The 72089-nt window shown below is 35.2% G+C and overlaps 1 protein-coding gene across 1 annotated transcript; it reads right to left on the bottom strand.

The window, feature by feature from the left end:
- Nucleotides 1–22178: 22178 nt before the first annotated feature.
- On the bottom strand, nucleotides 22179–59135 carry LOC149798892 (von Willebrand factor D and EGF domain-containing protein-like). The gene is made up of 9 exons (XM_089956990.1): nucleotides 59035–59135; nucleotides 56786–56920; nucleotides 40388–40630; nucleotides 36013–36075; nucleotides 33226–33482; nucleotides 29957–30049; nucleotides 29234–29372; nucleotides 27514–27719; nucleotides 22179–22276 (listed from the first exon to the last, which is right to left on the bottom strand). The coding sequence occupies exons 1-8, from the start codon at nucleotides 59078–59080 to the stop codon at nucleotides 27670–27672; spliced, it is 1026 nt and encodes a 341-aa protein (XP_089813116.1). The 5' UTR covers nucleotides 59081–59135; the 3' UTR covers nucleotides 22179–22276; nucleotides 27514–27669.
- Nucleotides 59136–72089: the final 12954 nt, after the last annotated feature.

Here is a 72089-nt window from a genome sequence, read left to right as displayed (position 1 = left end):
GAATACAATTTGCATATTGAATTTATCATATCATTATATATGTTAATAAAGATGAATTGGGAATTGTGTGAGTGTCTGTTTGTTGATACCTCTGTGCAAGGTTTTACTTTCGTTTCCGTTATCAAACAACAAAAAAAGGATGATTAGAGACAATTCAAATATCCGTTAAATATTTATGTCACTGTTGCTATTTGAGCAACAACTTTCAAATGTAGTTTCCACTAATCCTCTGAGACTTAAACTTGCATTATTTAATATCAACGCAATGTAGAAATAAAACTTGAACTCACGGGTACCGCAGTTGGAGAGGAACCCGGACTGCACACACTGGTTATGAGCCCCAAAGGGACACTGATCTTCTCCATTTTCACAGCATGCACAGTCCATTCGCGAAGTATTAAAGTAGCACACGCATCCCGTTGGAGTCCTGAAGAATATGAGCACATGTTAAAATATTATGATATAAATTACTAAGAACAAAAATTCCTTCTTACTGGTCAGTTATCGGTTTGCATGAAACTGTAATTTTATTCATAGCGACTTGCATATCAAAGTGAAGTCATTGTCACAGCAATGAGAGAGAGAGAGACAGACAGAGACAGAAAGAGAGATGTGGATGGATTCCTGGTGTTGATAAGTATCATCAAGACCTAGTGTGAGTAATTTAATTGTGTTCCCACAAATGGGTAAAACAGCTGCCTCGCTAGGCGCTCAGAATTAAGAGGTTAGTGTTAGGAGTGGTCGGCCTGTTGTCAGGATAATGTGACTGGGTGGGACATCATGCTACAAGTCTGCGGCATGATTCTGCAGTGCTAGACATCATTTTAAACTGCCACACTGCAGACATCCTAGCGATATGACTGAACAATTGTTATAGCTACGTTAAAAATCCAAATCACACACGCATACACACACACGCACGCACACACACACACACACACACACACACAAATGGGCAAAGTCTTACCTGGTCCAGATATCTGCACGTGTCAACACTACAAAAAATGGACAAATGTTACACATATTTATCAGCATCGTTTCAATAATATTCTTAGTAATAACCAAAGATTTTGCTTGGCTTTCTTTTTGTTGCTTGAAATATATATCACATAGACTTAATCAAAGATGATCACAGCTGGACAGAACTATTTTGTCAGTTGTTGTCAGTATTTGAAATATTGGATGTTTGAAAGCTCATCCTATTTTGCACCTGATATGATTACCGGTGCAAAGTTTAAGATATGTTGCTTGAAACGTCATCCTTAGTTATATTTAAGGCGTTCGCTTATTCAAACGATTGTTTTGTTAGCATTAAATGGAGGCATGGGAGCAATTTGGTCATATAAATAGCGTACCTACATAAGGAAAATAAGTATGAGTCTATAGTACAATCGCAATTGAAAACAACTGTTAAACTAATTGTATCCAGATGTAAGTTATAAAGGGCAGTAACTCTTACAACAATCTTGAAAGCAGCATGCTTATTTAATGTGGACACCATTAGATTATTATATGTACCAATTTTCATTGAAATCTATAAATAGCTACAAGATTTACAGGTTACTGAATTTGTATGGGAAAATATGAACGAGTTTTTCGGATGGAAATACTGCACGACCTTGGGAGTGCAGTTTATCATCCGACAAAACGAGTTCATATTTTCCCATACAAATGCAGTAAACTTTTTATTATATGTAAATTTTCTTATTCTACCTAAGGCTTAATTATATAAACAAAAATATACTACAAGAAACAAAGTAACTGAATGTTTGCAATATTCCAACCAAACACACAAGCACAGATTCATCATTACACAACAACAACATTATTAGTGCGCACATAACTTCGCCCGGATACATTTGAACTTAGTCGCGCGCTAGACATAGCTTTCGAAAGAAACTGGCGTTTTGGTCTACTTAAAATTGAAACTGGAGTCAAATTGTGAATTAATGCGCATTGCAACAACTTTTCCATTTGATCTGGAATGAATAGATTTTGGCATTTTTGTCGATTCTACAAATTTTCGTGGTTATGAACTGGATTTATCTGTGCCAAGTCTACATGAAGTACATAGGATTTCAACAGCGTGGTGACATATGCAAGTTTGTTTCTGTTCTATCATTGAATGTTTGAAGTCATAATGTGGAGAAAAATATGAAGTCTTTCAATTACAATTATAAAAACGACGCTATGTAATAAAAAATTGTTTTTGATTTTGAGTGCAGTAAGAAGGATGTAACTGCACTTGGAATATAGTCGAAATTTCAGTACAATTTCGAAATGCGTAATAAAACTTGAGAACCCATGACATGGTTCATGTCATTCGGATTTGCAGAACTAAGAAATTACATTTTGAGGAAATTCAAGGTGTAAAACTGCAAGTACATGTATATATTTTGCCATTCTTATTACCAGCCAAAGAAGACAGGTTATGCTTTGCCACTTGCATGTTATTTGTAACGTCCTTGTCTGACGTCTATAGCTAGCCTAAATCCGAAACATTGTATCAAAAGAGGTTAACGCTGTATGTGGCTTATATAAGTATCAGCCTCTCTCTCGATATCAACTATTTATTTGCGTTTAAACAACGCTATTAAAATACATTTTTTTTTCATTTTTACAGTTTATAGTAAACTACAAGTTTATTAAATAACTTCAACTTCAGCTGTTATGTGGCAGTCCACGAAACATCTGCTTTAGTTCAAAAACAAATTTAAGCAAACAAAACGTAAAGTGCCTATTATGTGAATGTACATGATTTGTTTACAAAGTAGTTCCTAATACACTATTGGACACACGTGAGTGCAATATAAGTGAGCGTGAGTGCAATATCCTAAAATACTGAACGATTCTGACAATGTAAAGTTAACGGAGAAAAAAAATGAGCATAAACTAATAGTTTATTTCGCATTGAAATATGACAATACCTACAAGACTCGTTGATTTCGCAACTTTTTTGTATGCATGCATATCACACTCATATTTATCCATTGCCACAAGGAAAGTTGATTTCTCAAATTACGGGTATATATTGCATTCAACTGTAACTTAAGTGTTACAAGTACGGTAAATCTTCCGATAATCGCGTGATTGCAATGATTGGTCAACTTGAACATCATGAACCATGTTATGTTCTGAGTTTCAATTTAAATCCAATTTAAACTACAAGAGTAGGTTTTCTCACAAGGTTCTATCATAGACTGCATTTCAAAATATCTATTAAAAAATTACATTGAGAACCATAATAGCTACTAAGTTTCTTATGGGTCCATAAAAGCATGTAAGGCACGTTAATATACATGATTCTGCCATATATTACATTCAGATTCAAGACAAAAGGGCAATAACTCTAAAAAAGTGCATAAGAACATTTTTTTTACGTGTGCATTCTACGATTGTGTCAGTAATATGTACAAGGTTTCATGTCAATCTAATTAAAACTGAGACGAATATTTCATTCACAAGATACTGACATACAGTCCATTAGGGAATGATGGGTTGATGGAGACTATGAATGCTATGTGTAGATGTAATATACAAATCTTTAATAGCATTTTGTTATCGTCGAGACATTTGACAGAATATTTTCTAGAGCGAGTAACTCCGGACTTGGTACAGAGAAATGCGATCAATTTAAATTTCAAGGCACATTCGATGAAAAGGTACATGTAAGTCAAATGGATATGGACTGAATAGGAAAAAAGTGGCTGTACCTTAACAGTTGGTGTCCAAACTACTGTAATTAAATTTCCCTGTAATGGGTTGGTGGATGAGGCCCAGAACTTGGGTAGGCTTTGGACAGGTTGTCCATGTTTGAGTATCAACTGACATTAATTGATTTTCAAACGAACAGAGTTTTCAATTTTCATATATTCAATCTCGGAATTTTTGTGTACGTTTTCCACAGATTTTGAATAGTCCATTCTATGAAGTTATTCCAAGCATATTAGAAGTTAAAGTCATGTATATATGATGAGAAAAATTAACGTGGTGATTCCAATAGCTAAAACCATTATCTCGTGTCCATTCCATATTGTTTACGTGTGGATCACACATGTATGTTTGGTCATCATGTTTAGTCTCATTTGCAGCCCGGCATTTTCCATCAATCATACAAGTGTGGGGCTAATAAATGAAAACCAAAATGATAATAAAATGTTAAAGACCAATTCAAAACTATTTACAGAAGTATCAGCCTATCTTTCGATATCAGCTATTTATTTGCGTTTAAACAACGCTATTAAAATACATGGCTTTCATTTGTACAGTTTTTAGGAAACTACAAGTTGATTAAATAACTTCAACTTCAGTAATACTTTCTGGTCCAATAGCGCGTATTTTCAGATCTCTGACATCTCACTTCTATCAGCGTGGGCTCGAGTCTCGGTTTGCCAGGAGCTTCAGGTGGGTCGGTTGTTCTCTCCGTGATTTTCCTCCACCAAACAGATGGACAGCCATGTATGGCCTTTCATAGGCTAAAAATGGCGCTAAATCCATATGAAAGAAACAAACCGAATTCCTTTCTTTAATTCACACTTGGTTGTGTGTGCAAACTTTATAGATTCGACACACAGATTTAGATCAAATTAAGTTTCATGTTCCAGAAATAATTATTTCAAGGATTCGAAATCGAATTATTCAAATTATTCAAATCGAGCGGGAGGTGGGTAGGTTTGTTCAAGTTTTGCCGTAGTAGGCCAAATAAAGCTTTATTTTACACAGAGGTCTATAATCGTTACTCATACACAATTATTCATCGTACGGTTTTATTTGAAAAGCAAACCCTGACCAAAAAGACGTTTCCTGGTATGATTTTTGAATCAGCTATATTCAGTAAGAAGACATTTCGAAAGGCCCAAAAGCATGAATGAAAAACAAGAACAAATCACATTGAGATTCTTCATATTAACAAGCTGAATAAATAATTGAATAAATATGTGTTTACATATGTCAATCACAAGTTTGACAAATATAAAGAACTAGAAACAGTTTTCCCTTTAAATATGAGCAAGTAAATAATTTCAATTTTTTTTAATTGACGCGTTTCCTACAACTTGATTGGATGAAAACTGTCACGTGGTACTAATCTGGAATTTGTACCCTTCGATAAATTATGTGGACCACCTTTGGTTCCTTGTTTCCCTGTAATTCTATGTCAAGTTTTATCTATATGAATGCCTTACTCCATAATAATAACAACAAGCCCCCGTCTAACCATATGATCTCCGATCGAAATTTACAAAGCCCAGATTAAAATCGCCCATGAGAAGTTGAAACAATGTAATTGCGCAGACCGTCCAGCACTCCAATACTCTGTCCTTTTGCCGAAGAAGCCATATGGCAGACTTTACAAGCCAATCTTCAGAATTTATTGCATTTCGCTTCGATATCATGTTCCAATAGTTGTTAAGTGTCATGGTCATATGACGAGCAAGGGATCTCACCAAAATGGACACGCGCTTTATTTTGAAAGATCAAAATGTGCAGAAATCTGTATGTGCAATTACATTGTTTTAACTTCTTATTGGCGATTTTAATCTGGACTTCGCAAATATGGGTCTATCATATTTAGTTGATGAGTCACACATAAACAGTTTCTTTATTAACATATAACTAACAAGGGTACATATGAATTTCTTAGTTATTGTGGAAGCAACTGTATGCTTGAAAATGGCAAGGGATTTATCTCTTACATTGCAAGATTTATGCAAAAGATTTTAGGTGACTTTGAATAACAACTGGACTGATATTGTCATCATTGTCCCTGATTTTACATTTCAGTGAATTTAGGTATATAAGGGAAGATACCTTTTAGAAGGCAGCATGTTAATGTAATTTTGTCAAAGAAGTTTCAAAGACTATATATATATATATATATATATGTGTGTGTGTGTGTGTGTGTGTGTGTGTGTGCGTGTGTGTGCGTGTTTGTGTGTGCGTGTGTGTGTTTGCTTGACTATACAATATTCCGTTTTTGCTTAATTTTGGATGACATGAAGAATATTCAACATATTGATGAACATTTGGTTTTTTTTACCGTAGTTGCTATATTGCTATATTATGTTTTTAGCGACATCTCTATCCAAAAATGATATGTATTTAAACAGTCTGTTAAATAGTTGAGGCCTTCTAATGAATTACCCCAGCTCATAAAATTATCATCTGGAAATCCCAGTCAAAAATCTGTCATAAATTAATTATTTAAGAAATCAATTTCTTACGTTATAATGAATACCGTTGCATATAAAGGAGCTACAGGACTACCCCTTGAAGTACCTACATTTTAGTTAGTGTGCAACTTATTTTCATGTAGACGTTTGATTAAATCACACATGTTTCCTTTTTGTGGTCAACATATACATTCATCTTTAAGGTCGTATTTAAAAATTTCAATACCATCAGTAAGATGTTTATGTAGATAGAAGGAACTGCATGTGTAACTAGGAACTAATTGTTTGAAAATGTCGAAAGATATTTAGTTTGGTAATATAATCTAAGTGTCTTTGACAGAGAAAGGAAGCGATTTAATTAATGGTTGCACAATATTATAAATATATAGTTAAATAAGTTGTCAGTATATGAGTTGTATGCATAAATTATAGGCCTACTAGGGTACCAGAAAGGTAGTGACGTATCATATACCTAACGTGTTTTGGGTTACATGTAAAACTGAGGAGTACATATATGCCTATGCTTTTTTGCAACATATTTCACTTTCAATAGGTGTAAGTAAGAAAGAAAGGAATCAAGTTGACCATAGCTAAGAGTACTGAATGTGCTATATGGAATCAGGTCCAGTAATTACCTTTATCACACAGTTAGAATTAGCATCACACGTCATACAATCAGAATCATAAATAGCGAAAGTCTTGGACTGGCTATATAGAATACCATCGCTTGTGACAGAGACTGCATACGCAACAATGGATTTTCCTATTAATATAACAATAATGTGAATGAGAGCTATTCTGACATTTGTAGCATCTTTATCTTTGTATCTGTGTTTTAGCCAGTTTAAATTGTTCATAAATGTTAAAATTATAAGTGTACAAATGGAGCAAAGATATTAATAATATAGGTTGGATTAGAACGTTACCATCCTGTCCAATATCTGAAAAAACTATATATACTGTATATTATTTATCATTTTTTTGACTCCCTACTTCATATTGTTCGTCCGTCTCGGAAGCAGGAGTTCGTGGGTTCGATCCCCAACCGAGCCATCTCAAATACGTACAAAAATGGTACTAACAGCTGCTTCGCTTGGCGCTCAGCATTACGAGGTTAGTGTAAGGACTGGTCGGCCTGGTGTCAGGATAATGTGACTGGGTGGGACATCATGCTACATGTCTGCGGCATGATGCCCCAGTGCTGGATATCACTATAAACTGCCACACTGTAGACATCGTAGCGATATGACAGACATTTGTTTTAAAGCTACGTTAAAAATCCTAATCACACACGCACACACACACACACACACACACTATTCTGTAAAGTTCGCTAAGATTTCTGAAAGAAATTAAAGAAAAAGACTCCACCTCAGCAATGTTACAGGTTTTCTGCTCCATAAGGTAGAGATAATGCTTTTCGGGCTTGTACAATAATAATGAAAATATTGGCACCTTGTATATCATCCTTTTGAGGAATTCTACACATAACATCGGTTGCTGATACAAATTCAGCATCAGAGTAAAAGCCATATCCTGTTTTTACCCATGTACCATTCGAGAACTGGAAATGAACAAATTAAATAATCAATAGATATTAGAATTTCATATCATAAGTCAAAGTATACTATTGAATTTCGATGCATTTATATTTCCTAGTATCATATTAGTATATCATAATGCAATATATTCTGTCACGAAAGGCTATGGAAACATATGCATTAATTAATATATGTATGAAGAGGCGGTTATAAAAACGAATATATGCGAAAGATACCTTCATTGCTAACATTGTTGATCCGTCACGAATAACGTAAGTTGAAAATAAAACTATTTTAAAAAATTGCAAAACAAATATATATCTCAGACAAAATATGTAATAACGTTTCTGTTTTATAAGACAAAAAGACATGCAACTATTCCTACTTAGATCTATTCGTAATCAAGGTTCAGCAAGAAGCAGTCATGGGATGATCTTAATTATGTATTTTTACCAAACACAGGGGACCTTTTACATTTTCTAATATAGTAAAACATCGTCTAAGTTTACTTCGAAATTTTGTTGGTTTCTTTCTCTACCATTACATATTGTATAGTGCGATATCAGTCATTGTCTATCTGTCTCTTACTAAGAATAACAACGGGTTAACAAGCTTTCAGCAATATCAGAATTGCTGGAGCAAGGGAACTTAAACTTTCTAAAAATTTGTTTAGAAGAAAATGATGATACCTTTAGCTCCTGGAGGTGACATTTGTCGAAATCACTCTTGCCAAAGTTTGATAAGGACACGAAAATTGGTCCACATCCATTTGGGTTTTGTACAGCACATGGATTTTCACTGAAAGGTAGGCATTTTGAATGTTGCTATTTTAATACCTCTTACGGAATGAATAAAGAGTATTTAATAGATATATTAAGCACCAATCCTTTCCCAGGAGTCCTAAAAATCTGTTATGACCAAAAAGCAATTTGGCAAAGTGTTTATTGATAATACTTTCAATAGAAACTTTTTCAGAGGAGGTAGAGAAGTGTAAAAGAGTTAACGTTGTAGCGTTTATTAAAGAAGTCTTTCTATTAAAACATTTACTCTCCCTCAAGAACAAAAAACAAAAAACAAACGAAAAACAAACGAAAATTAAAACCATGAAGGGTAATGGAACACATAATCTTTGTTGACATAAAGAAAAATAATACTGTACCTATCAATCTTTTCAATAATAGGTGGATTCGTTCTATTTACAGAGCAATCATCGCCACCAAAACCATCATTACAAATACATTTTCCTTGGGTACAATTTCCATGTCCGGTACAGGCTGGTTGACATGGTGGGGGCCCCAGGTTAAAAGCTGGGCATTTTCCTGGGCTAGATATGTTAGGATTTTTTAAAATAGCGTCGAGACACATACTCATTGCTAGATCTTTCAGTCCTTTGGCCAAGGTAACGTCACAAGTAATCTGTAAGCAGTTGAGAAAAAATCTTAGTCTTTTCCAAATGAAGAACGCTCACATTAATTGAATACAATTCGTGTTGTTAGTGCGCCTTTTGAACCAAATCTAGATGCTACAAAGTCTACAAACCTTGCATATGAAATTGTACGTGTCTCGGGTTGGAAGGGATGGGTGGGTGGGAGCGAGTACACTGTATAGATTATAGCTGCTTCAGTATATCAATCTGTACGCTAACGGAAATTAATCCATTTCCAAACCAGTTTCCATTCCGTGTGCGTTGTATTTATGACGGTATTTGGGACGTTGTGAATATGTTGTTGGAACTTTCTAGATTCTTAGAATCTGTCAATAAATTTAGCACTCTTTGAAAGACAAAACAACGCTCTATAATATGATCTGCCTGAGCACCTACAGCTCTTCGGACACTTGCATATATATGCGTGTGATAAATGTACATGATAGTGATCTTATCTGATAGAACCATTCCTAATTCTCAGCGAGGACCATGCTATTAATCCAGGTACTTTGGAGTATTCTCTGACTGAATCAAAGCCGACGTAGATCTAACTCTCTGATTGAATCAAAGCCGTCTTAAATCTATCTCTCTGACTGAATCAAAGCCGTCTTAAATCTATCTCTCTGACTGAATCAAAGCCGACTTAGATCTAACTCTCTGATTGAATCAAAGCCGACTTAAATCTATCTCTCTGATTGAATCAAAGCCGACGTAGATCTAACTCTATGATGGAATCAAACCGAATTAAATCCATCTCTCTGACTGAATCAAAGCCGTCTTAGATCTATCTCTCTGACTGAATCAAAGCCGACTTAAATATATCTCTCTGATTGAATCAAAGCCGACTTAAACCCATCTCTCTGATTGATATCAAGGCAGACTTAGAGCACTCTCCGATTGAAATGAAAGCCGACCTGGATAAAGTTTACGGATATTCTGTCATATTCTACAATTTTGAGATTATTTTACCGTTTTGAAGAAACCTGTTGAAGCTGACCCGTGTTCTCGAAAGCCATTGTTGGTGATTGATAGAAGAAAGTTGCTGCTATGAAGGAAACAATTGATAAACGTACTTGGTGCACAGTGGAACAAATTTATGGAACATATTTATATTATCACTGGAATTAATTCTGCAGCTGTGTATTAATATATTAAAGAATCATTCGAAGATCAGAAAGGTTTGTGCAAATTGAGTTCCGCATTTGTTGACGGCTGATCAAAAACATACTCAGGTTGAAATCGTTGAACATCATCTAGCTATAAAACAAATAGATAACCGGATATATTTAAAAGAGATTGTAACATGTGACCAAGATTTACTATTGATCTACTTTTCTAAAACTAAATCGATAACATATTAGAGGATCGAGCGTAGAAAATACGCACAGACTTAAAATCGCTCGACGGAGTTGGACTATGCAAAGAATTGTATAATCACTATTGTTTTATGCTAACAACCCGATTATACAGATACCTGACTCTGATGGTGTCACTATACATTTTATACCTACATAAAGTTGCCAAAACTTTTGAAACACTATCAAACCACCATCGCACGTGCGCATAAATCAACCGTCAAGACGGACTTCCTTAAGTAGTGCAGCATGAAAACTTTACCACATCCTCCAAATAGCCTTGTTTTAGATTCAAATATTTTTATATCAATAATTCTATGATAGGTTGACGATTTAAAAAGTCAATTTGCAGATGGACGTGCAATGGTCGGGAGTATGAACAACATGTCAAAAGGTGATCGGCAGTGACATTTAGTAATGACATGATCAGAATAAGTAATTGTGTAGGTGTGGGTGGGGATTAAGTTGATATAATGCACTGGAGTAATGTTGGCTCATACAGAACTTTCTTTTCTGCAGCGCACTAATATTCAGAACTTTTTAAGTAACCTTCGTACAAACGACAAAAACCAAGGTTTCACTCTCATGACTCTAAACTTTTTATTCGCTTTATAAATAGGTTCATGATTGTACTCACTGTTATCACCCAGTAATGTGAAAGGTTTAATTTAGAACAACACCATGTCCTTCTAACAAAGGACCATTTCTCTTGATTTTGTATTTAGGTATCTATGAACCCATGAGTGTAACAACCATTCTTTCCATCTGTCACCATATTCATGGACTTCGTTGCTGGAGGATTGGAGGAATTATCTGTCAATCACATATTACATGATATCGTAGATGGTTCAATTAGATTATAGAACTTAAAGAATGCAAAAATCCAACGATTTTCGAAAAGAGTAATTTCAAATTCAATGTATTTAATGATAAACCAGTATATTAAAATCTGTGATTATGTGAGACAGGAATCGCAATTTCTGACAATATCTGGAATTGTTTTGATTATCTTGTTTACCATACCCAAACGTCCAATTATGCTAGTCAGAATTCAATAACTGTAATGTCTGAAAATGTTGTAATGGACCCAGAAAAAAATTAAGATATATTACCTCTTTCCAACAAAATGTTTTATATATATATATATATATATATATATATATATATATATATATATATATATATATATATATATATATATATATATAAAGTCAATATTACGGATTGACAATACAAAACAAAAAGAAGTATCTATATTGATAACGTCTAAACGTTGATAAAAGGTCTTCTTTACCGCTGTGGATTTGAATAAGAAAAAAATAACGAACGGGAGTTGAAGAAATCTTGTGACTTTGTCAAAGTAAGTCTTCTTTAGCTTTTATCCAAGTCTAAAATGTAAACAAGCTTTGCAGCATATAAGTATAAAATTTACTGTTTTCAACATCCAGTTTCGAACGATCTCTTTGTTGAAGGGATATTATTTTTTCAAAATAAGTTATGAAAAATGAACCTTGATGTCTTCAACACATGGTTCAATTATTCCTCCAAAGTCAATGTTAGCCATCAATTTGCATTTCCGGAGTTTGTCCTCTTTATCGATTGCATCCTGACATATGTGCCTTACATCCGGTTCATACAGACTGCATTTCGTTGGCCGTGCTACTACAGGAGGAGGAATTACTACGTTAAGAGAAAAGACACATTATTAATACCATGACCAGAATAGTGTTGCACTTAAGATAAATTATGGAACTGAATTGACTGCTGATGCCGCTGACGTTACTATTACTACTACTAGTGCAACTACTTCCATTGCTACAAATAAAATCAGCTGTAATTATGAGGTGGCTGTAGTTGCAGTAGAAATTGAAAATGTAGCAATAGTAGCAGTAGTAAGATAAACGGAAGAGCATTATCTTCATAATGTTGAGCCGAAATTATTAAATGGTTTTTATAGATAGTCTTTTTAGTATGTCATTTAATTCAAATTAATTATTGACAAATTAGACTTATCGACATAAAAAACTGAAACAACATTGGTTTCATATTCCGCCTCCATATAATACTTCAAAGAATATATTTTCCTTCGATTTTCAGGAATTTAATATTATGGTCAGGAGAACATATTCACACAGTTAAGGCGATAAAATGATGAAAATGTGTTTGACGTAGAAAATAAAATCAACTGATACACATTTTAGTAGAGCTGACAAATATAACCTCTGTTCCAAAAGCATACTATAAAATGATTTTCAAGTTAGGCTGGAAGCCTCAATTCCGATAAATTCTACATTATATCTGATGTATATTATTTTTGACAGATTTTACTAGAAGGCGACATGAATCTTAATGATCCTTAGAATGCAGCCATTTAGTTGAAGTAATCTCACAGGAAGTAGTGCAGGTGGACGCAGTCAGGAACGAATCCACAACAAAATCAAAGTCGTTTATTATATTGCTCAGTTAGAATAGATGAAGAATATCAGAAAAAGGGTGTTGAGTCGGTAGAAGGATTGCAAGTGATTACAGCACAACGACTATGTTTTTACACACTCACAATAGAGCCATTTTTTGTCATTCTGATAGAAGATTTAAGTATTATGTTTGAAAAGGGCAACACGAACAAAAAGAGACCAATGACCAATATAGAGACGTAGTGGGATTATATAATTAAAATCTAAAACAATAATTGTTAATTAGAGAAGCAAAGATAACACGATGCATCCTGAATCAGGCTGGTCTATAACTACACTCATTTTTACCTAGGTAAAAACACTAGTCAAGAAGGCGACTCCTTCACTAGTCCAAAAATCAGAATATACACGTTTTCGTCGTTTACGGTAGCCATTAACGTCAAGACATTACTTAATATGTCATCAAAGGCTTTTGTAAATGTATAAACAACCGATGTATTAACAATCCTTCATGTTAACAGAAGGAACAGAAGTTTTGAGAATATTTACAGCTTTTAGAGGCGAATAAACCGTGTGTACTACCCAAGAAATGGCTACATGATCTATTGAATAGCCAAATAATCAACGTTCAGACATAGTTATGTACTACTTACTGATCTATTGAATAGCCACATAATCAACTTTCAGACATAGTTATGTACTACTGAGTGCGGTACAGGTTCCTTACCCGATGGGCACTGCTGGGGTGGGCATTTTGACGGTCTTTTTTTGCCTTGTACTTTTGACCGACTCAGGATAGCCGGCGTGACGTCTTTACAATTTGGAGACAGCGGCTAAATATAGAAGAGTGGAACTTCAACTAATAAGATGCGCATTGTACCCAGTAATAATGTTAACTGAATCTTTGGCATAATAATTATTACTAACTGTTGTAATTGCAACCGGTAATTTACAGCGAGATGTGAAGCTATTAACTGTTAGTTCAGTTACAACCGTTAATACTAATTGTGAATTGTATATACAAGTCCAAGACTTGGTTTATACAAATACGTCTTAATGAGAAAAAATTCTCCCTTACTTCAGGACGTACAAGAAATTAAATGCACTGCAATGATAAAAAATAAATTAAATAACCCTTCGGAGGATGTAGTTGAAATCCATTTTAAAATAATTAACTGATACATCGTGATACATTTGGTCGTTAATATATTGTTTATTTTGATGTTTTCGCAATAAGTACACAAACTCGCTGAATATCATATTCTGTATCAATGTTGCGTATTATCTGAAGATTGCAGCTTGAAATAATGGTAAAATTATTAGAAGAGTTGGACTTTTTATTTGACATTAATTGACAAATCTAAATTGAAGCAATGTATTATTAAAATCAAATTTGACATTACACCAACTGCCTGTCTTATATATTATGATATTCCTTACCTTTACATTTAGGTAATGATATAAAACCGTTACAGCCTCATGTGAGCATAAATTATGTAAAAGAGAGACTAAGTAATGGGGAGCTTAATAATTTTCGTGACTAATATAACAGCCAAAATAAAATACTTGGAATATTTCAAACCTTTATTACCATTCCGCACTTTTAACCGAATTTCGTATCATATGTTATGCAAATAGTTTCACAAACCTTTTATGTCATATACCGCAAAAAGTTTTCATTAATACAAAAATTGCTAAAGAAACCTCAACGGAATAGTAAAATATAGTCTGCAATTGGATTCAAACGGTTGAAAAAGAAATAAGAGAACTGCGTTACTGCACGAAAGTGTGAATTTGAGCATATATATATATATATAGAGAGAGAGAGAGAGAGAGAGAGACAGAGAGAGAGAGAGAGACAGACATATATAGAGAGAGGGGCAGAAAAAGATCCCATATACATTGAGATTGCAAGGCTATATCTGGTATAATTCAATATCGAAGAGTACGATGGCAATTCTAATATGCTTAAATACCTATTCTACCTAGAGAGTGTTTGATGGCATGATATCAATGGTTTTGTAAGACGATGATCAATAGCTTGATTGAGTCATTTGTCCCCAAAGTATATAAATCTGGCTAATAAAGACAATCTAGGTAGCACAGATAAATGATTTTCTTCACTCTTAAGAAAGGATAAGATGTTTGTTCGAATTACTGTAATAAAAGCTGACCTGACGTCCTGGTGACCTTCATAAGACTACTGCTTCTACAAAATCAGAAGATTCCAGGACAACTACATGTTGTAAAAGGAAATACAAAGACAGATTACTAAATTTATGTTTGCACCCGTGTTTGTTTTGAAAAACAGAAGTATTAAATTTTGACATCATGCCCCTTAAACATAATTTGGAGATTCATCGCAAGTGCTACAAACACTGGGGCATCCGGGCGGATTTTTCAATCCGTCTGGTGTACAGTCGATATGCCATCCTTTTAAATCTTGAATACACTTGCACAGGCGAGTAGAATTGGCAGGCGTTGTATAGTTTATACTACTCTGTTCATACATATTTGATCCGGCCGGAATTCTAAAAGAAACAAAAAAAACAACAAAAAAAAAAATGAATGCAGTTTAACTAAGTTATGGTTCTTATGAAGAGAATAAAAATTAATGTTTCTTTATGTATTTTGTCCATGGTTACTTCAAAACTGTATTACTGATATTTCAATTAATTGTTATAATCGGTACAAGGTGTGTGTGTGTGTGTGTGTGTGTGCCGTTCATGCGGAATTTTAACGTTCTAATTACGAGCCAAAGGGCAAATGCCCTGGCTGGTCTTAAAACGATTGTTGAAAGTTACTCAACAGTAAAAGTGATTATAAGGTGTTTCTCAGCTTGGGCGACAGCCCATTCCGTACGCTCTGTGTGTTTCTTAGTTCTTGCCTGACATCTCTTCCATAGCTATGTTATTTTTTCGAATCGTTTGAGCTGTCTAATACCACCACCTTCCGATTACAGTATTACACTTCCTCCAAACATGAACAGGCAACAGATGTTACTACTCGGATTCTGTTTCATCCTTTTCTGCTTCTTATTCTTTGAAGGAGGTTCTAGAGATCTTGTAAGATAAAAATAACCCCCTTATACTATATACAACTTTCTTGGGCTAAACTGTTCATTGTTCATTGTGCACTACAGGATCTCTTGAGTATTTGTTTAAATGGAGGCAACTAAATATTTTCATTGTGACACAATATAGGCTCATGTTTTTAATGTTTTCCTAAGATTAAGTCGTATTTCAAAAGATAAAACTTACGCACATGCCGAGTTTGTATAATACATTATATTAAATAAAGAATGGTACTGTATTGATTTTTGAGAATTCGGAAATAGAAAATTCAAAGGAAAATATGTTCGTAAATAGGTCCGATGATGTTTTAAATTTATGTAAATTACAGATTTATGAAATGCAATATGGGGTAAATCTGGTGCTCAGACGATTAAAATTACACATTCTGACAGAACATGTAAGCCACATTTGAGACAAATTTGGGCGAATATAAACGTTTGCTGCTTGCCAACTAGCTACAAGAACATCGGACATCAAAATAAACGAGGACCTATTTATAATATATTTAACCTTGAAAAAAATGAGCTAAGTGACTTTCCCTGCATAGTGCACGCAGTCGATGCATTATCTTTCCTACTATAATGAATATGTTTTATACCCCTGTAGAAAAAGTTCCTAATGAATGCCTGGCCCCTTATGTTTTGGTCAAGTTGCTGGTCCTTGTGGACAGCTCCGAATTTTGCAATCATATGAAAAGCATCAAAAGTTCTTGATTATCAGAAACTTTATAAGCTGGTCATTCAAAGATAAAGAGAACTTGCTGGAAACTTGGTGTGTTGCCTATTGTTCAATACCTCTCGAAATGATTCTTGTCCAGACATTAAAATATGTTCACATACATCCGATTGCTGTTAAACTTTGATATTTTTTTCTCTCACAAACACACGTGCTAGTTTGTTTAGTTCTCACCGAAGTGAGACAATATCGGGCCTAAATTAGTTGAAAGGTAGTTTAAATTTACCAGATTTTCTGAACACTAGCTTTTCTACTTTACATGTGTGTAATTAAGACACATAACTTTTTATGATAAATTGAAAGTAATGCAGTTTTCTGTCTACTTTCCGCGACAAAATTCAATCAAATACGTACACCATCAACAAAGTTTTAGTCTACGGAGACTGTTTTATATGATTATAAATAAATCAACCGCGATAATTTATCAATAACGATTAATATTTTCTTAAACTTGCCTATTAGACTCAATAAAATCGTCTGGTATTCTGATATAGTTGAATTTATTTCCATTTTTGTCCTTTCCTAGCTCTTCCGGATGTCCACTGTATTCCCCACACAGCCCCTCTACGTTGTTTGCATCATCTGGCCGCACTTGAACTTCCACGGTCGTCATGTTAACATGAGTTTTATATACCTTTACCGTTCTCCCTGAGGGAAAGCGTATCTGCGAAAATTAAAATTAATTTAATTTAATAATTATACATAATGGTATTTCTTGGTATTTTTTCTATACGTTCCTTGTTTAGGGACATTGCCTGTATGATAATATTAAAGGCGGGATAATACAAGAATTCAACTATCACAATCATGAGAAGGCGTCTACAATATCAATGCCAAAATCACGCTCGTACTATCAATCTAATAAACGAAATATCAAACATGTATCAAACTTTAAATTTATTCTACTAGAATGGGTCTCACCCATTTACAGCTTAGAAAGGACTTAGATACCGGAAAAGCGATACTGTTTAACTGAAGTAGCAGATTTCTTACGGCAATGTGAGTCGTTTATTGTTTATGTTATGCTGTGTTTTGTATGCATTCACACAGAACATATGAGTAGTAACATAATTCCCTTTCCTCATTTAAGGTAAGATAACACGTATTTGGAACATTTAAATGTTCAGACTGGGATTCTAACTTGGTTCTCTTTTGTGACAGGTCGATATTACCACTGGAACAAGTAACTCACAACATAACGGATGAAACTCTTTGGTCATAATGTTATCGATATCTGAAAATTCTACTAGCTCAACGGCTAGCATAAAATAGATGAATATCATGTATAACTGATTTTGGGATGAAAACCATGATACAAGGTGGTCACAGTGGACAATAACAATTTTTTTTTATATAGAGATTATTAGATTCATAACTGGCATTTAGTTTATTGTTATGTTGACACAGGAAACGTTGTAGAAAATAGAGTAAACTCTGCAGACTTTGCAGGTACTTTAAACAGCATTGACGAGCTTAAAATAAAAACGGCTTGAAGCAGACATTGTGCTTTAAATTAGGAAATTTATGTGATGTTGTGCAAACATTTTCTGTTTTTGCATAAAGACAAAATTATAAACCTTGCGTCTTATGCTGCAAATTATATTAGCAGCAGAAAAGATGGATTGGTGGCGAATTGACAAGATACTGCCTGAATATGGTGATAATTTTAAGCCTTAACGAGAGAATTATTTAGCTTCTGATTGAGCTGCTAATATTGAAACAATATTACTATTTTAGTCAAGCTGGAAAATATTGTAAAATTAATCAACAAGAACTTTTTGTCACCATAATATAATTTTCTGATAAGATTTTCTTGCTAAATATGATTTTAGAATCCGCAATTTTAACACAGGATTTACCGATGAAATATGTAATCCAAGGCAATGGCAATGAGATTGTTCATAAATACGGCGATTTTATGTTGATTTGTATTTTCAAAGGAGCCCCTTTGATGTTCAGTTAAAAATACGAAAACTTATTTATGATACGACTGTGATTGTCTTATGTCATGCAATATTTGTGATAACATAAAAAGTTATAAACGATTGTGATATAAGTAAAAGTGACTGTTGTAATACTAGCAAAGTATGTAACTGTTGATTGGTCTCTTCGCTACTTGGAAGAGTAGTGTGGTAGTTATGGACTACCATAAAGCTCACTTTGCCCAAACATTCATGAATAAGTACACGCATGTTGCCCGGCATCTCTTTTTAATGTTTTTTTTTACCACAAATAAAAATAATGTCAATAATTCTGTGAGTTTTTGATGAAATGAAAACTAAATACTTTGTCTTGGACACTTAAGCGTTCAAGTTAGTAGTTCAAGGTAGTGATATATTCAAATATAAAAAATAAAGGAAATCAATAATTTAAACCAAACAAAAACGTATCCTATGTACGCAAGTAGTTTATGTTTTTGAATTTAACAGCTGTCATAATCTGTCTCTGATGCTATAACTTACGATCGCGCGTAAGACATAATAGTTGGGTTGTGTTTCGTTAGAAACTGTATATATTGTATTATTCCCGGCATGGAAAAACATATGCACAGTCTGGTGATATCTTTACTCCGGTTATATGTATGCACGTTGTGAGCCTTTTTTCTCACTGTCACAAAGCAACGAAGAAATATATTATTGGATTGAATATTCTAATTGCATCTAGCAATCTCTAACAAAATAACAATACAAATAAGAAAAATAATCAACTGAGATAAACTCACCGTATAAGATTTTCCTTCCTCGTGTATGGTTGTTTTGTTAGAGAACCGATCAGGATAGAGAATCTCTTCATTCAGTGTGTTGCCTCCAAACCTAAAGTCACAAGTATTGATTGACACAACGTCGGTACCTTCTCTGGCAACAACTCCACAAATGCAAGCTACTGTCCAACAGGTCTGCGTTTGAATCTGCACCTTTAATTTAGACGAAGAGAAATGTTCATTTAGTTAAGAGACTGAGAATTTTTAGAAAATGAAACTATTTGAATATTTTGTACCCAGGATTCATGATTCAAAGTTGCCTACTTTGATTATAGGCATACTATTTTATATATCTATACGCTCAGTTTTTAAATCCAAATATAGAGATATATTTTCTACTGAAATAATATTTTAACTGAAATAATACTTTTAACGGAAATAATGTTTCTTTATCATATTTATATACAAAATATATTCTATATGAAATTAATGTGGTTAGGTAGTGAATATAATAATGGGAAATGAAGTACAAGTTAAAATTACAATTATTGCCAATTTTTCATGATATATACTAAAGAAAATACTGAAATAGTCTATGAGGACGTAAGTTAATAAAGTTTTATTTGCTGACAAGCCTAATTATTTTGCACTGTGACCTAAATCTCCCATTCGCCATTTGACATTAACAGAAAGCAAAACCACTAATTATCCGACATCATATGCTTGTTTATACTGTTGTACGATACCATCATACCAACAAGGAGACATTTAAAATTATATCTCCGTTCATTTTAAGCTATCTTAAAATCAGAATGATTTCGTGTTGACGAATTTATAAAGATGCATATATACATTAACAGTTATGTATCAAAGATGGTTTTGTTGACATAAATGCATGTCAGAATACTATAATATGCAATATGTCACATGTTTAGTTAAGATGATCCCGGATATGTAGCACTGTTCCATATTCCGTTATTCACTAGGTATGTTCCCTAAAGTTCCGATTCCAAAATGGGGTCCAGAAATGTTTGATAATGCTAAATTTTCTTGTTCTATGTTTGTAAGTGAGGTTTGCTTACATATAATTTTGCAGTATGTTAAGCTTGCTATTGCTAATATATTGTATTGATTATTTTATTATTCAATGATAGTTTAATGTTTCTAATATCGCTGTAACTTTAATTTAAATGACTTCAAAACAAATCATAAATTGGTACAAACCTGGAATTCTGGGATATGTGGAGGGACAGCTTTCGTCTGAACCATGGTAAACATGCCTACGTGATACATGTCGTAATATCCAACATCAGTCCAACTGAAATGTTATGTTGAGATTGCTCTTGTAGTGTATATTTTCTCTCTTTGATTAAATAATGACACCCAATTGCGACATGCTGTCCTGTCATCAAATGATCGAAAAACCCACACTGGAAATATCATGGATATCGCATTGCAAGATAGTGCTCGTCATTAATTTGACATCATGTGATGCCACGGACCAGAAAAGCCTTCTTCTGAGTCACCAATTAATTAATGTGGTTTCCTTTCAGCAAAAATATTCTTAAATGTCTCTTTAAATTTTGAGCTTTTCCGAAAACTATCTTTAATTTGCTTGCTATAATTCCATAAAGTTACTTTATTACTTTGCGTAGTTTAGCATCTGAGTGAGTTATTCACTATTTCCCGTAAATTTGTCCACTTCTAGACTCTGTCTACACGTCTAAGCATTTATGGGATGAATTGTCGGATGCAAAGCATCGAAGCATTTGTAATGGCATATTATAATCTAATAACTTTAACAAACATTTTATAAGTATTACGTTCCATTGGACCTTGATCAGATTAGAGAAAAAATGTCAATCCGTAGCTGACAATAACAGTCTAATACTTCACGACGATTATTAATTTTACAAAAGGGCTTGCGTGACGTCGTTTTCACTCAACCTTAGTAACGTTGGCAAAAGTAGATTACTTAATGTATACATAAGTGGTATGGTAAATACTTAAAAGGCAATTCTAAAATTTAATGCATCATGGAAAAGCAAACCTTGTTCCAAATAATAAAGAGAAATAATCGACGTGTAAGTAACATAAAATATTGCAACACCCAGAAAGAAAGTTCACAAACAGTATACTAGTATAAGACCACACCGCACCTTCAATTTTGGATATTATTCCTACAGCGACTATCTCGGCGGACACGTTTTACGTTAAAGCCATAGTAAAATAGTTCCAAATATTAACCATTTTACTTTTTTTTAGTTTCATGCCTTGTTAAAGTCAATCTAATATAGGTCTTGAATGTAATTTAAACCGAATAAATTCTTCACAAAATGTGTTACTGTGTGGTTTTGCAACTTAGAACTACCTACGCTCATTGGAGTACTTCCTTTATCAAACTTTCAGTTTCCAAGGTACGTGGGTTTTGTACTATAAGCTCTTCAGTTTTGGAGGTAAGTAAATATTGCATTTAGTCTGCAATCCAATAATGTCTAAATGGAACTTATCTGTTTTGACAAGTACAATAAGTTATGAAGTTTCAATCCAAGAAAATATCACACGATGGGAAGCAGAAAACAATTTTTCAAATGTGAAATATTGTGAAGTTGTAATTTAATGCACTATTATATATCTTTGATAAATAAATAATAGCAAGAGTGCAGGAGACGAAGCTCAAAATAATAAGAACATGGTAGAACACATTTTGCCAAATCGGGGATATTATTTGAATCATACAAAACCCAGACAAGAATACATACCTAGACTTGGCTATTCCTGCGTTGTTTCTGTCAAATGTAAGAATATGGGGGTCGCCGAAGGCTATGCAGACAGCGGCTGGGCTATTTTTTGTTTGCACCTGCGATATATCAAATTCTGAATTATTCCAATTATTAATGTTATATAAAATTGTTATAGGTTATTACATATAATTACACTGGAATTAATATATAACCATGTTAAGTTTGAACAAAAAACATAGTATTTCCTTTTCTGCCTGCCAAACGATATTAGATATAACTGATTTTTAACTGATCTGTCTGGATCAGTGTGCTGATATCCGTCAGTCGTACCATTGTCAACACAGCCGTCAGTTATACCAGTGTCAACACGGCCGTCAGTCGTACCATTGTCAACACAGCCATCAGTCGTACCATTGTCAACACAGCCGTCAGAGGCAATTAAGGGCAAGGGGCAAGGTAAAGTTTTATCCCGGCAAATGTGACAGTATAATAAAATCAATGCTTTTTTAATGTACTGTGGTATATGTGAATTAGTTACAGGTTTCAATGCCATCATGGTAGGGTATCTTTTAAATTAATTAATAGCATGCAATCTTTACATATTTTTTTCGAAAATTAATTTGCACCAAATTGCAAATTCGATTTATAGTATATATTTTATATGGAATGGTGATGTAGGTGCAATGTTTGATTAGCTTATTTTAACACCTTTACCCAGCCAGTTGGGGATATATGGGGTGATGGAAAATCCCAGCTTTCCATATAAAATTAATAATATGAAGAACCAATATACATGTAAGTTAGCTGGGGTGTTTGAATTGCTGATCCCATCTACGTAGTTCTTGGAACGAACGTTCAGCCCACTGATGAATGTGTGATTTTCAAAATAAATTTAAGAAGTTTAGGCAATTTTATAGTGGGTCCTGGGCATTCCAATGGTTCTTCACCAACAATGCATGCATTATACCATTGTATTTTATATTCTTTGTAAAATATAGCTACAGATAATAATCGAAATGGCAGCTTATGCTTTCGAAGGCATTCGAACCAGAACAGTTATAAATATACCATTGTGTTCAAAAATATGTATATGGTAAGAAAGCCATTTGCAGTTAGAGCAGAATGGAACTCGGTGGGTGCTATAGATCCACACACAACTACACACAACTGGATTGAAAGAATCAGAGCAGCTAGTCTTTTCCTTTGCCTTCCGGTGTCATCCATATGGGTATCATTACGTTGTCGGAAAGATGTCTTTAATACCAACACTAGACTTAGATTATGCTCAGTTAACTATACTCTCACATCGTACCGACAGACCTATTCTTAGAATCTGCTAAAAGTACCCATAAATGTTGGGTACGGTAGGTGTCGCTCGCATGTTTTTATATCACCAGTACAATGGTTTGCAAATTTCTCGCCTAGAAGCAAACATCTGTTCTTTCTCACAGATTATATTTACTTAGTCGAAAATACAAAAAATAGGTAGTCGATCCATTTCATGTATTTAAGGTATTCACCGTGCGTGCATTTACTACACCTATCTCTGAAGTGAACCAAGTCCTAATAAATATCAGCATGAAAATAGTATATAGACCAATGATAGCGATACTATTTGTAATATAAATACCTGGACATATAAACACAATTGTAAGCTAGGATGTGTCTCAAATTAATTAAAGAACAACTAGATAATGAAAGGGACATAAATCAGTGTAACAGTTTGTTTAAAGCCTTTTTCGAAGCTTAGAAGATTACTTTTATAATTACTTTTCTAACTATTATTTTATTTGTACTGAGTTTATTTCCTTAATGATTGAAAGAAATGATACATCGTATGGTAATGTTGTACCTAAATAGACTTATAAAGAAATTTGAAAGTTATTCAGTGTCTTTTCAAAATAGATATTACACCATATGTACGATTTGTAGAGTTACTGGTCTTGAATTAACGGTGCATCTGACGTGTTTTTAAATGAGTTATGATGTGTATTTGCATTTATTAGAGCGTAGATTTATGGTCGTACAAACGTAGACTCTGACTGAGTTCGGTGTGTTTTCATTAATTTTATGGCACAAGCAGAATGAATAATTACTACATCAATTATTTCAAAGATTGCTGTATAGGAATATATCAATATTTAAACTGTGATTGGTATACGTAGGAGTAGTAGTTATTCTTACTTGAAATAAAACTGTATAAGTATTGTAAGGAGATTTGAGTGTGTATATTGGACCTTGTAAGGATGGTTGCCCATTAATCTGTGAGAGAAGTCGATTGCCTGAAGTTAGAGCGGCAGTAAAATAGAGTATGCCTCTTGTATTATTCATGTAGGAGGTTTTCTGGGTGCCAGGACAAGAGAAGCCCAAAGTTAGAAGCGAGAAGAAATAAAAGTGGAAAAGAAGGGTCGAAGAGGAAGAAAGGAGAAACATGCGAGTGCAGGAACGACCAGAGAGCAATCGACACTTACACAAATTGTAGATTTTCACATCATGTGCCAAATTGTTAAATGGAGATTGACCAATTAGTTCAAATGCTATGAAAATATGTTTGATTAGAGATTGAGAACTTGAGTTTACTATATTTATTAAATATTCTTTTTTTCATTTTATTTCTATCTAACATTTTATCTATGTTAAGTCTTGTGTTGTTATATTTGTTTTGAGTGTAAGCTTAAGGTGACTAGGGGCTCAAAATTTGAATGCATGCCTGTATTTCATATTATTTATAATACTGTCGCCGAGTCGTGATACTTAGCATAGTTATTAAAAGAAATATTAATGTACACATGCTTACAGATGGTAATAAATGTACAAGCTACCTACACTTCATAATACTTATAAAGCGAAATGTAAATATTGACTGTGTATGAATCATTTGCACTTATTTCACGTAACGCCTTATTTAGCAGCATTATTTTTAGTCAACGCAAAGAATTGTGCATACGAATTTCTTCTTGACAAAATCATTCACATTTATTTCCTATTTATACCAATGAGCGATTTACCAGAGTTTTCATAAGACGTTTGAGCGCGACAGTCATTTCTATTGACCTTAAGCAGGCTATATACAGCTAAGGAACGGTCTTTAGAAGTTACGCGAGTGTCTAGTTAGTTTCGTGACAGTAGTGCCTATACATTCTGACTTTAAATAAACATCCACAGTTTGTTCCCCATCACTAAGCCGGTGCCAGAATCAGATTTTGTAAACAAAATCACGTCATACATGAGTCACCTGATATACTGCAGTCACTTAGGTGGCGATTACAGTCGCGACCATACAATTTGTCACGTCTCCCTACACCGCATTCAGAGCAACCTCGTAAACATAGAGGATGTGTTGTCATACGCCAAAGTCCTACCCATAGGAATGACCGTAGCAACGACTTTGGTTTTTGGCATTTAGATAACATGTACAACAGACATAGCTCCAACCATTGATTTTATGATAGCCATACAACTGTTAATGGCAGCTTTGACTCTTCACTTACTAGATCATGACAAATCATGTATGCTGTTCTACACCAATGTAACGAAAATTTATTAGAAGTTGAAGTCTATTTGTCATGGTCGTAACCCATTTCTACTTAGTAACTCCTCTTCCATATTAAAGCATTATTTCTCTGCAATGCAAGGTTTTGGTATTTTCCTCTTGTATTACTTCTCATAGTTCCATAATCACTATTCATCGTCTCTTAAACATGCCTTAATAATCATTCTCATTTAATGCATTCAAAGTCTTTTACTGATCAAGTTATATACAACGATTCTCCCCTTGGTTTAAAGTTCGTGACTGGTGATCACATATTGTAAATCTTAATAACTGATATATTCTTTCACAAACTTGATGAACTTAAATACGTAACTCCACGTCTCATAGTATCGATTTCTTTGGTCTACACGAAACATTTGTAAACAAATGTATTGATGATTCCATATCACCACTGAATGTTACAATTTGAAGAGAAAAGACAGAGTACACTGAAACGACAGTGGGATAGTTGTTTATATGTCCAGTCGTTTCAAGTACACACTTCGATAAGATCTTGAAAGTTATACAGTAGAATCTGTATGGACCAAGATTTCCTTCTCTAAATCTAGACCCTATCTATTTCAGTTTATTGTCCCCTACAACTCGCTTACAACTTGCAATTAAACGTAACGTTCTTTTCACGCCTAATACAGAATACATCATGATGAAAACTTCAGCATAGCTCTTTTGAATCAAACTCATAAAAAGTGGGTAGACATGATTCTATCTCATAATTTTCCCCAGTTTGTTTAGGAAACCATCATGGGCAACCGAGTCAACAAGTAGTTTGGTTTGTCACATATACTCTACTCATCCACAGACCATATATGAAAAGTTGTTTTAGGGCATACATTTTCTTGGGATAACATCAGAGCACTCGATAGAGAGAATAATATCCCCAGGAGAAAAGTAATGGAAGCTATATAAATCATAGAGGGGAGCAAATGTTGAACCTGGATTCCGGATTGGAATTTGTACAAGGATTTTGTCAGGTGATCAACATTTAGTTGCTAATATGATTCTCCAGTCCAGAAGTCATTCCTTTGATGAAGACATTGTGAACAGGTCCAAAGCTAAGGAGTCAAAACTTATTTTTGCTTCAGAAAGATGTATTTGTTTGGTCTCATCCGTACTTATATTCCGAATTTATGGTATCAATATTTTCCTCTTCTGTTGCAGTTTTAATTGAATTATATCATCCTCTGTTAGTTTATGCGTTATTTTCGTCAGCTTTCTAAGAAAGTTTACTAGTTTTAACTCATGTATATAGTGTCTACATTGTAAGCATTTTATGAGGACCATACTGAAGATTAGTTGTAATGATATATATATATATCTGTCATCGTCTTAAAATCAAGTCGTTATTGTTGTTATTATTATTATTTAAACTAGATTAGATGAAAGACAAAACTTCACCACAATTTAATGACAGATAAAGCTAGATATAGCTGTCGCCAACGCTCGACTTAATTATCTCTGTTTCACATGTACAAGCATGTACCATGAGACTATTGAATCCGGACCAACAAGGTAGAATAGCTCCTTGTTACATATCGGCCGCTACCAACATGATTCTCTTCATGAATCCATATATGAATCAAAGGAACAATACTGCTATTATAAAGGATTGAAAAAGTAGCATAAAACTCGTGAAGACGTACACGCAGTTGTAATAGTAGTTACAGCAGTGGTATTAGTAGCATTAGTTGCTGTTGTTATTGATGTTGCTGTTGTTTGTGATGGTCGTAATAGATAATGACTGTAATAAAATGTTGAATCCCCATTTAATTGCAGCCCAAAGGAAAATATGATCTCACGTACCTGCAGACGTGGAGGAACGTAGCTTCCATTCAAGATTGCATTGACGCCGGATGAGGTAAACGGTTCAGGCTGAAGGTACCCAGTTTTGTTATCATTAACGAAATCCTTGTCTGCTTCTACATGTGTAATAGCTTCGGCAGTTTTTTTGGTGTCGTCCTAGTCATTATAAGACAACGTAATGTTACACTCTGGAATCGTAGCGTTTTCTGTTCAATAAAATTTTATATAATGACAAATTAAGCTGTTCCTTGTGAGATAAATAGACAAGAAACGAGCATGTACATAAATAGGAGTTTTGACCATCTTTGTCTCAAAGTTGTGCTTTTCCAGTGGTAAATATGCCATAAAGACTTTAAAATTACATATCATTTGTAACACCTGGTAATGAAGCGTTCAAGTTTCACCACAGAAGCCGCATATTTATTTAAAGCCGCCTTCCTTTGAAATAAAGGCATTGCTGATTTTGGACTAAATGAAAAATAATGACAAATAATTTGCAAAAGGTCATATCACAGACAAGGAAGCACAGGGAAAATCCCATATAGCATCGGACATGTTACCCGCACATTTTAATTGCGCCAGGTTCAGCATAGTTCATGCAACTAGAAACAACCCACCGACAATAAACTCGAGTATTGACAAAGCTAAGTGTACACAAGGTCCTCGCACTGCCAGTGCCACTATGAAACTGTTTGCTTCCGAATTAAAACTTTTTTCCTAAAAAGGTAATATTGACCCGAGTGAGACATCAGAATAATCAGTTAAATACAGCATATGTTTAAAATCTGGGGGAAAGCTAGTCGAAGTTACAAACTCCTCAGTCAATATTCGTTTAAGCTGCGTAAACGGGATGTCGATGTTATAAATAGTCCTTTGAAATAGGAGCTAGAAAGACACAATCATTATTTTTCAGTTGGTTTTGGTAGGGAATGCAGCTCTAACAGACACTGTTGGTGGGGTAGAATGGGCTGGGGACATTTTTTTAAACCAGCTATCAACTGTCTGTCTGTCTGTCTATCTATCTATCTTTGTAATGATACTGGACTACAAAATGTGAATGAGCAATCTAGCTCTGAAATATCAATGCCGACTAGGAACAGTGGGATATTTTTTATTGAACGGTCTACAATGTTCTCATATTCATATACACGCTTTTTAGACATTTTAGTGTCTAAGGACTCTCTACCTTTAGACATTAAGGTGAATATGATATCTATTTTGTTTAACAAAGACGCTCTAGACTTTTGTGACTTTTCAGGTTTCTTCGCTTCAATTGGTGAACAATTTTGATAATGGAGTAAGCTAATGTAGTTTTCAAGCAAAACCTCGAATTTAACGTTATCATCAGATTCCAGAACTACGATGAAGGAGCTAACAAACCCACTATGACACATCGTATTATATATGTACCTGTGCTCAAATCAAGTCAGATAAGAAATGTGCTAATTGGTAGCATGTCTCTGAACTGTCATCCGACTCGCATTATAAAATACTACGAAGGTTATTGAACCACTTACTTACGCCGTTTCGATAAAATTTGAAACATTCATGAGATATATTCCAGGGTTAAAGACTAATTTAAACTATAAAGAGCTACATTACGAACATGCACAAGGAGTAATGGTGATAATCAAACAATCACTTACGAGCCTCGAAATACATTTATACTATTTTGGTTGGTATGGTATTTTAATTACAAAGCATCTAAACTTTGTCTTACCTGCATGCAGGTGCAATGAATAGACACACTCTTGGACTCGATCACTGCACGAAGCGCATGCAATTGGAACTGTTGACACCAACTTTAGTTCAGTCGGTGCTCTCGCCTTCTCGTCCAATTCAAGATGATCCGGATCAAACTACAATAATTATAATATGGCAATGATAATGGATCAATACGAAATTGAGAAACAGAATAATTATAAATATCGTGGATCTAACAGTACAATAATGGGCATTTTCCAATAAACCAATCCTCATCTTTGTCAATTAAAAGTGTTGACTTGTGTGCAGTTTAATGGTTCGTATGCTTGTGTAGAAAACAACAGCAACTACGATGATTTGCTCCATCTTTAAACAGGTTATCATGACATATATTTGCTTATATGATGCACCCGTGTGCGATATCATGCAAACATGCAAAGGAGTGTATTGTACATGTATGATAAATGAGAGCTAAAAGCAATCTAATGAATTTGGTTTGTACACTACATTTTGTACCAGGTTCGTCGATAACCGAATTAATGCAAACAGAGGTGACATTTATATTTTTTAAAGATAATTTTTAAAAGAACTATCTCAATGCATACGGAGAGACAAACATCTGTTGAAAGTCGGTGTAAGTTGATATGGGGTGTACGTTGTATTAGTGTAACTGTATTGGGTGTTTCCAGGAGGAATTATTAGATAAATAAAACATTTGATGTGAAACGGGATAATGTACCTTGATCTCCATCCGGTAGTGATCGGTACTGATATAAAACGGACTTTTCGCATCTGGGGAACTTAGATAATAAGAGCGAGCACTGCAGCTTAACTGTAAGTGAATTTATTGAATAGCATGAAACAAACATTTACACTTATTACATACGATAATGTGTCATAACTAAAATAACAAATACGTATTATATACCACTTTGTGTCATATCTAAGACAAATTATTAAATAGGAATATGCTTCATATTTGACAAAAGAAATTATTACATACCATTGTGTGTTATATCAAGAAGAACAAATAACAACGTATTTTCAAGTCTGATAAACTGAATTGACGAGATCACTGCTACACAGATTTTTAGGTACTAAAAGGGATGGTCTTTCCTCCCCTTCTGCAAAGTTATTTGAATACAGATTTAGACACTAAAACGGATGGTCTGTTTTCCCTTCAGCAAAGTAATTTGAGTACAGATTCTGCAAAATGTAATACAACATTCTTTTTACGATGTTGTTGGATTTGTTCTTTTGTTTCCTTTACCTTTTGAAAAGACTGTTTACCTTTTTGAACAACTGAATAAAAATTAGAGACGGATTATGTTTCAAAGGCTAAAACTCTTGTAATACAAAACCATTTTGTCAACATCAAAAGAAAAATTAGATGTTCATTATTGTTGTCTTTCAAACTATATTCGACGGCCGTCATATAGGATATATTTATCAAATATTCAAATTAAACTTTGAGCGTTTTAGGCATAAACCGAAATCGCTTTGTGTTGAATATATGTGGCAAAAGCCAAAGAATTCGGCTGACAATTTGAATATTTGTCCAAGTACATTTCCACTAAAGCCCGATTTTCATGAACACGTGTGACAATTCCACTTTTTGGATATAAGAATTGCTAAACAACTATACGAAATAACCATTTAAATAAGTCTCATTTGGAATATTTGCAATACATCCAATGGGGGCTTATAATATACCGTTCTCAATTGTCGATGCGTGGATTGTCTGCATAAACAATATCTGACATTTAATTATTTAACTTTGTCTCTAAAAAAGAGTTTTGAATCTGAAGGAACCCAAGCACCATGTAAAACACACTGACTGTTATACATAATTAAACAGGTTAGAAAGTTGTCGTGCCTTCAAAGCGGAAATGGAAGACACGCTACTCGTAACGGCACCCACCGCCTTGCATTTTTATCTACAGCGCTCTTATACACTCGGACATGTACTCATTCCAGAGTAAGAATGAGAGAAGGTATAAAGAAATGATTTGATATGCACGGGAATGAACTTAATATGCAAGCAAAAATTAACAATCAGTTAAATGCACAAAACCCGCTGGATTTCTGCTTAGATATGCACGATATATATATATATATATATATATATATATATATATATATATATATATATATATATATATATATTACGATTAGGTTCTTTACTAAGTCGACATTATTATTATTATTATTATTATTATTATTATTGTTATTATTATATGCTCATTTTTTCCCCGTTAAATTTTCATTGTCAGAATCGTGCAGTATTACCCGCGCGCCAATACACATATAGCATTCACGTGCATAAAGGAACTACTTTCTATTGTAAACAAAGAATGGACGCAGACGGCAGCACTTTTGATTTGTAAACAAATCATGTACACTCGCGTAAGAGGCTCTTTTCGTTGTCGTTGTATAAATTTGTTTCTGAATGAACTAAAACAAATGTTTCTTGGACTGCAACATACCAGTGCAACATACCAGCTGCTTTGGCATATTCCACGTTGATACAATGTTTCAGATTTAGGCTAGCTACAATATACAACAGACACAAGAAATGGTCCTTACAAATAACATACAAGTGACAAGTCATATACTGTCTTCTTTAGCTGGTGATGAAAATGGCAAAAAATATACTTACAGTTTTACATCCTGAATTTCCACAAAATGTACTTTCTTAGTTCTGCAAATCCGAATTACATGAGCGATGTCATATGTTCTCAATCTTGATTACACATTTCGAAATTGTACTGTAATTTAGATGATAAGTACAATTACATCCTCCTTACTGCACTCAAAATGAAATAAGAATTAAATTCCATACCGTCTTTTTGATAATTGCAATTGAAAGACTTAATATTTTTCCCACATTATGATTTCAAACATTCAGTGACAGAAACAGAAACACATTTACAGACTCAACACGCTTCTTCCTAGCTTCTTCAATCCCATGTATTTCATATAGAATTCTCACATACAAATCCAGTTCATAGTCACGAAATTTCGTAGAATCGAAAAAAAATAATACCAAAATCTATTCATTCCAGATCAAATGAAAAAGTTGTTGCAATGCACATTCATTCACAATATGACTCCAAATTTCAATTTTAACTAGACACGCCATTTTCTTTCGAAAGTTATATCGAGTGCGCGACTAAGTTCAAATTTATTTGGTCGGAGTTATGTGCGTAGTAATAAAGTTGTTGTTGTGGAATGATGAATATCCGCTTGTGTATTTAGTTTGAATACGGCATACATTCATTTACGTTGTTTCTTGTAGTGTATTTTATTTATATAATTAAGCCTTAGGTAGAATAAGAAAATGAGCATATAATAAAAAGGTTACTGCATTTGTATGGGAAAATATGAACTCGTTTTGTCGGATTGATATACTGCACTCCCAAGGTCGTGCAGTATTCCATCCAAAAATCTCGTTCATATTTTCCCATACAAATGCCGTAACTATAATTATTATTTCACATTAATTCCGTGATAACTATTAAATAACCAAATCTCTTTAAGTGAATTCACGATATTTCCTTAACAGCTATTATTGAAATCAAACTGAATATTTCGAGCACTGTAATTCCAATGAATGAATAAATTAAATAAATGAAGTCCTCTTAATATAAGTGAATAACTTCCAAGACGGTGGTACTATTAAGAATGTCTACAGCGTTTCAAGAAATCACGCGAGACAGATAACATAATGTATATTATCGCACATAAAATCTGCAGCCTTGATTAGGCTGCATGAAACTAAAAGCTGCACAAAAGAATCAATCTTCACAGATCTCATTGGATGACAAAGCAGCTGGAAAGAAGTCTAGTTGCAGAACACTTCTCTTCCCCTGGGAAAGCCTTGCATTTATTTCAACCAATTCTTGACACCCGTCATCCACACACCAATATATATATATAACTATCTGCAATTTGTACGTGTAGTAAGTATGCAGAAAATATACTGACGTATATACAGCATCGTTTTACCTCATGACCCATCGCAGTTTGCAACTGATTGACGTGAATACTGGCTTCTCTTTCAAACCCAAAGATATTGGTGGTTACGTTAATTGGTTTCCCATCGAGTAACCATTTGATTTCAAAAGCCACGTTTGCATCAATAGGATTCAAGTAACTGACTCGACACGTGAAGTAGAAATCGGTGTATCTATTGCCGTCTGAACAGAATCCAGATCTAAATGGTCCCAATAGAGTTGGGTTCCCGGTCATTGCGGGGAAAGATGCTGAAACGAGATGAAAAGTATGTATGCTTGCACGCACGCACGCACGTACGTATGTATGTACGTACGTATGTACATATATATATATATATATATATATATATATATATATATATATATATATATATATATATATATATATATATATATATATATATATATATATATGTTTGCATGTATATGTAATTTAATTGTTTGTTATTTTTTATATATTTTAGTCCATTACATGCTATTGCAATGTAATATTGTTTACTGGATTTGATATTGTCCAGAATAGGGTTCTGTTCTGACTGATGGTTTAAATTTTTAATTTTTATTTTTGATGTAAACAGCTAATAATAGAAACATTCTATCTAGTTGTTGGCCTTGTTTCAAATTCAGTAAAGTTTTAGTAAACAACTACTTTTTTATCTCAGAGTAAGAAACATTAAGTTGAGGCAAGATCATACCTGGACTACGTGATAATTATCATGTAACAAACTTCTATTTTACTAGAAGGATGCTCCCCATCCGGGAATCTGTTTTGCGTTTTAGTTAGTCTTATAACTGATGCTATGAAAATAATTCTATCAGGTGGGCTTTTTAACACTTGAAACGTCAAGTTGTTTTATGTTGTGTCCAGTTTGAGTTGAATTTTTATTTTCTTCATATTATTGAATTTCAAGTGATTAATTTCCCTGGAAATATAAAAGTGCTCTGATAATACTTGGACAAAGACATTTAGTGGAATTTATACCGAATTCAAAAACTGGAATAATATTTTATGTGATTCGCAAGAGACTTGAAATACCTGCACTTTGAAGGCAATTGCAGACGTCATCACCTTCCATCTTGAATTTCATCGGGATTTGAACTGAGATTCACTTAGAACATTTCATTGATAGGACTTGTACTTTAATTCTTGGATTATTTTTGGATCTAATTCGTAGAACCGAAAGGTTTTTGTTCTTATTTTTCACTTTGGTGTCTAGGGAAATAAATTATTTGTTAAATTTTGCAAAGCTTGTTGTCTTCACTCTTTTATGTTACCTTTTTTAAAGAGCATATGTTCGTATGTATGTATGTATGTATGTATGCATGTATGCATGGATGGATGGATGGATGTATGCATGCGTTTATACATGCACGCACGTATGTATAAAGCCATTCTTTATGGTTGCATATAGAGTACACACTAGTACACAAGAATTGGAATAAGTTAATAAATCGGAAACCAAAGTCAGGATGGGAAGACGGTACAATATAAGATGCGGTAGGTGAAGAATCTGAAAGTGCGATTAAGAACTTAGTTGGAAGATCAAGAACGTAGTGTATATAATGTCATGGTCAATACGAGCCTTGTTTAACAAGTTTTACAGTGTGTCGGCAAACTATTTAAATAGTTCGTCGACTAAGTAGTTCATGGAGTCAAAGATGAGTTCTGTAAATGTTATGGAACTTCACATAATTGCGAAGTTTCCAGTGGAAGCAACATACATCTAACATAGTCCGATATCAACGTGATTCTCCAAAACTCTTTTATGAGCTAGAACTATTATAAACATGTAATTTTTATGCAACTGGTCAGTTTATGGAATGGCTTACTGACCAGACAAATCAGGCTTATTGATAATTAAATTTAAAAACACATTATATGTATCATGCATTATATCATGAGAAAACCTACGTTTTCGAAATAAAGAGTCTTTGTGATCAAAGTGTAATTGTCCAATGATTAGCGCTCAAAAACACCAGTCATCCACCAGAGAGTGATTACGCAAACCTGTCAGAGCGCCTACGTATCACTCAGTACTTAGTACATTCTTAAATCATGATTCATAAGGTTTATACAAGAATCACAGCCAAGCCAAAACACCTTACACTAATAAAATATCAAGTTTGTATTTTGTCATAGACGATTCAGTTAGACGAATATAAAAAAAGTCGATAATGATAATATTATTTAGAGTTGACAGATTTCCAGTAAAAAAGAAGATTGACTTAACTGTATATCTTTACAGCATGTTCGTGGTGGTTGGTGATTAGAAAAGAACGTTTAGTGCAATGGTTTGATTTAACTGTGGGTATTCTTCACGTGGAAATAATTTGTCCTTAATTACATATATCTAAGCAAGCAAATACATTCTTAGAACACCATATCTTCATGCATGCAGCAGGCGATCTTAACCAGTTTGTTTAATGGATGGCCATTAGACATGTTTTTGAGACTGGTAATCGGATATGGACATATTCTTAGCTCGTGGGTGTTTTAACTATAAAGAAATAAATCTAGCTGGACGGGCGCGGGTGAACGCTGGTATATTAGGATTTTAGCACCGTCGATTCCAGCAAGCTTTCTCCTTTTTATTTCGTTGTTGTAATTTTTATATTGTAAAAAATAGGAAGTCTGTCACCTTCAACTTGAGGAAAGTGTGCTCAACTGACAAATATACCTTCGTGCTCAAAAGTAAAAAAGAGAATGCATTCTATGAATAAACATTTGATAAAATAAAATCATATACATATATACATAGAAAGATTTTGAATCACCTACCTACACATCCTGGCTGGTAGCCTGATGGTGATGATGTGCCAAATGGACAAGGATCCCCTTTTCCTGTATTTAAACAAATAAAAACCATGAACCTTACAATGTACATTAAGCATACTCCATATTCTAAAATAACATTTCTTTAACACTGCACTGGTCATTGGAGACTTTATTTTTCAAAATTAAGAACGATTGCGATTATGGAACAAGGTTTTCTTTGAAATTTGTAATGTGTGACAGGATGAAACCAACTTCATCCAGATTGTAATTTGCCATGTAAATGCCTTCTCAGGGAACAGGAAAACCACTGGTCCTCTCGTTCTGACCGGGTTCAAATTGACTGGGTTGAGTAAAACGTTGCTGCATATGGAATCTATGTTTGGGTTTGGACCGAGACAAGGAAATCCCAGTCAAGGGGTTACATTATTTGTCTCCCTACGAGGCTTGCCGATGGGGGTGGGTGGATACATATAATGTAAACTCGCTACTGGAATTTCCTTGTCTCGATCCAAACTCCAACGTAGATTCTTTTTTTCCACCCAATAATTTCATTTAAAGTAAACAAGAACTTCTCACTTGTGCAATATAGTTCACGCGCAAATGTTTACATGCAGTGCATTAGTACAAATATGTTAATGAGGGCTGTGGTGTGACCGTGTCATCCGAAGTATTCAGTTTTTATGCCTGAGCCCAAAAAAATAACAACATAAAATGTTCCATATTATTGATGTATTATCACATTTAATATATGGATGTTATATGAAATTAACAATAAATAGTTAATATTTATTACAAGAAAATGTTTCATTTTCATCAGTTCCAATTTAGAAAATAATATTGTAAATAATAAAACTAAAGTGGGTCCACACCTTTGTTGTATTTTATAGGCAATTATTAAAACAAACAGTTACATAGAGCATGAGTGTCCGTGATTGGGTTATTCACGGGTAATTAGTGATCTGTGTCACTATCGTATATAACTTCCTTTTCTTTGGAGGAGGTGGAACTCTTTGTGACATACTTGTGTTGTCCTTAATATTGATTTTAAAATTACCCCTGTGTTTTAAAGACCCTCCAAATACGGACCATAGCGGATAACCATGTGTTAAACTTTCTTTGAAAATTTATTTTTCTGTCTTGGAAATATGGCAAGTGCTGCCGTGAAATTTGCTTATGGATTAATGTGTTGACGGATAGATGATTCCTTCTGGCTGGTAAGTGCATTATTTGTCATTAAATATTATTGGTATATTTTTTATTCACCTGGGGCACAATGGAGATGCTTAACAAAATTAGAATAAAGCATGTTTGACATAATACATTTCTGACTGTTACTAAGTTTTCTGTAGCTGTTAAGAGAGTTGGGAGGTTATGAAGTGTATAGGTCTATAGTCTATGTACACGGATCAGTGTTTTCTGTCATAGTTCATTTCACACTGCATTGAGAATTTTATCCTATCTGTAGCAATCATTTTTCAGGTCAGCGAAGTATTTCAAACTAGTTACGTAGCTGTAGCTACATTTAATGAGCTGACCTTAAAATGTATTGAGCTAGGCATGCACATAGAATAAAATAAAACCATGCTGTGTTGAACGAACTAGCATAATACCAAAAAGTTTGACATCGTATGCGTGTGTGTCTTTGTCTCTCTCGAAATGTTTTTGTATGGTGTGTTCTCTAAGATGGATTTACCTCAAGTTACTATGTTTTTGTTATATCCTTGTTGTTGTTATTGTTTGATTTTAGAACAACTACGTCAGGCACAGCAGAAGAAAACAAGGGTTTCTTTTTTTAAAAGTATTTCTGAGCGCGTGGACACCTTGACTGAGACGACTGGTCTGAGATGTCTAGACGGAGATAAGAAATGTAAGGTTAACAAAACAGCTAGACTTCTCTGTCGAATGGGCGAGAAATACTCGTTCCCGGCCGAGTCGATGCAGATTCGCACCTTGACAATAAATCTGAGTGAATTGTCTACCCATAATAAGCGTTAAAGTTCAACATCACTAAAACATTTAGCGCATTGTCAATTATAGAAAATTTGTGCTTAATTTACCTACTAGTTGTCATTTTACAACATGCCGCAAAGGGATCTAATTTCGTTTTTTCTTAATACAGGAACGCGATGTCAGTTTGGTAATAAAATGGATACAAATGATGAACATATTATACTGCAGTTTCACTTCTAGCCCTCTACTTCTTAAAGGTGTTCGCATTTTGAATGAAAATTGTCAGTAATTTAGGCGTCATATTACTGTTCATAAAGTTTCCATTTCAACGAGCTATCACGCATCTTTATGAGTTAGTCCGGTGAAAGTTAAGAAGATAGAGAATACCAATTGTTTTGTTAATTTTCTTATGTTAAGAAGACAGAGAATATCAATTGTTTAATGAATTTTCTTATGTTAAGAAGACAGAGAATAGCAATTGTTTTGTGAATTTTCTTCTGTTAAGAAGACAGAGAGTACCAATTGTTTTGTGATTTTTCTTTTGGGCAGACACTTGCTCAGGTCGCGTGCATTTTTTAAGACTAAAGCTTTTCTACATTATCACGCCAAAGGAAGACGTGGACAGATATTTGTGTGAGTATGTAATTATTTTTACTGGAGAAATGTCGCCAACTTCATTCAAATTTATTTGAAATAACTCACCCGACCAATATGGATAATTCAGTAAATTGGTGGACATTAAGATTGTTGTAATTATTTTAAATGCAATTTACGAACATATTTTGTGGAAAGTAATTATATACCTGTACATACCTGTGAAAAGTAATTATATACCTGTATAAAGACCTTCTACATGATTGGTCTGGTGTAACAATGAATTGAAAAACTCCACAGACTTGAAAACACAGGTAGTCTGTGGCAAGCGTAAACGTATACAACGAGACAAAAAGCATAACATTCTGTCACTTTTATTAGTTCCACAGATTGCCTGTGTGATAACAGCTTGCGAGAGGGATATACATATTTCTGAATGGACACCAGAAAGGGGTTGTTGCTGTGGACCATCAAGAGCAGTTTGTGGGGGGAGGATATCAGGGGTCGGTAAAGTTACTGTTTTTATAGTTTAAGTTTAAAATTGATAGAGAGTGTGAGAAATTATATCAGAGTAGCTATATTAGAGCTAACTGTTATCGATGTATGGACAGTGCAATTTAGTTTTACGTGTAAATAAGGAATATAAAATATGACATGAGCCTTGTTACACTTTGCAAAATTTGATGCAGAAGATTCCGGATTATTAAAACCATGTATTAACATTTGAATTTAAATACCTGCTTTTTCCCATAAGTTCACATGAGACAGTTCGAATAATACATCCTGTTTACAAACCAAGAGAACACGTTTTAGCAATTACCACATTTTTCTCATTCACAGCCATCTGTAGTCCACCTTAAGAGAACCTGGCAGAGCGTGTTTATATCAGGAACATAAATGGGTGTGGATGCGTGTGTGCATCATGTTTATTGCTTTTTGTACAAATGAAGTATATCAACTGGCCAAGCTTTAGCGTGAAGGGCTTTTAGAATTAAGATTTTTCTTTTTCTTTTTCAAAAAGACACCTGTTTAATTACGTCTTTACATTAGTTTTTGGTATAAAGCGCTCTCCGTTACGGATCACTGCCACCTCACCTCTGTCTGCGTGGGTTCGAGTCTCGGATTCGGCCAACGTGGGTACGTGAGAAAGCTTGCCAGTAGCTTCTCTCGAGGGTTGGTGGTTCTTTCTGCGGATTTCCCGGGTTCTTCCTCCACCATTAATACTGGCCGCCATGTGTAGCCTATCGTGTGCTGAAAAATGGCGTTAAACCCAACAACAACAACAACAACATCATTCTTTGTGATTTTTCAAACTTAATGTCTTCTTGAAAATTTAAATAAGCGTTTTCATGATATATAAATTACAAAAAGGCGTAAAAGAAATTATTTAATTTTACGAATACGTTGGCATCAAAGATAGACCTTTCATATCAGCGAGGGAAAACGGTTTTTAATACCTCGCAAAACGAGTGGTCACTCTGCAACAAAACTGATGCATTTTCAAGCTCGTAAGTGTTTGAGCTAAAGTTGGAAAACTCCCATACCAAATCTCCAAAAGTCCTTTTATCATTTATTTATTTATTTTAAATTATGGACACACATTTCATGTAGCCCGTGACTTTTAATTTTAAATTATTGCGGCATCTTTTTTAATTTAAGTCTTTGATCAAGTTAAGGTTTCAAAGGTTAAACGTAAATGCCACATGTATAACTTTATACTAAAGCATTTGTTACTGTGGAAACCGCCTTGTTCGTGACATTTATATCTTATGCTATTGGTCAGTCTAATATCAACGTGGCTCTTCCATAGAATATATATACTTGTTTTACCCACCTGAACAATAAGCAAAGCTGCACCCTTGCACATGGGAAAGTCTGTACACGAAAAAACTCCCACAATGTTTGACGGTGATAGTTCCGACTTCGTAGCCACAGCAGTAGGCTCCGAAACCTGTATTGGCACACGCCTTTCCTGTAGCTTCTTGTCCCTGCTTGTCAGGATGTTTACCCATAAACCAGATTGGATCATGGGTTCCGCAGTGATATCGGTCTATGCATTTTTCAGGCATCATTCCATCTAGATGGATACATACAGATTTGCATCGTTTATACATACTTGTATATACATCCATACTCAAATGACGAGTTGTTGATTTAATACAATTAATACATGGGGATTCTAGAATCAATCATTCAGATTTGTAAATATTGTATTCATCAGCCATGAACTATGGCGGCTGTTACAGTTATATAAAATGTTCATGAGTTCTCAAAAGTTTCAAATAAACGAGAACATCCTGGTATCGAGATCTTTTGAATTTCAATAGATATTTTGGGCCCATCATTAAATAGGGACACCATTATTAAGAGCGGAACAAAATAATTAAGTTTCTAAAAGTGCTGAATTTAAGTTGACTGTCATATATATATATATATATATATAGAGAGAGAGAGAGAGAGAGAGAGAGAGAGAGAGAGAGAAGTGAGTTTGCTGCATTTTGGGGGAAATAATTGAATACGTGGTTTTATAAAATAACAAGGATGACATAAAGAATGAGCCATTTTCCCCACAAATTGTATCTAATTCATAATGGCAACGATCTTTTTAAAAACAAGTATGACAAGGTAAATTATCCATATCAAAAAGACGCTTTCTGTTGATAATCGGTATGTTGGTCAGGTTTGTGAACATCATCAATATTAGTCTACTCCCGCTAGCTGACAAAAACAAAATACATTAAACATATGTGTATATTTTGTATGTTTAAATGTACTTTGATTTTATTTGTAGCCAGTTGCCAACACTTACACAATTGCAATTGAAAAAGTGGTACTTAAATGCATTTTATATAAAATTAGGTCAGAAAAAGAATTGATCCGTCTCCTGCAAATATGTAGATTTCTTATGCATAAATATTTGTTTAAAATTAATATTGATCGTAATGAAATATGTAACGCGCAGATTACTAAATATAAAAGGGTAAAAAAAAATAGAAGCCATCCGACGAATGCAGACTCATGTAAAACTAGTTCATTCAAACATTATTTCCAACGAGATGTGCTGAAGCGTCGGCACAGGAAGAGAAAATTGGTTTAATTAAACTCAGTTTGGAGTGCCTCGTTAGACAGCGAAATCAAGTTGGTTACTTATTCCTTATTCCCGATTCAATAAGGAATAAGTAACCACTTACTTATTCCCGATTCGAATATTTTCACATACATTTGAATACTTATTCCTTATTCACACCGAGTTTTTTTTTATTTATTCATTATTCCCAATTCAGTGTGTAATTGGTTACCGCTTAGTTAATGCAGATGAAAGCGTTTTAGGGCATGCATTGGTGTAATCCTAACCTGACTGGAGAAATGCGAGTGCTATATAAAACTGAATATAGAGAGTTCAGGGACTATATGTAGAAATGGTTTAGGATATTGATAGGAATACGTGTTTAGTAATTTTGATACAGGATTAATTAGGTGTGTTAGGCATTTGGTCGTGTCTTGTGATGCATGGCGTTAAGTATTAGTATTTGGGTTCGAAAAGCTTAATAATGACTCAAGTAAAAGGGAAACCACAAAAAACCACACAAGTGTGAAATTTGAGATTCTCTTGTGTGATCGTCATGTCCTTAGAGGAGAATTATGTGGAGCATTTACGAATTTAAGAAGCCTTCAGTTGACATGACTATTGTCTTGAAGTCCTTGGAACTGGGGAACTTAGCATACTTGTAACCGATTTCCAGAAATTGGGGTTATAAAGGGGAGTGGAGGGCGGGTAAAGCACATGACGCAAGAAGATTATATCTTACTTATACAGTTTGGTCGTTAAGTATCATCTTTAAAGAGATTTGACAAGGACCCTTCTTGAGATGTTATCTCTAGAGGATAGTGTAGTAACGAAAGAAGTCCTGAGAAATTTCGTTGAGCCGATTTCGAGAAATCAGCTGGATGACGGAGGTCTCGTACGACACATACCGTAAGATTATAACATAGACCCTTCTTTGACATTTTATCTCTAGGGGATAGAGGTCCATCCACGAAAAATGACCTGACGAATTTCGTCGAGAGGAAACAGCATAATAAGGGACGCCCTATAGATACCTGGTATTACCCCCCCCCCCGAAAAAACCCAACAAAATCAACAACACGCAAATATTAATATACTGTATCGATAGTTTGTACTAATTGAACACCGGCTAAGAGGATTTTGATTTCAACGTCTCCAGCATATTATCTAACTAGGTACACGTTCTAACAGTAGAAAAAGTTTGTTTTTTGTAAATTCGTCGAGGCGATTTCGAGAAATCTACTCTTAGATGAAGGTCGAGTAAGACACATGCCGTGAGAACATTATATCTTTATACAGTTTTGACATGGAACCTTCTTTTATATTTTATCTCGAGGGGATAGAGTCACTCTCAAACGAAGTCCTGACGAATTTCGTGGATAGCAAACTGCAATATAAGGTGCTTCCGACGGGTACCAGGTATGAAAAACACGCACAGCTTAATAGACTGAATCAAGGGTTTGTACTAACTGAACTTCTGATTAGAGGATTTTGATTTCAACGCCTGTTGAACAGTACCTGGTTAGGCACCCGTGCTAAAATTATATAAAAAATTTAAAAAAATAAATACGTTGAGCCGATTTCGAGAAAGTCGCGACCACATAAAGGTGGTCAGGTACAACACATTCTGTATGAAAATTGTATTTTACTTATATATCTGGGCCACTGAGTCCCTTCTTTAAAGAGCTTGACATAGACCTTTGTTGACAATTTATCTATAGGAAGATTAAGTCTATCCACGAAAGAAGTCATGACGAATTTCGTCTGGAGGAAACAGGGAAATACGAGACGCCAGATGGGTACCGGGTATGAAAAACACTCAATTATTAATAGATTGTATCAATAGTTTGTACTAATTGACCCCTTACTTAAAGGATTCTGATTTCAACGCCTCTCATAAACTATCTAAATAGGGCCCCATTGTAACAGCAGGAAATGTTTGAAGAAAATTCGCCGAGCCGATTTCGAGAAATTCGCTGCTAGAGAAAGGAGGTTGAGTACAACATCTACCGTCATACAGTTGGGAAATTACGTCCCCTCTTTAGAGTTTTGATATAGACCCTTCTTTAATATTTTATCTCTAGGGGATAGAGTGCATCCACAAATAAAGTCCTGACGAATTTCGTCTTGTGGTAAGAGCGAAATAAGAGGTATCCGACGGATACCGGGTGTGAAAAACACTCACATATTCATAGATTGTATCAATAGTTTGTACTAATGGAACCTCCACTTAGATGATTTTGATTTAAACGCCTCTTGGACATTATCTAGCTAGGGACCCGTTATAACAGCAGGAACATACATAACAAACTGGTCGAGATAAATTTGAGAAATTTGCGACTAGAGGAGTTAGAGTACAACACGTGCCGTACGAGTATATCTTACGTTACATCTGGGACACTACGTCACATTTTCTTTGATTTTTGACATAGACACTTCTTTGATATTTTATATCTCGTGGATCTCGTGGATTAAGACCACCCACAAAGGATGTCCTGATGAGTGTCGTCGAAAGGAAACAACGAAATAAGGGGCGCCCATATGGGTACAGGCTATGAAAAACACGCAAATGCTAATAGATTGTATCACTAATTTGTAGTGATTGTACTCCAACTTAGAGAATTTTTATTTCAACGTCTTTTGGACAGTATCTAAATAGGGACCCGTTCTTAATGTAGGAAAGGTGTAAAGAAACTTCGCAACTGGAGAAAAATGGTCGAGTACAACACATGCCGTCAGAAGAAGATGTCATACCTAATCAGTTGAGCCATTACGTCCCATCTTAAGAGTTGTGACGTGGGCCAGTCTTTGATGTTTTATCTATAGGGGATAGATCCATCCAAGATAGAGGTCCTCACGAATTTCGTCAAGAGGAAACGACCAAATAAGGGGTGTCCGATGGATATCGGGTTTGAAAACCACGCAAATGCTAATAGATTGTATCACTAGTTTGTACTGATTGTTCTCCAACTTAGAGGTTTTTATTTCATCGTCTCTCAGACATTATCTAATTAGGGACTGGTTCTAACAGTAATCAGGGTTTGAAAAAATTCGTAGAGCTAATTTCGAGAAACTAGCTGCTAGATAAAGGAAGTCGAGCAGAACACATGCTGTAAGCTTATATCTTACGTTTACATGTGGGCCATTGAGTACCCTTTTCATTGAGTTTTGATATTTACTGCTAGGGGATAGCGACCACCAACGACGAAAATCCTGATGTATTTCGTTGAGAGGAAACAGCTCAATACGGGGCGCCCTATAAGTCCCGTGTATGAAATACCCGCAAATATTAATAGACTGTATCATTAGTTTGTACTAAGAGTACTCCAACTTAGATGATTTTGATCTCAACGTCTCTTGGTCGGTATTTAAACGGGGACCCGTTCCAACAGTAGGAAAAGTTTGAAGAAAATTCGTTAAGCCGATTTTGAGAATTTTTCGGCTAGATAGGGGCAGTCGAGTACAACGCTTGCCGTCAGAAGATGAGATCATACATACATTGTTGGGTCATTACGTCCCCTCTTAAGAGTTTTTACATGGACCTTTATTTGATATATTGCGTCCATCTACGAAGGGAGTCCTGACGAATTCGTCAAGAGATAGGAACGAAATAAGGGGCGAACGGTAAGTACCGGGTATGAAAAGCACGCAGATGTTAATAGACTGTATCACTAGTTTGTACTGATTATTCTCCAACTTAGATTATTTTGATTTGAAAGTCTCTTGGACAGTATTAAATTAACGACCCGTTCTAAAAGTTGGAATGTTTTGAAGAAAATTCGTCGAACCCATTTCGAGAAATTAGCGGTTTGATAAAGGAAGTCAAGCAGAACACATACCTTAAGATTATATCTAACGTTTACTATTGGGCCATTACGTCACCTCTTTGTACTGTTTTGACATGGACCCTCCTTTGATATTCTATCTGTAGGGGATAGAGTCCACCTAGGAAGGATATCTTGATGAATTTCGTCGAGAGAAAACACTGAAATAAATGGCTCCTTATATATCCCGGGTATGAAAAACACGCAAATATTAATAGATGGTATAGTTTTCATTAATTGTACTCCAACTTAGAAGATTTTGATTTCAACTGCCCCTGGACAGCGTCTAGTTAGTGATCCGTTCTAAAAGTAGTAAAAATTAGAAGAAATTTCGTCGAGCTAATTTCGAGCAATTCGCGACGAGATGAAAGAGGTAGAATACAATACATGCCTTAGGAAGATGATGTCGGACGTATTCAGTTGGGTTATTAGTTCCCCTCTTAAGAGCTTTGACATGAGCCTTTTCTTCAATATGTTGTCTCCAAGGGATTGAGTCCATCCACGATGGAAGTCCTGACGAATTTCGTCGAGAGGAAACATGGAAATTAGGGGCGTCCTATGGGTACTGTGTATGAAAAAATCTCAAATCTTAATATATTGTATCAATAGTTTGTTGTAATTGAGTTACTACTTAGAGGATTTTGATTTCAACGCCTCTTAGACATTATCTAGTTAGGAGCCCGTTATTACAGTACGAATAATTTGAAGAAAATTCGTCGAACCCATTTCGATAAATTTGCGGCTAGACAACACATACTGTAAGAAGATTATATCTTATGAATACAGTTGGGTCATTACGTCCCCTCTTTAGAGTTTTGACATGGACCCTTCTATTATATTCTACCTCTATGGGATAGAGTACATCTACGAAGGAAGTCCTGACGATTTTCGTCGAGAAGAGTAATCAATATAAGGGGGAGTAGGCTATACGAATCGGTTATGAAAAACGCAAAAGTTAATTGATTGTATCAATAGTCTAATAATTGTACTCCAATTTAGAGGATTTAGATTTGAACGTCTCTTGTACATATCTAAATCGGGACCCGGTCTAACAGTATGAAATGTTTGAAGAAAAGTCTTCAAGCCGATTTCGAGATTTCGTGGCTAGAGACAGGAGTTAGAGTGATATGTTGTCTCTCGAGGACAAAGTCCACCAAAAGAGGCAGTCCTGACGAATTTCGTCCACAAGAAACAGCGACATAAGGGGCGCCCAGTGAGTGTCGTGTTTGAACAATACGAACATGTTAATATATCGTTTTAATAACTTGTGCTAATTTGTACTCCTACTTAGAGGATTTTGATTTCAGCGTCTCTAGGACAGTATCTAAATAGGTACCCGTCCTAGCAATACGAAAACTTTCATAAAGATTCCTCGAGCCGATTTCGAGATATAAGCGGCTAGGTGAAGGAGGTCTGGTTCACTACATGCCGTAAAAAGATTATAGCTTACGTTTACATTTTGGAAAATGCGTCCACCCATTCTAGAGTTTTGACATAGAACGTTCTTTGATATTGTATCTCTAGTATATAGTTTCCACCCACGAAGGAAGACCAGTTAAATTTTGTCGACAGTAATCAGCGAAATAAGGGGCGCGCTGTGGGTACAGGGTATGAAAAACAAGAAAACGTAAATATATTGTATCAATAGGTTGTATCAATTGTACTCCTACTTAGCTGATTTTGATTGCAACGTCTCTTGGTCATTACGAAAGTAGTGATCCGTTCTAACAGGAGGAAACATTAGAAAAAAAAAAAATTTCAGCCTATTTCTAGAAAATCGTGGCTAAATAAAGCAATTAGAGCTCTACATATGCTGTAAGATTATATCTTACGTCCCCTCTTTATTCAGTCTTTACATGGACCCTTCCTTGATATTTTAACCCTAGGGTATAAAGTCCACTAACCAAGGACGTCCTGACATTTCGTCGAGAGAAAACAGCGAAATAAGGGCGCACTATGGGTGTCGGATATGAACAATACGAAAATGTAATAGATCAAACATTTGTACTAATTGTACTCCTGATCATAAGGCTGATTGAACAGTATCTAACGAGAGACCCGTCCTAGCAATAGGAAATTTTTCAAAAAATATTCGTCTAGCCGATTTCGAGAAATTCGCGGCTAGATAAAGGGGTTCGGGTCGAACACATGCTGTAAGAAGATTATCTCTTACGTATAATGTTGGGACATTACCTCTCCTCCTTAAAGACTTTCGATGTGGACCCTTCATTCACATTTCTTCTCTACCGGACCTAGGAAGCAAGTCCTGACGAATGTCCAGGAGAAGAATCAACCAAATAAGGGGCACCCTAAGGGTACAGTGTATGCAATTTTGTGGTATGAGCAAGAGAGCCAATACTCTATCACCAGGCTGAAATCTTCTTTCCATGGAGTTTTTGTCATATCTTGACTTCATTTTGGATTGAGTAGAGTGCAGATTTTCTATTGCGATCTCACAAGCCTTTGACAGCTTATACTTTAAATTGGAAACATAAACAGACTCTTCATTAGAAAGAAGTTTCTCTTTCAATAACTTCAATGGTCCACGCACAGTGTGTCCAAAAACCAGTTCAAAGGGACTGAAGCCTAGAGATTCTTGCACTGAATCCCTAACAACAAACAATAGTAAATGAATGCCTTCATCCTAATCTTTACCCGTATGAAAACAATATGATCGAATCATATTTTTCAAGGTCTGATGGAATCTTTCTAATGCCCGTTGGCTGTCAGGGTGATAGACAGAAGATTTGAATTGTTGGATGCCTAAGTCGTACATAACTTCCTGGAAAATTCCAGACATGAAATTTGAGCCTTGATCAGACTGGACAGATTTGGGAAGGGCAAACTGAGTAAAAAAAACTTTATCAAAGCTTTTACTATTGTTTTAGAATTTATATTCCTCAACTGAATTGCATCTGGAAACCTTGTTGACGCACACATAATGGTCAACAGGTATTGGTTACCTGACTTGGTCTTAGGTAAGAACCAACACAATCTGCCATAATTCTACTTAATGGTTCGTCAAGGAGGAATAGGTTGTAGATGAGCCTTAGGTATTTTCTGATTGGGTTTTCCTACCATTTGACAGATATGACAATATCTACCATATTTACTAACATCACGTTTGATTTTTGGCCAATAGAAGTGAGTCAAGATCTTGTGATTCGTTTTATTAATCCCTAAATGACCAGCCAATGGAGTTTCATGGGCCGGACTAAGTATTTCCTGTCTGTAAGGTTTTGGAGCTACAATTTGATATTTCACTGACCACTCATCACCAGCATGTACCTCGGTAGGCCTCCATTTTCTCATAAGAATTCCATTTGTAATGAACTAACAGACAGAAACTTCAGTAGCTTCAGTTTCACTAAAGCCCTTTGCAACAAACAGGAGATTGCAGGATCTTTTACCTGTTCGACAACAAGTGATTGTCGTTTATCACCCTGATTAGAACAAAGAGAATGTGTAGTTAAAAGAGGATCACCGTGATCAATGCCATCTGATCGATCCAAGCAAGGAGTGAAAGTGACCTCATCAAAAGCCTGACCAGTACAAGTGTCAGCTAAAGGAATACTTTCCTTATCAACATCATTCTCAAGAGCTTTCTTTGCCATAGTTCTGGTAACTGCACAAGCTGGGAATAAATCAGGGAATTCGTTTTCAATTGGATCGACTTTCTGATCCAAGCTGGGCTTGTCAGTTACAAGTGGATTAACCACAAACTTGTCTCCAGCTAGGTCGTTGCCTAGTAATAGATGAATGACCTTAACGGGTAAAACAGACACCGTGCCGACTGTCACGGATCCTGAGACTAAGTCTGATGACAAATTTACACATTGGAGAGGAATATTAACAAAGCCGTACTTTATTCCCTGAATAAGAACACTCTCGTTAGAAAAAGACTTCTCAGAAAAAGGCAAAGTACATGACATTAAAAGACTCTGAGAAGCTCCTTTGCCCCTTAAAATTTCAATAGAGATAGGATTGGCCGAATCACCAATGAGTAATATAGAACCCTTCGATATGAATGGTTCATAATTCTCCATAATAAAATCAGACTGGGGTTTATTAGACCCAACAAATGTATTGCTTTCAAATCATGCCCGTGATCTTGATCTCTTAGAAATAAGACTAGGTCTGTTTTGATTCTGATGCCTATTTTTCAACTTGTAGCAATCAGAAATAACGTGTATTTTCTTCTTGCAATAGGTACACGTAGGAAGAGACAAGGATCTTTAATCAAGCTTATCAGAAACTTGATATTTAGAAGTTGTACCAGTCTGAGTTTTAGAAGCTCTTGTATTAGGCTGAAATACTTTTCTGCCAGAAGGCTGTTGAGTAGAAGTCTTATTTGCAAAAGGAACTTTATGAGTTAAAGAATACTCATCAGCAGCGCGAGCAGCATTTTCCAAAGTTTCAATCTGATGCCTGTCAAAGACTTAATGCCACTATGGACAGAGTTTTTGAAATTTTCAAGTAATACAAGTTGTCGGAGACTTTCATAATCTCGTTCAACTTTCTTGGCTAAGCACCATCTATCAAATGACTGCTCTTTTTCTCTAGCAAATTCGACGTGAGTTTGTCTAGCTTCTTTTCTATAGTTTCTGAATTTTTGCCGATTAGCTTCAGGGACTAACTCATAACCCCATAAGATGCATTCTTTAACCACATCATATTTACCACTTTGGTGAACTGACAATGAATTGCAAATATCACTACCCTTACCAGTGAGTACACATTGTAATAACTGAGTCCAATGTTCCCTTGGACATTTCAAATTTTCAGGAACTTTTTCAAAACGAGTGAAAAATTTGTCTAGTTATTTTTCTCTGAAAGGGGACACTAATCTAATATTCTTTGCAAGATCAAAACTTAAATTTGTATTTGAAGTGAAAATATGATTTTCACTTGCCAGCTCCATTTCTTTTATTCTAAATTGATATTCCCTCTCTTTCTTTCGTTCTTCCTTATTTAATTGCATTTGCAATTGTTATTTTTGTAATTGCATTTGTTTTTCTTTCTCTCTTTCCTGTGTCTGTCTCTCCTCTTTCTCATATTGCAACTGCATTTGTTTTTCTTGTAACTGCATTTGTCTTTCGTTTTCTTTTTCTTCCGCTTGTAATTGCATTTGTCTTCTCTTTCTTCTTTCTGAAGATACAGCTTCCTCATCTCAAATTCCATCTTGCATTTTAATTCTAATTCCTTCACTTTTATGTCAGAGTCTGATACAGACTTATGGAACGAAACCAAAGCATTTTTATCCAAAAATTCTTTTCTACCAAATACTGAACCAAACAATTTCTTATTTCTTGTTTCGTTAAGGAAGCATTTACCTCAGAAAGATCGTATTTTCTAGCAAGTTGAACCAAATCATCTTTTTTGAAAAGACCTAATTGTTCCTGGGTAGGATTTGAAAGAACGATTTCCACTTTTGATGACGTTTTATAAAAAGTTTGTCGATTTCACTTAGATTAAAAAAACATGATGAATTCAAATTTCAAAAAACAAAGTTTTCTGAAATATCTTAGCCAAAATTCAAAATTCCCGGACGAGCCCCCAATTCCTATGTTACGTGTTTAGGCTCGAATAAACAGCATCACAAGAAAGAGTGAAAACAACAAGCTTTGAAAATTTAACAAATAATTCATTTCCCTGGAAAAAATAATGTGAAAATAAAAAAAAATATGAACTTACGGGTTCAAGAATTAAATCTGAAAAACAAACTCCGATAATAATCCACGAATACAATTTTAGAAGTCCAAATGATAAATTGTTCTAATGATTTCAAGTTCGAGTCCCGACGAAGAATCCAATATGGAAGGCGATGACGTATGCTGTATCCTGTTCAATGCTGTTGTCTACAGTTCCTTGTAGAAACACAAGAAATAATCTTCCGGTCTTTGAAATCCAATAAAAATTTTAAGAAATGTCTTTGTTCAAGAATTCTGTATTTCCAGAGAAACGAATTGATGTTTTAGAATCCAAAGAATCTGAAGAAAAATTAACATTAAATTCAAAAACTGGCTACAACAGAAGGAAACGACTTCATATCAAGCGTTTTTTAAGCCCAGACTGTAAGATCGATCTCTAAGCATCACTATTAAAACTAATTAATGCGCAATTTTGGAAATGTCCAAATGCGAAATAAAGGATCACGTGATCATGTTTACATATAAAATATCACCCAAGCCCTGTATGTCCTGATTACTCCGAGAATAAAAGTTGTTTACTTCATTTAAAGCTATTTACAAGTCGAGGGTCACATATCCAAAACAACCTCAATCTCAACCATATTATTCCCATAATAAAAATAAATAAAGACGTCCCTTGCAATTGAAGCAGTGTAACCACCAGCCGGAGCAAGCACAATTGATCGCAGGTCGCTCAACAGGAAAAGGCCAAGCTGGTGAATTTAAAAAGTGTAGGGACAAGGACTTTCGTCCACCAGGATACAGGCGCAAGAAGACTCGTCCAAGAAATGCGGCAATCTTACGACAATACACATTTGAACTGATGATATCACTTGTCTCATCATTTCGCACTATTCTTCCCTCTGTGTGTTGATCTTGATCGAGTAACGACGCTCGACCATGACCGTGCCGGCGATACAGTCAGTTAGACAGTCGGCGACACTGCGACCAAGTCTGCGACACAGTCGACAATTCTGCGATTCACTCGTGTACCCATTCGGCGACTCTGCGACTAAGTCAGTGATACAATCGTCGACTCTGGTACCCAGTCGGCGACTCTGCAACCGAGTCTTTAGACCCAGTCGGCGACTCTGCGACCAAGCTGGTGAACCTGTCAGTGACACTGCGACATAGTAATCGACACAGTCGGCGACTCTGCGACACAGTCAGCACCACAGTAGACGCTTCTGCGACCCAACGGTGACTCGGCAACTGACTCACAGAAGACCCAGTCGGCGACTCTGCGACACAGTCAGCGACACAGCCGACGAATCTGCAACCCAGTCGGCGATTCTGCGACACAAAAACACATTTGATGATTTTACGACTCACTCGGAGACCCAATCGGCGACTCGGCGACCAAGTCGGCGACTCAGCGACCGTGTCAGCCACCCAGCAAGTGATTCAGCGATCCAGTCGACGACTCCATAACCCAGTCGTAGACCCAGTCAACGCTCTGCAACCAGTTCAGCAACCCAGTCGGCGACCTGGCGATCCAGACGACGATCCAGCGACTCAGTTGACGACGGCGTCGCCGACCGCAGGACACCCGCTCGCGACAAGAAGCCAGAAATAAGACGGCATCCTGCTGAGACAGAAATCTGTAGCACTCTGGAGCACCAGTCCTCAGAGAGATTCAGCCGGGTATCACTCTAAATAAAAACAGCCATCATAAAGAACGCGAGATAGCTAGAATCGGTATACTGTAGCCGATGTAGTTTCCGCTACAATAGTTTGACCCAATTAAAATCCTACTTAGAGAGGATTTTTATTTCAAAGACTCCACGATGGTTTCTAGGTAGGTATGTGCTCCAAAGTAAAGTTTGAAGAAAATTTTATGAGCTGGTTTCGAGACATTTGCGGCTACATAAAGGAGGTCTGATAAAATATATGCTGTAAGAAGAATTTACATTACGTATACAGTTGGGAAATTACGTACCCCCCATTAAAGAGTTTTGACATGGACGCTTGAATGATATCGTAGGTGGACTTTATCTCCTAGAAATAAAACATCCATGGAGGTTTCATGTCAAGACTTTATAAAGAGGGGACTAATGACCCACATGTATATAATCTTAAGGCATGTGATCTGCTCGACTTCCTTTATTTAGTCGCAAGTTTCTCGAAATCGGCTCGACGAATTTTCTTTAAACTTTTTCTGCTGTTAGAATATGGCCTTATTTCTAAACAGGATAAGAGGCGTTGAAATCAAAATTCTCTAAATAAGGTTTCTATGAGTACAAACTATTGATACCGTTTATCAACATTTGCGTGTTTTTCAGACCCGGTACCCCCCCCCCTAAGACGTCCCTTATATCGCTGTTTCGTCTCCACGAAATTCGTCAGGACTTGCTTAGTAGGTGGACTGTATCTTCTAGAGATAAAATATCTATGGAGGGGTCGTGTCAAAACTGTATAAAGAGGGGACTAATGGCCCACATGTATATAATCTTAAGGCATGTGATCTGCTCGACTTCCTTTATTTAGTCGCAAGTTTCTCGAAATCGGCTCGACGAATTTTCTTTAAACCTTTTCTGCCGTTAGAATGGGGCCTTATTTCGAAACAGTATAAGAGGAATTGAAATCAACATTCTTGAAGTAAGGTTTCCATGAGTACAAACTATTGATACCGTTTATTAACATTTGCGTTTTTCACGCCGTGAAAATATACATCTCAATCACCTATTAACGGAACTATTTTACCTGTGCTACCTCAGGCCAGTCAGATTGTTCTTTTAAGCCCCATTTCTCCTATAACCTTCCACCATATCTTCCATTATAACAACAACACATGAAGTATCCAGAGAACGGAACCGTCCCTTCTAAATTACTCTATTGCACAATTTACCATTCACCCATCACGAATACTGCAAATGCACTCACATAATCGTTACATACAGTTAGGTTTTAATAAGGACTACTCAGCTCATGGACACTTATGGTACTCTAACCTGAACTCACTATAAAGTTAAACCATCCATCTTGGAATCTCATCCACACTACAATGTGATGTTTTGCCCTAACAATTGGCTAATTAGTCGGATTGAGGACACCGACTTCCCAAAACCAACCAAGTGATCACTTAAATCTATGAAATCCTTAAAATGGAGAGCTATATGCAAATAGCTGATACTCATTTTATTACAATATCAAGGATGGGTCTGTGTAAAAACTGTATAAAGAGGAGACGTATTAGCTCAAATGTAAACAATTAATATAAAGTTTTACGTCATGTTTTGTGCTCGACTAACTTTATCTAGCCAAGAATTTCTGGAAATTGGCTCGGTGTGTTTTCTTCCACTTTTCCTTTCTGTTATTTACATAATGTCCAAGAGGCGTTGTAATCAAAATCATATTAGTAGAGGTTCAATTAGTTTGATACAATCTATGAACATTTTAATGTTTTTCATACCCTGTACCCATCGTTGTTTCCTATCGACGATATTCGTCAGGACTTACTTCGTGGGTGGACTCTTTCGCACAGAGATAAAATATCAAGGAAGGTCCATTGTCAGAACTCTCTAAAGAGGAGATGTAGAGGCCCAACTATATACGTAAGGCATAATATTCTGATCGCATGTGTTGTGCTCGACCTCTTTTATTTAACCGCAAATTCGTAGAAATCGTCTCGACTATTTGTCTTCTACGGTTTCCTACTCTTGGGATTGGTTACTCTTTACCGAATGTCAAACAGGGGTTGAAATGAAAATTCTCCGAGTAAGGGTTAAAGCATCGTAATCTTTGGCTGTAATCTGTTCATAGATTATAACGGTTTTAAATAATGTTGGTATCCATAATGACCCTCTTATGTTTTCCGCTTGCATTAGACAAACGCCGTCAAAAATGCTTTTGGGAGTCAAATATATATCTGTTTAGAAGATATCATGCAATAATAAATGCCAATATCATTTTAGTGGTGAACTGTAGGAACCAGATATGGCCTGAAGAGGTAATCTGCTAATGGACTTTGTTACAACTATCATATATTCATCTCCGGATTCCAAGAAATCGGGTCGACGAATTTTCTTTAAACTTTTCATACAGTTGGAAGAGATCCCTAACTAGATATTATCAGAGAGGCGTTGAAATCGATATATTCAAGTAAAGGGTTCAATAATAACAATATATTCAATAGATCCAAACTGTGCGTCTTTTTCATACCCGGTGCCCATAGGTTGCCCCTTTTTTTGCTGATTCCTCTCGATGAGATTCATCATGACTTCTTTCGTGGCTCGATACTATCCCCTAGAGATAAAATGTCAGTGAAAGGTCCATGTCAAAACTCTTTAAAGATGAAATGTATTGACCCACCTGTACAAGTAAGATATTATCTTATAAGTGAAATCTCCAATTTCACACGTGTATGGTTTTTTGTGGTTTCACGTTTACTTGAGCCATTAGTAAGCCATTAGTAAGCTTTTCGAACACAAATACTAATATTCTGCGCCATGCACAACAGGACGCGACCCCAACATCTAACACAAAACACAACTAATTAATCCTATTTCAAATTACTAATTATGTATACCCACCAATATCCTAACCCCTTCCTCCACATAGTCCGTGATTTGTCTCTAGTCAGCTATATATAGCTGGCACCAAAGAACACTCTTATTTCTCTAAATGGGTTAGAACAACACCAGTGCATGCCCTGAAGGACTTTTAATCTTCAATAAGTTATAACCAATTATTTATGGAACTATAAATAAAAAATGAATACCCACCTGGATGTGAATAAGGAATCAGTAACCAAATGTGTGTATAAATAGTTGAATCGGGAATAAGTAATTGTTTACTTATTCCTTATTCAATCGATAACTGGTTACTTATTCTTTATTCAATAGGGAATAAGGAATAAGTAACCAACTTGACATCAGTTCGTTAGACCAAACGTGTTGCAGCTCTGTGAAAGTTAACTTTCGACCTACTGTTTGTCTGAATTGTCCGATTGTAAACAGCATTAAAAATTGGTAGTAATAACAAACTTAGCCGCATTTCTCTCAGCGTCTTATTGGATTTAAGTGTACTGGATTGTATTGGCATGGAGAAAGGTATTTCAACTACCCTTACAAAGAGATTAGATATTCCGACATAATTACAAGGGACGAAACGCGTTTAATAGTTCCAGAATGACGTCATCAGCAGCTATATTTACGGTATGCTGGCAGACTTACCACTGAGTTTATATGGTGTTTGGAAGTTGAAGTAAATTCACTGAATCTCAAGAAGCTGTTACAAAACATACATACATACATACATACATACATACATACATACATACATACATAAACAGAACGCCAGCCAGGCTTTCTTTTAATATCTTTATTTGTAATTTATAAGTTGATTTTGCTTCAGTGTGTCTTGTTTAAAATGGTCAGTTTCGGTGGTCGCATATAGGAGAAACTGTCAGGCTGCCCATCGTCCGGTAAAATGGGCAGAATATCGTTTGCTTGTGATCTAATCGGGAAGCATCGATAGTAAATTCGACCCTTGGAACAGGATAATCACTTTTGGAAACCCACCGCTATTTACCGGTAACAGACATGTATATTTCTGTATACAGTGCTAAATACGTAAGATCGTTTACAGGGAATGTGTCAATGGACAATATGTAGCTGTGTTTCTGTTATGTGCTTTAGTACGCTACTCACTGTCAGCAAAACGATACCATCCATCTGCCAGTCCTCTGTCACAGATAAGTGCCTCCCCAATTCCAGGTACATAGCTGGGACTTCTCTTCGGTTCATTTATTAGCATATTAACTATACAAGGGTCTTGACTGACTCCTGTAAGTACAGTTCCATATAATGCAAGGTAAGTAAAGAGAAGGTTGTCAGCAAAATTAAGTATGCATGTGTATTTATATGAATGGCTCTGTGCGTTGACTAGTATGTGTTTATGTTTCTTTGTATATATGCATGTTTACTCTTGTTTGTATACATTCGTGCATCCTGTTACATTTTCACTTAGCGAGTTAGCGATTTAGCTAGGTATATATGGAATATGCCATCTATATAAGAATGTAGGCAGGTAAGTGATAGATAGATAGATAGATAGATAGATAGATAGATAGATAGAATTAGATCAGTGACAAATAATTTAATATGTACGAAGGATAACTATACAATCCAACAGACCATTAGAGATAAACGGAAGACATGATGGAAATCACTAGATAAGAAGACGAGAGTGAGCGAAACCGTTTGGACGCAAAGATGGCACACGTTGTAATAGAGACAGATTATTTCAAAAGTACGAAATCTATTAAGACACGGGATTTCAAACGATCAAAACAAATAGACGTGTACATAAGCAGAAAAGAGCTTGAGATACCTTATGGACTCCGGCAGGAGACACAGATAGATAGATAGATAGATAGATAGATATATAGATAGATAGATAGATAATTTCCTTTAATTCAACTGTTTAAATAATCGATTGCTCGATTAAATCACTTATTGAATAACTGATGAAACAAACGTGACATTGTATGTTTGAAGAAAGTGAATGTATTAACAATTAAAAATAAACCCTTTCTTAATATTTAACATTGGATTATTAAAATCATTATTTTTCTTTGACGAAATCCATTTTTGCTTAAAGCAAATAGTACAGTACTTGTATGATACAAACCATACCCTTGACTTAGCTGAAATTTTCCATGCCTACCTAAACCTTGCTTTCAACGTAGAAGAATACGAAGGGTTGAGTTGATTGAGATTTGTACTTGTTTCTGTGTTCACGTGGGAACTTTCTAATTTTACGGACAACTCCACAATGTGAATGATTGATTTTGCTGATGTTTGTTAAAATGAACTTAAAACACATGTTGATTTCAATAATTATCACCTCCCTATAGCAGCAGTCGCATTTTAAAAGTCAGGTTTCAAAAGTCTCTTTGATTAGGGATTGACCGTTTAATTTTTTAAGTTCGCTACAGTATGAACCAAACGAAACCTGAGCAAACTGCAATCTCCGCGAGGAGAGGATAACTTCTAAATTTTCCCAGAATTTTTCTTCGATTGGGACTTAATTGAATTGCAAATATCATTTCGTAAATCCTCATAATTAAATTGTAATATACTAATTCCAAATAAAGGATATTCTGATTAAAACGTGTATTAATTTACTTCGTTATTTTTTTCTAACTAATAAAAGCAAAATAATAATCAGTATCTGTAATTTGTATACAGCCATTCAGGTAACGGGAACCTGTTGCCTAGCATCATGAAATAAAACTGACCCTCCGTCATTTATATCATCATACGAGCAGGTTATATTGTATTATATAATCAAATTACCCAAAATAAAAGTCCATGGTGGATAAGTACGCATGTGATTAAAATGCAGTATTACATTATAGTTTTTATTTATTGCTCTTGCACATAGTTTCCGATGAGAGAGAGAGAGAGATTCGTCTTTTATGGAACCCACCATGCACGAAGTCATAACAGTCTCAACATTAAATTAGTTTGGGTTGATAATAGGCAAAAAAATGTTTTAGGCTAAAGAAAAGTCGTATGTGATTATTATCAATGAAATTTTTTTTTCTTAAAAATAAAGAATTCACTGTTGTTGTTGATATTTTTTCAGCAAAAATACCATGTACTAGTCACATCATGAAATTCCCCCCAAAAAGTGCCCACGTAAAATTTAGACCAATGCATTTGCGCTCGACATCATATATGCAAATGTGCGTTTTGTGTGTGTGTGTGTGTGTGAGAGAGAGAGAGAGAGAGAGAGAGAGAGAGAGAGAGAGAGAGATTACAAGGCTGCTATCTTGAAAATGGCATAGTTATTATTTACCTTTTTAAACATCTTGGTGGGAATTTATAAACATTCTCACAAACCTGGTATCAAACTTAGAATTTAAAGCGGTGCTACATTTAGTCAAACTTACCAAGAGCAAAGAAAGAGGACACCAACATAATCGCCGTGTTGTACATTTTACAAGTAGAGCTGAGCCTTCAGTGTTACGGACTCGGCAAGTGCATGCCTTTTAAAGCTCTAATTCAGGCCAAAGAAAAGATAACCTTTCTGACACATACATCATGAGACTGCTGACTTGCACTTCTCATCTGCACGGGGCATCCTTCTGTAGATAAAATACTGCCTTTAGATTGGTCAAAGAGGAAAATATGATAACCACATCCTTTTCACGTCCATTTGTCATTGAATTAAGGACAAATACTTGCTACGGCTGTTTTAATCTGATACCTAAGACCAACACACATAATGTCTTTTAATAATAATAATCCATTGTCTTTTAACATTGTATTACTGGATCTCCTTCCCACCTTGTTAATAGGTATGCATTTCTGGCTTGTACAGATGTAAGCTTTAAAAGAAGTCATGCAAACCTAGTAAAATCAGACTGTTTAACAGGTCTTGCTAAATTCACACGTGCAAAATGTTTATAAGTTACATACTTATGAGCTCGTTGTACAGTTTAAATATCATACATTATATAACTTGTGTTAAAAGCAATTAGTCAATGATTCAGCTTAAATGTCAACTTTTCTAACGTGTTACTTTATGATCTGTGATTTTACTGCTCATAGTACTATTTAATATCAAGGGTATAATCGTGCGTGAAGGGTATTAGTCTTCGAATTAGACCGAACATTTATGAAACGGGCTGCATTTCAATTCTGGTACGTTTTCATTTTTTTACATTATGTAAAGTATTGCAATGTTTCATATCATTACTGAAGATGATAATACTGGCCATTGTCGTATATATATATATATATATATATATATATATATATATATATATATATATATATATATATATATATATATATATATTCCAAAAGATATATCCAAGCAAATATGTGCAACTCGGGTTTATAACACAGGCAACACACATAAACACAACCACGTTCAGGTGTGAGCGTTAACAGCATATTTACTTTTGACCCATGCTGTACCACAGTAACATGTGGCTCGAGTCTGTCGGAGATATCGGGACAATTTGTGCGATTTGACTTGCCCTGTCCCTTGGAGTGTAAAAGACCCAGCATGCAGTTCGTGCAATATTTTTTTTTAGATTTAAAATCTTACTCACGAACAAAATAAAGAAAATTAAAACTAATGTTCGCTGAACTCTCTGACATTTAATGAGAATTAAGACGCATTTATTCTGAAAAAAATTGTGTGAATGACATTCCTGTAATCTGATCTGAAGGAAAGATTAGAGTTGTGAGTCTGAGTACAAATCCATGCTCAAAATCTGAGTACAAACTCATGCTCAAAGGTCTGAGTATAGACACGTGTTCAAACGTCTTGGTACAAACACAAGCTCAAAATATAGACTTGATATCGTCCGTATTAAGCTCATGGACAGTTTGTATAAGGAATGTCTCTGACGAATGAATTTAACGATTTTTCCCTTGAAATGAAAGGATAAAGATTTCGTTCGATTGTTTATTTTTCATGTTTCCTTTCATTTTCACCCCAAATAAATCTGTAGAATTATGAATGATTGTAAATGTGTCCCTTTATATGAAGTGATTTTGTGACAGGTACCCTTCCAAATGAATCATAGTTTTGGCTTTTGTATACTTTATGTCACGTGCCAATTTTGTTTAAGTACAATTGTTTAAGGCAAGTCGTCTGCTGCTGTATCTTGCTTCACCTTTATCTAATTGTAAAAGGATTCAAAGGAAAACATCTCACAAATACTTTACCGAAATTGTACAGTCCATATTGCATCGAAGACTATAATCAGAATATACAATTGCAACTATTCTCATCTTAACACCTATACAAAACATGATAACGTATTTATGCCTATCATTTATAGTTACATCATAATCATTTAGATAGCCCTCGACCTTATGACGGCTATTTGACCTTAATAGGGCTAGACGGGTCGAAGTTCTCTAATCCATTATTTTACCCTAGTATCCTTATTAGGTATCCTTAACATTTAATTTTAGAATCAGTGTACATAAATTTAAAATAAAATTAACAAATTATTATAAATATCACGAGAGCTTTGATAACGACGAAGTCACAGTTCTACAAGCAAGCGAAGTGTTTGTCACATTAGCATGAGGAAACAAGGCATACTATCTATTCGAGTCTAAAGATAAGATTTTACCATGCTGTGTATGACAGTTTCGTTTGGGATCAGCATGTCTTCAAATATGTGCAGTCTGACTGGAGGAAATTTATCTTACTGGTTTCTAGTACCTTGATTTTAAATCTTTCTAAACTGGTATATTTGCAGGATGTGCCAGATAGACCGCATGGTGGTTTCAGCTATTTTTTAATATGTATGTATGTATGTATGTATGTATGTATGTATGTATGTGTGTGTGTGTGTGTGTGTGTGTGTGTGTGTGTGTGTGTATGTATCCGTCCACGCAGATAGATAGATAGATAGATAGATAGGTAGGTAGGTAGGTAGATAGGTAGCAAGTACAATCATGTAAACTGCACATTATCTAAGGATATTGTGCAGTGATTTTCCAGATATAAAATATACTCACATTTATCATCTCGATGGATCATTTTATGCTGGTACCAAAGGACTACTTGGATACGGATACTATTGTGACAATTGTGACCATGAATTTGACAATGATAGATGTGACCAAGGATCTGACAATGATAGGTGTGGCCAAGGATTAGATAATCAGGTTCAACATATTCATTGTGGAGAGAAATATTGTGGCTAGTAGCACCAAGACCTAGCATTCCCGAAGGAAAAGAAAAGATGCAATACCTTGCTGCAAGCGAACATACGTCGGTTCAGCGTGTTATGATTAACATCCCATATTTAATAAGAAATCTTAAGGCGAGACAGCGAAAACTGCCTTTTGAAATTTCAATTCTGTCATGAAATGCAAAGATAAACAGCAAAGGCGATGATGAAAACAAAGCCAAAGGGATAGAAGTGAAAGATACAAGAGAAGTTTTTTAAACTCCGTCTGCTCAAACACCTAGTATGACAGCCCTGTTGACAACTCTCCCTACTCCGAGACGAGAAGAAATGAAAGACTGGTTCACTCACTAAACATTAGGTCTCAGTGGATAGTTTCGTATTTTTGACACACACCCCCCCCCTAATTTTTAAGGTAAAAGGTATGAACCTAATTATCACAAGCCTAGCATTTATAAATTCACACATAAGCTAAATCTGTAATGTGGTTTAGATTTGCTTTGAGTTAGGCTTAGAAATGGGTTGGCTTCTTGGTGACTGTCACAGTTAGATGAGCATTGGAGATCGAATGCGTAACTTGGGCTGCAAATGAGCAGCCGACTTGGCTTACGTATTGACGTGTGTTTGCTACAGAGGTAAATATCTAAAAATCTAGATTATTTAGGGGTGATGAAAAGTATGCTAATTTGTTGTAGTACTAGTGAACTTTATTCATGCATAAGGCACATACTGATTCTTTTAGCTGCCTCGTCACCGAAATATTCAAAATAGCTATTTCCTGTCAGAAATGAATGTAAAATTATGGGGTTGGTGGCAGTGTTATTTCAGTATAAAACCACCATTTGCATCAGGAATTAACCTGATTGCTGCAGTCAAAATCTCATATGTATGCTTTCTACAAAAATCATTAGTTTGTTTTTATTTATATCTTCAGTGTAGAATTATACTCATTTATTTTGCAATAGGTCATTGTTGGATGAAAATTCACCAGATAAACTGTCCAGTGAGACCTTAAATCGACACCCTCTTCAGCAAAATAAAACAAGAAGAATGAAGTGGGAAAAAATAAAGAAAAACGTGGCCAAAGAATTGATTGTTACTCTTACTCCTACTGGTTTTCAGGCACGTCAAGCAGGACAATCCAAAATACTGAGATTTCCTTGCAAATTTTTTGACGTACAGCCTCCTTTGAATTGAAAATTAAGCAAGCTAGTGGTATATCAATGATACAGCACACATACTATGCACACATTTTAGTTATATAACATACAAATACACATACTTGCCTTTTTGAACAGAATTAATATAGACTACATGCAACTGCGTATTGACGGAGTGATTGAACACTTTACATGCTTGCCCAGTATGTCCGCTACAAAATGTAGTTCTGTGACCTTTGCCGCTATTTACAATACTTCTTGCAAATTGATAAGCTGCTTTTTTTTTTATTGAATTTCTATTTTCATGGATTTTGATTAAATGAATATAACATATCCTTACGTTTAAAACGTGAAAGATGGTTTAATTTAAACTATAACTAAAGACAGTAGAGCACCACATACACAGCATGGTTAGGTTCTTAAACCAAAGACATTCACTAACCGTTTGTATTGAAATCAGTTGGAATATAAACTATGGAAAGTGACTAAACAACGAGAGGTAATTCAAACACTGAAATAACGTTGATCTAAGTCATTGTTATGCTTTAATTAACACTGGTACCGAACATAAAATTGTTTTATCCCCATCTCTCTCACTTTCCCCTTTCGGTCGGTCGGTCGGTTATACTATAGTTTTTATCATCCTTCATAGGACAAGATACATCTTCGCATAAGAAACGAAAATCCGCTGCACCCATATCGTGTCACGGTGGTCGATCGATCAATCGAGAGAGCATTTTCCGTAATACGCAAGTACAGAATGACAAAAGCCTTCCCCACGTCGCATAGCAAACAACAAAAAATGTGTTGTTGTTGTGTGTGTGTGTGTGTGTGTGTGTATGTGTGTGTGATTTAGATTGTTAACGTAGTTTCAACAATTTTTCAGTCATATCGCTACGATATTGGCATTGTGGCAGTTTATAGTGATGTCTAGCACTAGCACGCATCATCATGTCCCACCCAGTCACATGAAACTAAAACTAAGCTGACCAGCCCTAACACTACCCTCTTAATGCTGAGCGCCAAACCAGGCAGCTACTAGCACAACCTTTATAAGTCTTTGGTATGACTTTGGTGGGGGTTTGATGGACACTTTAACCACTTAAGGCACAATAACAAAAAAAAGTGGTTAATTATAATTAACGTGAACGCTGGTCACGAAATCATGGGGTGATTTTTCTCCTATCATGGTTGACTGCAATACTAACAAATCCGTAAAAATCTTGTGAAAATTTTCGTGCGCCACTGAGTATCTGTGTGCTGGCAGCTACGCGTCTGGAGAGAGAGACAGAGAGACAGAGACAGATAGAGACAGACAAGGACAGATATACGGACAGAGACAGACATACAGAGACAGACAGACAGATGTGGTTAGGGAGTTGGGATTGGAAGAAATACCATAAGCAAGGGCAGGATCAGGTGAAGTGTTGAAAGGGGGGGGGGGTCGAAAAATGGGCCCTGACTTTTCCTCGAAAGTGCACCAAAGCAAACGTTTGTGTCTATTTAATGAAAGTGTGCAAAGTACGTTTTTGTATTTATAGCCTAGATGGGAAGGCCAAAAACCTCGCACTCCCCTCTCAGATTCGGCCTTGATAAAGGCATTTCTTGTATTATCAAGTCATCTTTCTCTGTTGGTCAATTTGCTGCCTGACTATCCAGCACAGTGATGGAGAAAGAGATGGAAGGGGACGGCTCCGGACACTTTCATTTTTAAAACCTTGTTATAGGTTTAAGAAGAAAGAAAACAATAATTACATATCTTACAGTTATGTGTGTGACTCCTAATCAAGAAATGTACCGTATATTATCATCCATGCGAAAGAGAAATCTAGCTGTTCTGTTAACCATACTTTTCTTATCTCATTGTGGTTTTCTCAGTCATGTCGTTCCAGACATGGTGTCCACGTTATATATAACACAAATAACATACATATCAACTTAAGGTCTCTCTATCTTTGAGAACACATAATGTAAAACATTTTGAGAGAGACAGACACACACACGCACACAGTCAAGCTGTTTCGTATTATGCTCGAAGCTATACTTCGTCCACACATTATGTTTGAATTTTTATCCTATATGTAGGCCTAACTCAGTAAATTTTCAGGTCACCGCCATTTAATGTAGCTAAAGGTATCTAATTACTTTTAAATACTTAGCGTGAAACGAATCTTAATATCTTGTAATATTTTGTTACATCCAGTCGCCTATACGCAGATAACGCAGCTGCGTACGAAACGTTTTTAAACAAATTATTTTAATTATTTTTCAAACCAATTTGACGTTCTTAATGATATTTAATCAGTGGAAATTCATCATTGATCAATAGAATCGATAGTCTACTATTGATAAAATTTTAATATATGCGTATTTATTCGCCATAAGAGGATCAAAATTTGATATACCAACAGTATTGGTACATAACATTGCTTAATAACAACACTTCAAATAAAAGCCATGATAGATAGATAGATAGATAGATGCAGACAATTTGTTTTTCTTAATGTCAGAATAAATACTTCTTATTATTCCGTATTTTCAAATAGTTATATCAGACTTACCAAAATCATAATTACCTTCCACCCTCCCACGTCATACGCACGTTCTTCAACAATCCGTCTGCTTTCTAGTCTCTTTCAACCAGACTCTTGTGAGGCGCCAAGAGACTTGGACTGAGTGAGTGCATGGTGCATGTCGTTACAACTGATATTTTGTTAGCGATAGATGTCGCTCATGTCTGCTTTCCATTCTTAACTCCTTTCTCCTAAAAAATGCACTATCTGCTTAGTTAATTCGATGTGCACTGTAGCTGCATAGGCCATTATATCAAAACATGTTTCTATCTACTTTCGAGATGATAGAATGCATCACCAAAGAAAAAGACGAAGTGTAGTCCGTTTTGTTCACAAAGAGTGAGTATCAAAGTCTGAATATTTGCAGGATTTTCACACTGAAGTGAAAACCGTTACTACCTATAAATCTATTATGTGTTGGTTCAATAACATAAAGTCTATGAAAATTGTACATTCATTTGAAGCATGTTTCTTATTAAGAACGCTGAGTAACATGTCATCTAATCAACGGTTTAACCAAATTTTCGATGCTCCTCATTTTAGCGATTACTATAAATTATATAGACACTTACAGGACTCTCACTTGGCGTAGAACTCTTGCAGTCACGTGAATCTGTTTATCATCAGCAAGTGTAGGAAATTCATCCACCAGTAGTCCAAACCTCGACAAAATGAAAACACTTTTGTTGATTGTACATGTGTCTGATACACACGTCGTTTGTTTATGTTCCTTCGGCACGTATTTACGTCGAAATTGCGCCTTACTATTATTACGATGCATCCGCTTGACACACGAGTTGCATGTCAGTCACTTCTTAACATTTAACTCTGTAAGGAAATATCCTCTTCCTTTTGCAATATTTTAACGTTTTGTCTAAGAATATTGTTTAGTGAAAAGGACAGAGGTCGTATTTATTCGCTTGTTTTCCAAAATTGTCAAGAGTTGTTCTTTCACCTTGTTCACTCGTTTGATTTCTCAATATTCTCTCATATAGTCCCGAAATCTCATTATCATCAATTAACTTTAATGAGTGATGATATCGTGAAAGCTAACTTTTATCATTCAGTCCATTAATTGATTCCATTGTTTGCTAGATTTGTAGAAAATTGGCAAAAGACTGTGCATTTTAATATCAGAATTCCAAAAGAATCGACATCATGAAACATGTTACTGAACTTCTGTAAAGCAGTTTTCGTACTATTCAACTGCAATCAAAAGACAATCAAGCACTCAAACATTTTATTCCTATCTTAAACATCAATTTCTAAGCAATCATAAAAGTTGTTACATGTGTGTCCTGTCAGGTAATCAAGACAAAGGCTCAATATAAATACTCTCTGACGAGCATGATTAGCTCCACTCCACTTCCGGTATTTCTCCGTGGTGGCTGGCATTTAACGTTGATCAGGTTTATGTATATAAAAAAATTCGTTGTTTTTTTTTATTCCTTATTCGTTTGGCACACTGTATTTATTAAGATGAATATTAATTTCAGCATGCATATTTAAATGATCATTTTCATTATTATAATGAGAGGATGGTTGCCAGGATGACAATACTACTACTACTACTAAAAATAATAATAACATTCGATATCATCATCATTTAAAATTAGTGAACTGAAAGCAAACTTAAAACTTCAAAATAAGACCTTGATCCAGAGTTACGTCTGTTTCACAGGTTTTGAGCCTTACAGAATAAGAACGTCCCATATTTTTCTCACAGGCAATTGTGGTTTTTAGAAAAGACCTTGTTATTTTATGAGTTGCTAAAAGAACTTCAATTCCCTTTTTTGGTGTATGCGTAAAGGTTCGGTTTTAGACTTAGACGGTATACAGCGGACCCTTTTTAAATCAAGCATGCTTCTTTCAGAAGACTGCTCATTTTCACTTCGAGGACTTAGAGGCAAATTGCAAACAAACCAAACCAAAACAAAAGAAGCCGATAACTGTTTGACATTTCTGATTTCACAATACATTTCCTCATTTCTACTTTAACACAATCCATTTTCCTATTTTAATAATTTAAAGGTAGTGTACTTTGGACTAAATCAATGTTATCTACAGGGATACGGGAGAAAACATTTTGCAAAATTCCTGATCGTTTACGGCTTAAAACAAATATACTAAATGCGAACAGACACTCATGTTAAGAAAACGGGGAGAGTCAAGGTCACCGGAAATATCGGAGTTGCATATTATAATATTCAGGTACATGTATGAAGTATTACACGATATTAACTTCAAGGATTTGTAAAGGGTATGATAATTCATTGGTTGGAAAACTTTTCTGCAGCAAACACAGAACAATCAAAGGGCGAATGAATTAAAGCATCTGAATCTCTGACCCCTACTAGTGTTCGGATCCTACTGTGGATGTTTTTTTTGTAACGAGACATCTATGAAAAAATTGGCAGGATCAATTTAAGCCGTGTATTGTGTTTACGGCAGGATCTAAATGTTTACGATCATGTATAGAGGTTGGTGAATATTGTATGTCAAATGGCAAAGAAAACGAGAATATTCTAACAGTTTCCTCGTGAAAGAACTTTCTAAATCAGCATTATACACAGTCTCTGCTTTAAAATAGATATTCCTTTATGGTTCGCTGAAACTAATCCGAACAGTCATTGACAGTCGTTTCTTTTTAAACCAAGCGCTTACATCTCATATTAAGAATGAGTCTTTAATTCTCGAACCATTTTCGAACTTAGTCAAATTTTATTTTGCTAATGTCATTTATGTGGAGTGCATCGATTATGTGATGTCATGATTTGCTTTTATGCATTTGGAATGAATCCATACTTTTTATCTAAAGAATTTGTTTGCAAGCCACAACACTCAGTGGAGGTTATCAACTAGTGGATGCAGCATTGAACCTCTATCCCACCCCTCCACACATATGTATTCAAGTTTTGTATGTTCAGTCTGTATATACATGTTTGTGTTAGTTATACTGAGTTACTCAAACAATTTTGACTTTATATTTAAAAAAAAAGATTCATTCACGGGTATATGGTTCTTGCATTGCATGAAACCAAACGAGTTTTCAGTCAATGTAAATTTGATGGAAATCATCATAAGTACACATAATTCATGCTATTTTTAAATGCTTTCTATTTGTTTCCGTAGCGTAAACCACGAGAATCAACTCCAGTTTCCAATGCTTTTCATGACACAGAAATGCTAGAAATCACCTTCTTTCAATTTTCATTTCTTTTCTGTTCTTTTAAATGGAACAGTTATATCATGTAATTGAGGCATATTTTTTGTTGTAAAACTGTGAATGACAATACGCTCAAAACAGTTAGCTTACAACTTTATTTTGTACGCAACCGATGCAAAGCTTACGTTGTTATTAAAATACATACTAAAATAAAAATATTCCATGTTTAATTATCACCTTTACAAATTACTAGAATTCTTGAAATAATATTGTAAATAATAATTACAAGGCATACTTTTATGACACTGTTAATACCATTTAAATTGCAGAATGAAGTTCCTTATATAAATTAACTTCCTTGACAAGATTCGTCTTTTAAAAAGAAAATGCATCATTTGTATGGAATGGGATAGAAACTGATGGTGAATAACACACATTTTGTCCCATGAAGAGAGAGAATAAACGTATGTTCAGTCTCTTATAAAACACCCACTTCAGAATCAATTAGATTCAACTTGTTTGAAATGTTTCCAGGTCTCAATTTGACGTCAGCGCCAACTATTCTGAAAACAGCATGAAACAATTCTCTATGGTCATGATACCAGAACCATATTTGATGTGTGGGTTTAATATCTGCATCTCTTTATTCTTGTTGCAGTACCATATCAATTGCTTATTGAAGTTAAGAGTATCCCTGTAATGAATTCTTCCTCAGCAGTAGTAGCATTGTTTAAAATTCAAATTACAACTCTATAGAAACTATCATTCTCAATGTTTTAATGACCTATGAAGGGAAATTATTCTACATCTTTACTGAAATATGATTTGAAACAAATGAACGCAATAATAAATATGGATATAAAACTTAACAATGCGATATCCACTTTATCATTTTATTAAATTTTATGCAAGTTTAGATTTCCCCAAAAGGCACACAATATAAATGAGGGAAGCAAATGAAGGTCAAATCTTTAAAACACAAAGCCATATTCTTTTTAAATCCTCAAAGACTTTCTCAGAAAAATGGTTGACTCCATTAGTCGCCTCCTGCGACATGCATAATGTTGTGTCGTGTCTCTTCTAAATTCCTTAGAAGCAGGAGTGAAGGGTGGCTGCTCAGTCAGAAAAGAATAAATGTTTATGCCATTAAATATAAGAAAAGTTTTCATCATAGCTAAAGATAGTTCATGCACATTTATTGTTAATTTCAGCATATTGCTTACCGTTGTCATTAAGAAGATCATAACGAACATAATAATAATAATAATAATAATAATAATAATAATAACTTCAATATCGGAGGATAATACAACTGGTTGTGAACCAATCAAACAGCCGTATATGCAGAATTGTAAATGAATGCATATGTATAAATATAACTACTTGCTACAGTGACTGACACACATTTAATTATACAATAAACATATAAACAAATACTTACACACATTAAAATTAAAACACACACAAGGTATACATATATGTATGGAAGATAAGATTGTGATGGCGATATCCAAGTTGGGTATCTCAAGCTGTTTGGGCTTTGGCATAATCGGAATGAAGAAATTTGTTTATTTAATGTAATTTTACCCCTGTATAGTCATGTCCCTCTACAATACATCAGAAGGAGATGAGGAATCTGTGGGTACTGTGAAGTGTCGAATTTTGAATTGCAGTGAACTTTAAAGCTGGATGCATTGAACATTAAAATTTTATCGCATTTAAGCCAGAAAGTCTTTGTGAAGGGTCACTTCAACCTTTCTGTCTTCATCTCCCCCATGTCAGTGTAAACTTCAAAGGGACAGCATTCTAACTCAGTGAAATTGACCGGGGTATCTTAACACCGTCCTTAGAACGTAAACATTCGAGCTACCAACCCTAACCGCTTGGTAGGAACTTTATGTCAAATTATCACTTTTTCAAAGGGAAATTGTTACGCACCGTCGTTCACGGATTCTGAGCTCTCTAATCTGATATAAGGAATTATTTATTTGGGAAAAATTAAGGACCGCTGCCTACGATTAAGCAGAATAAATTAAGGCGTACACTTTAGAGACAATCCGACTTGAAAGTGACGACCTTAGTCGAAATTCTTTAGCATGAAAATTCCTGAAAGAGGAAGTGTATTCTCCGGCGGGGGGGGGGGGGGGAGGCCTAAAGAGAATAGTGCTTTCCTGGTTAAACAAGAAAGGGACCAGGTGGCCGTCTTATAAAGAGAAAGACAGGTTTTAGTGTTAGGACGCACAAGTTCTGAAAGAGAACAGCAATATGGTACGCAATTTTAGTTTCACGTAATATTCTATTATTTGATTGTTTGTTTTATGCAAATGTGTTTGCCATGACTAGGTTTCCATATTATGTATCGTTTATTCAATTTCATGGAAATGTGTTGAAGCCAGAGTTGTTATTCAATTTATTTTATTCAATTTCATGGAAAGTGTTGATGTTAGAGTTGTTATGCAATTTATTGTTATTCATTTTCATGGAAAGTGTTGAAAGTTTTGCAATTTACCCTTCAATTTTACAGTTATTAGTTCATTGGTAGAATTGACTGCATGCTATCCAAATGTTCATATGTGTAGGATTTCATAGGGTTATATGAAATAACTTCCTTTATTGGTTAGGGCGACACATATTATCGTGAGTTAACGATAATTACCTAATTATATCTGATTTTGTAATGTTTGAATAATCTTGTAGGTTAAAGATTGCTGTGAGTTACAATTTTTGAATTTCATGCAATAGTAATCGAACATGTAGTAGCATATGTAAAAGAATACGGTAATATTCGATAGACGCTCACGTGGTAATTTAAGACCTGCCGCTGGAAGCGAGGTCAATGTCCTACCGTACTAAGTCATGATTTACGCAGTGTGTGGATAGCCAACATGCTCTGAGTAACGTGAGGGAATTTTATGTACGTCTAGAGAGTGTGGTATACAGAAATTTAGGGATAATTTTGTCCTTTTAGGAACAGCTTTCTGGGACAGAGACGGGACAGGCTGAAGACAGAAGACCGAGGAAAAGAAGGACGAGGTCAGAATAAAAAGACCAGGAAGTCCATGAAGGGACAAAGCATAGAGATTAGGAAGGATGAACTTGGAGACGTTGATATACCGTCAAGAGAGGAAGGTGATGCAAATTAATAGTGGAAATTGCGCTCTTTTCACCTCACGTTATGATGATGAAATAAATCCAAATTGGACACTCCTGTTAAATTTTATTGATATAATCTAATTTGAATTGTAATTGCCGTTATTAATGTGTTCTGATTAAATTTAGGGCTCGTATTGCTTTATTTCTTCCGAGTATTCTTGCTCAGTTCTCTGTTGGAATTATATTCTTCTTTCACTCCCGCCGGGCTATAATATTGAGAGAGGTCATCCT

Source organism: Sinohyriopsis cumingii, chromosome 5, assembly GCF_028554795.1.
Source record: "Sinohyriopsis cumingii isolate HCF-2022 chromosome 5, ASM2855479v2, whole genome shotgun sequence".
NCBI classification, from domain to species: Eukaryota; Metazoa; Mollusca; class Bivalvia; order Unionida; family Unionidae; genus Sinohyriopsis; species Sinohyriopsis cumingii.
This window is presented reverse-complemented; position numbering and strand designations above follow the sequence as displayed.

Coding starts and splice junctions, on each gene's coding strand:
- LOC149798892 (XM_089956990.1), bottom strand. CDS start 59,080: ATGTACAACACGGCGATTATGTTGGTGTCCTCTTTCTTTGCTCTTG. Junction 40,631..56,785: donor ATGGTATCGTTTTGCTGACA/GTGAGTAGCGTA, acceptor GTATCCATCTAG/ATGGAATGATGCCTGAAAAA. Junction 33,483..36,012: donor CTACCAGCCAGGATGTGTAG/GTAGGTGATTCA, acceptor ATCTCGTTTCAG/CATCTTTCCCCGCAATGACC.